We start from the raw sequence: 72,089 nt of genomic DNA, 5'->3' as shown, positions 1-72,089 counted from the left end.
CTGGACATTTCTCGTTCATAGTCAATTACAATATCATGTTTTTGTCTCCTTATTCTGGTGCTACTCTGCAGCGTTACATAACTTTTTCACCCTATAGAGAGACATTTTCCACGGTCAAAAACTAAATCCTTCCACGTCCTCCCACATAGTTCGCCACCACGGATGGTCTGGCACTGTTTGTTGAACACTGAAAAGTAAGTAATTGATCCCTGAAAAAATCTGACTACCTTTGCCCTTTGTGTAACCAATAAAGATTCCCGTGCGGTAACGGCTCCAACCTGCATTTGTGATCAATTAAAATAGGGCACTCCTCCCTTTAAAAACTGTACCTACAAATTGGTGGGCATTTCCCTTTTCCAATACTACAAATTTTACTTCTACTGCTCCTCGTCATACTAGGCCTCGTTACTGCTACTTATAAATACGGCTTTGTGTTTTCGGAATTTTTTTGCCAAATTTGGAGGGTGTTTTACAAAGATTTTTAACAAAAAAGTTTGTCTTTATCAAAATGTATTTCTCCAAAATCTCCAATTCTACGAAATATAAAGCTCATATTTTGCTGTATTCTAAATTATCCAAGACCATAGATAAAATGATATACGTACATGAACTCATCAGATCCCCAAAGGGAATTTTATTCGTCCCCGAGGCATTAATCAAAACTTCCATATACAACTACGGGCAAACAAAGGGATAGAAAGCATGCATTTTTATGGTGTAAAAGAAAAAAAAATTCGCAAATTTTTTTTGTCGATTTTGCATGAGCGCTTTTGTTTATTGATGGGTCTCGGCATCAACATCTCCGCTAGGTGGCCGGAGAGAGAGAAGCATCGGAGCGCAGCAACAAAGCCCTAGAGAGTTTGAAGTCTCTAAAAAAAGGGGGCTAACCAAAGTAAGAGAAATCTTAGCTCCCGTATTCGGCAAAACGTTCACTAAGGTGGTTAAGGTCGTCGGCCTTAAAAAATAAAAACTTAAATTGGAGTATTGGTCTCGAATGCGAGCTGCCGCGGAGACATCACCATTTCACACACAATTTCAATACTGCGCCACAGCAGGGGGCTAGATAACCTCTTCGTAAGCACGGTAGCTGAGGGTCAGAGTAGCCCCTGTTTAAGGCTGCTAGCCACTTGCACGTATTACTGATGAGTGCTCAAATCCGGCACTCACTGTACGTTTTCCTGGTCGAGGACGACTTTTTCTTCAACAGCGAAGTATCTGAGATAGCTGTACAGCTTTCCTTTGTAGCCGCATGGCTGCATTGAGGTGAATGTCAAATTTTCCTTCGCAATGTATATAGTAATTTTTCTAAAGGCACTTTCGGTACCAAGAATTGAATAAAAGCAAAAAAGTGCGGTGTCATAAAAATTGTAACAGCATGAGTCCATCTTAGTACTTTTGTTGTGCTGCATTTGCCAAACATTTATTGTACGCTAAAAAATAAACAGTTGGTATTCCGCTACCGTCTGTGCTCTACGTGCTTTGTAATCCCCCGTCCCATTTTGTCCGCGTTGTTACGATTTTTCGAGACCATGAACCAGCTAACTCGCCTCAGAGTCTTTGCTAAATGCCATGTGAGGAGCATCTCTCGGAGCCTTTTTTACGAGGCTTCTGCAAATGGAACCGACAAGGGAAACTGCATGCGTTTCCAAGGTGTAGAGTACGTTTGCTCACCTGTCTGTCCCTCCGCTGCATCATCTCTTCTTGGATGACTCCGACACGCACGGCGCTTAAAGTCATTCTGTTGATGTGTAATCTGCAAGTGGCAAGGATGTTTCTTCTAGAACTGGAAATTTATCTGACAGCCAAGCGCAAAAGTAAGGGTCCCCGGGGAGCTGTTTTTAATATAACAACACCGTCAAGTATGTGCATAAAATCTCGTTTAAAATTACGCAACATTAGTGCTTTCACTTAACACATGTCCCTGACATAACTGAGCACAGTGCAGGGCTTGAAGATAAACGTAGGGAACAAGTTCTTTTCCACCTGAAAACCCGCTCTCTGATAGGACTCTGTTTTGACTTGTTATAGCCAGCTATATTGATTTTGCTCTGATGTCCATCTGCATGTAAAAATGTATGTGTTCCCTGCAATCGTGCCTAAGACGTTTTTCTTCAAGAATTATACTACTCATACATCAAGCGTTGCCGTTTTCAATTCCGGGACCTGTAATGCACTGCAATTGCCGCTGGGCCGTTATCAGAATTTTTAATGCTCTCCGAAACTATTTACATAATACAAAAACACGCAAGAAAAAAAAATCGAGAATATTGTGTCTTAGGTACCATATATTGGCGAAGAATTGTATATATTTATCCTGTCTGTAAGTTTGTTCTCGCTGTTTTGTTGTGGTGAAATGCGTAATTATGCTATGTGATTTTCAAGGAAGAAGTATTTGTTATTTTGAAATTTGTGAGTGAACTTACTCTTTTTTTGTATGTTTAAACCAACTGCCTGGAAAGGCAAAAAAGTATTGAATTCAAAATTATTCAATAGGCAGACCAGAGAAAAAACAATGTAAAGCATAAGTGAATAAAGCTGAATGAATGAATGTGCGATCGGATGGAAACATTTTATTAAGGTTTTGTTTTTGTGTGGCCTTTCTATGTTTATTTCACGTGCAGTAAAAACGGTTTACCGCTCGATATTCACTTATTCTGTTTGATTCGCTTGGTTGCACACGATGACATTTTGAATATATAATAATTTCTTTGAGGTTTCGCTCGCTCTGTATGTAGCGCAGTGTTAAAAGAGTGGATAAAATATCCCGCTAAACTAAACATTTCCCGCTCCTCAGATAAAAAGGGTTTTACTAAGCTTAACTTAGGGTCCGGTTCTCATGGCGGAACCTATTGACTCATGCCAATTATATTAGCTGAAGTTTCAACGACCTCTCTTAATTTTGTTCCACATTTTGTGAAAGGGCTGATGACGTGGCTTGATGTGCGTGCTTAAAGAGCCAATGGAGTAGAAAACCAAGTCGGAGCACCCCGGTATCATACAGGCACGAGAATTCGCCACTCGTAACAACCGCAGCTGCTTGATAGAAAAAACATAATGAGCGGCAGAAAACAGATATTGTCGTCTCATACGTTACTGAGTCATACTATCTAGGACATCACCAACTGTAAATATAAAAGAGCAGCGAGGTACGCCTGTATATGCAAAACATGGTTACCTTGCCACTTTTGCTGCATTTTGAACTACTACAGGCATTACTGGCACTGGGTGCTTGCTTTTTTGTCTAGTGGCTGCGGCTTCTCATGTAGATTTACGTGATACTTAGGTAATAATGTCTTCTGATAAAAGACACCAAAATTGCCTGCCTCGCTGCCACAGGTCATAAGCAGTTTTAAGCTGCAATGTCTGCCAAACGTTTTGCCTTGGCTTAGAAGCGAGCGAGTGAGCGAGTGAGTGAGTGAGTGAGTGAGTGAGTGAGTGAGTGAGTGAGTGAGTGAGTGAGTGAGTGAGTGAGTGAGTGAGTGAGTGAGTGAGTGAGTGAGTGAGTGAGTGAGTGAGTGAGTGAGTGAGTGAGTGAGTGAGTGAGTGAGTGAGTGAGTGAGTGAGTGAGTGAGTGAGTGAGTGAGTGAGTGAGTCAAGAAATTTTTATTAAGGGACCTTCAGGCTCTGATGGTTGAGTGTCCTGGGAATCCCTGGGACTTCCTGCTCTTCGCTGGCTGCCCGCGTCTTCTTCACCATGCTACTTCGGACTGAGATTTATGGTGGCCAACTGGCATCCCCAATGCTAGTAGGTTGAGTGAAAAATTGGGTTAACGGATGACGTTTGCTGGCACTTCCAAATACATGTGATAGAGGGTGCCAGGTTGGCGAACGAAATTACAGCTAGTGTGATAGTGTGTGGGGTGCTTGACTTGTAGTAGAATGCCGCGGGAATAACAGTTCACTTGAGCCCCGCGTGAGGTGGTCGCCTCGCGCATATTCCAGGCTCTGGCTCGGGCTGAGATCTTAAGTTTGCTTGGTGCTCTCTCCGATCCATGTGCGCAAAGTGGCATAACTTGTGCCATTCCTCTGTGCAAAACATACAAGGCAAATGGGAGCCGGAATTCCCATTTGTAGTGTTTCCTTTTGAAGGAACCGCCGCAAAATCTCTCTTCAATCATATGAAAAAAATGAAAAGGCTACTTTTTATGGCAAAATATGAAGTCATGTGTACGTTCATCACCACCATCATCATCACCAGCCTGGTTGTGCCCACTGCTAGAGAAAAGCCTGTCCGCAAGATCTCCTGCCGCGTCTATCGAGTGCTAGCTGAGTTCACCCTTCTCCTAAATATTTTCATACCTTATCGCTTCATCAAGTCCTTGGTCGACCCCTATTGGATTTTCTGTTTCTTGGCAGCCCCTACTTTTATTCGATAGCCCACGTTTTGTAATTCAGGCTCACGACCTCACCCGCCCATGCCCATTTTTGTCGCCTAATTTGAGCTACAACGTCTCCAACACCAGTCTGTTTTCTTTCTTTAAACTTTACTTGATATTTGTATACTCGGAACCCACATCAATAGTTTTTAGGCTTCAATACACCAAATAGAAGGCCAAGTCAATGGGTTGCGGTCGGATGTCGGGGTATGTTGATCAAATCCTTAAACCGGATCTCCATCTTGTTTGATTTTACTGTGTGTCAAGGTTACCACAGACCCGCATCAGCCAGCTTTCAGGAATAAATTATGTCTTGGCTATGAGACTGCCACGGAAAAATGCAAACTCTCTGAGTAGTTTTACCACGCGCCGAAAGGATATACATAGAAGCGGTGTATTTTTTTTGCCTAGATCCGTAGCGTTTACAATGTTTTTAAACACTGCCTACCAAAAAAATATAAAAAGCTCACACGAACGCGTACGACTTGAAGGTAGCGAAGCTATACGCAACCTTCAGGATTATTGCAACAGTTTCAATCCTCGACCTTTACTCCATCATTGTTGCTGTAAGTGTGAACTTCCTTCATTTTTTTTGGAAGCGATAATCATTGGACATCACCTTGGGGCGTACGCTATGATGTGTTTTTCTCGTTCCGAGCAAATGCTCCCACGATTACAGCGAACGCTGGAGTTTTTCTCGTTCCGTGTAAGTGTTGCCACGATTACGGCGAACGCTGGAATTTTTTTGCCAATCTTGGCCAATCTCTCTAAGTGGGTATGCTTGACTTGCAAACGTTCGCCGGGGACGCTGGGCGGTCGCCGCGAGGCCCGCACACACGAGCGGTCGTCATTTTCTTTGTTTTTCTTACGGCCGGGCGGCCACTGCAGTCTTCGCCAATATCCTGAAGTGGGTAATCTTGGCTTGACAAACATGCGCTAGGTGCGGAACGCAGTTTGGTAGCTTTACAGTGGAGAAGTCGAGGTTCACACAAATTGCTAAGTAATCGTGTGAAGCATTCAAATATTGATAATACCTCTTCTCCTTCCATGCAGAGTTGGTGCCAAGAGACACGAAAAAATTTTATGAGAGGCTGTTTGATTTAGGATGTTATGCATGTTGTTTACAGCATAAGCAATTCGCATTATAACCGAAAGCCACCCAAGTTTAAAATACGATGGTACCGATTTATATTCTTGTGCAACGTAAGTACATCGGGCAAAGGAAACCGTGAAAAAGGGTGAAGAACACTTAGGCATGCATTAAAATCGGATTAGCAAAAAAAGCCAGGAATGTGAGCCACGTAAGTAGTAAAACAGTTATTACAATTAACAATTAGAAGTGAAAATTATATAAGCCCTGATCTACCATTCAAGGTTTTTATGTCTGAAAAAAAACGCTTCGATGAATTGCACATACTTAAACCCCTTTTGAATTGTCAATACCCCGTAATGACACATCGCTAGGAGCACGCACACACGATCAGTCGGCATTTTAAGTGCGAATGCACTTCTTAAGCGAGCCTGAATCGTCCGCCGCCGTCGTCCGCATAGCAACAGCTGCGGGTGCGCGCGCTCCTCGTCTTCCTCCTCGTCTTCCCTAGCAACGGTGGGAGATGGGCGCGCGCTACTCTCCTCCTCCTCTCTCCGCTCATTGACTGCGGGTGTTGGGCGCCTCCTCTCCACTTCGGGCGGGAGAGCTCTCGCTCGCGTAGCGGGCGCTCCGCATTCCGACGCGTGAGGGCGCTCGTGTAGCCCTCGCCGTAACGGCGGGCGCTACTCTCCTCCTCCTCTCTCCGCTCAGTGACTGCGGGTGTTGGGCGTCTCCTCTCCACTCCAAGATCACGATATCCACCGTAATCGCGCAATCAACAACCGTGCATTCGTACTTACACACTCTCCCCCTCGGGGAAGTGCGAGGGAATTTTTTTTGTGGTTTTGCTAACGTGCGCGCGCTCGACAATTTCTTGTTATTTTTAACTGCGGACACTTAAAATTGCGATTCGCTAAACAGCTTCGCTGTTAAAAAGATTGCAGTGACTGAAATATCAGCGAATTAGTTGGTTTACCGGCTAAATATGTAACCGTCACTGACTAACCACGCCAGAAATTTTGTAACTATAAGTATGTGCAATTCATCCAAGCCTTTTTTTCAGACAAGAAAACCCTTAATGGTAGATCAGGACGTATGTAATTTTCATGTCTAATTGCTAATTGTAGTAATTCTTTCCCTACTTACATGGCTCGCATTCCTGACTTTTTTTTTGCTACTCCGATTTTTATACAAGTCCAAGTGTAATTCACTTTCTTTTACGGTTTCCTTAGCCCTATGTACCTACTTTGCACAAGAACTAAATCTGTACCATCGTATTTTAAACTTAGCTGGCTTAAGGTTATATCGCTGATCGCGTGTGCTCTAAACAACATGCATTGCATTCTACCTCAAACAGCATATCATAACACTTTTTGGTGTCTCTTGGCACCAACTCGGCGGGAAAGGAGAAGAAGTATTATCACCAATATTCGAATGCTTCACAGGATGACTTAGCAATTTGTGTGAACCTCGACCTCGCTAGCCCCACTATAAAGCTCCCAGACTGCGTTTAGAACTCAAAGATAGGCTACAAACACTCTTTCCCACACCAAAAAAGCCGCCTGCAATGGACAATATAAACGGGTTTGTGACGTCAGCAGGAGCTCCCATTTACTAGCCGAGCCATAGCTGGCGCCTGTTTGGGAAATGTCAGTGGCAGTCCAGCCGCAATAAAGTTGTTGCTTTAGGAGCTTCCGTTGTCACCTGTTACGAACGTAATGTGAAAACGCACTTCGGTAGGTTTGCACCAATGGGCTCAAGACGAAGCCGCTACCATTAGGAAGTCAGAGAAGCAGAAAATTAGACGGGAACGATGTCCAAATTCACTGCGGGGTATCCGGATATAGATTCGTATGAAGCTCTGCTGGCAGGGAACGTAATAACTTTTAGTACAGCGTATATATTCTCCCATGGGAATCATCGGACAAATTGTGGGTTCTTGGGGGAGACCACTGCGCTAAACAAAACTGGAAAAGCAGCAAGTGAGTCACTGGGGTATGGAAGTAGCTGTGTTTCCAACAGCATGTGCACAATCTAGGAACTGTAACAAAAAACGTTTCGCACTGTACATCTGTTTGGGTAAAAAGCTCGTTTTCGACTGCATCGATATGACACGAGGAAACAATAATAATTTGGGAATCGACTCTGCAATAACGAAAGCAGAGCTAATTAAGTTTCCGTCAACACGTCCCACAAAATGTATCGCAATTTTCCCTGCTCGGCAACGTTTCCCGTATCGGAACTGTGACCTACTTCTGCTCTGTACTAACATTATTATTATATTTGTTTTGAACCGCTGTGAAATGCACCTGAGTATATTCTTTTTTCCTTTCTCCATCGTCATGTTTCTTTTTTCGCCCAATACCTCCGTACCATTTCTTTTTGTAATTCGAATTTGATTGATTGATTGATTGATTGATTGATTGATTGATTGATTGATTGATTTCTCGCGCCGACGCTACACAGGCGATGAAGCACACCGCACCGTAGTGGAGGGCTGCGGATTCATTTTGACCACCTCGGGATCTTTATCGTGCGGAGAAATCCCGAACACATGGGCGTTTTCTCTTTTCGCCTCCACCAGAAAAGGGGCCGCCGCGATCGGCAGTCGACCCCACGTTCTCGGGCTCTGCAGCGCAATGCCATAGCCACTGAGCCAACGTGGAGGGCCCACCGTAATGCGCTCTTTCTGCGCTAGTAATGAGTGTTTCTTTGAACTGCATAAAACATGTCCGGTTTTCATATGAAACGCGGGAATATTTAGCGGCTGTATTTGTGAGACAGCAAATCTTATTCTTAGATACTGAAAAGAGCCTAAGTCGCCCATAGACGGCAGTGGAAAACGCCATTACGTTGTTGGTGGTCTGTATCATTCAATACAACCATTTCAAACAATACTGTAGCTGTTAAATCATTTCAAGGGCACATCGACGTTAGGAAAGCCAATGCTCAATGAATGTAAATAAGCATGAAACACCACAGAATGGACCAATGCAAAAGGAATGGCTTTAAAATACACGTTTTTATATGAACTACAATATTAGAAGTCATATTTTCAATCCAAAATAAACATCTCGTGCTTGTGAAGAACCGGGAATGTTTTTCTGCCAAGACAGCTGCTAAACAATCAGTGTTTGGTACTTATTTCGTTCAACATTAGAAGTAGCGCAGGCAATAAAAGTAAGGCAGACACCCACAGCCCAAATTGGTACACAGTGCGAATTGGGTGTCGCCGAAAGCGACGCACGACTATTATGGCCTCAACTGGTCATAGAAAGCATTTATTCAATATAAACTTAAGTAGCACGAAACACGTGAAATATAGGAAATTGCGGCGACGTTGCCAGTATGTATCTTCTCGCAAAAAGATTATACACTGTGCAGGAAGCCACTCGTATACATCATCATAGATGCCTACAAAGAAATCCCATTCCTGATGCTTGGACCCGTTCGTTTACCTCAGAGATGTTATTGGGAAGTAGCAATAAACTATCCCACCCCCGAAACTGTAGAAAGAAGTGGGTCCGAAGGTTGCATGATTCTACTATTATTGCGCGCTTTCATCGATGCCAGCAAGGCAAAACGTGCGTGGAGCATCGAAGATAAAAACTGCAACCTGATCACAAAGCAACCCTATAAAAGCCACCCAGGTTCTTCAAGACCGAGAATGACCTTTTAGGAAGGATGCTCGTCGAGGACATTAGGCAGGATGAATAACTGAATGAACGATACTTCGCGTAAGTCGACCCGCCAAAGCATAAAAGCTCAACCGATGAGCCTAGTCACGAAAGGTTGGAGGCGTGCAGGTGACAAAAGACTGGTGTCAATTAGTGCCCCAGATGAAATGAGGACAGCACAAGAGGCAGAAGCAGCACATTAAGGGTACTCAGGTAAGAATGCCAATCCCCAAAGTAACACTGCAAGGTTCTTTGGCCCTGATAAGTAACGTAGGAATACATCGAAAACCACGTATTTCTGTCAACTACATTTTTTCCTGCTTTTTGGGGGGACCAAGAGGAGAGGTTGCTCGGACTATGCCTTCTCTTTAGTGCACAAGGGCGTCCACTTGTCCACGTCTGCCGTATGACATTTGCGACTAAGAAGGCACTCCATTGAAGGCCACTCCAGGCCAAATGAGAGCATTTAGAGGCAACTTTGGGGCTTTACTGTGATAGAAGATCTTGGGTATTAGTTGTTACCCATTAGGTGCATGGAACCATCGTCTGATGTTTCCAGTCTTGATGACATCAAAGAAAAGGGTTCGACACTAATCGTCCTGGCCCTGAGAAGATGAGGGCAGTTTCATCACCTGTAGGTTTCGTCATTAGCGTTTCTGTGATGGAGATGAAAGGGGTTTTCGATTGGAATATTCGTCCTTTTTTTATTTAACTTATTTCTTCAGATTATTCTATCTACGTCAGCTGTAGACCAGATTCGGCAGCCACGAAGTTGTGTTTATTCGGCAGTAGAACACGAAAGGTGTCTTTTTTATTTAGGTATACAACTTTTACATATCAACACACTCACTGTACCCACCCAAGGGATCGGGACTACAATGTGGCGGAATTTAGTAGCCAAATTGTGGCTTGCTCTATCCCTATAAGCAATGACGAAGTAAAATAGTATGCTCAAAGAAATAAATGCTCCATTTGCCATGTTTAGCACCTGTGTTTAGTGACGGGCATCTCTGGGCTGTAGAACCACGGGAAGAACCTCGCATGTTTTTTGTGTTTTTTTGTTTCAAGTAATATTCAAATCGCTAAAGCACGCACATTTACCAAATAAATGCCTTCTACGAGCCAGGTAAAACATTAAAACGCTGAAAGACACCAAAAATTTAAGTTGCTACAATTAATCGAAAAGGACGGTAGTTGTTTGCTGCCGTAAACATCATTGCATTAACTTTCAAATTAGGAAAAAGAACTAGCGCAAACATGTTTAGTGGTTACCAATAAATTCCTCCTCTGAGCAAGACAAAACTCCTAAATGCACGTTTAATTACTCGTACGAAGAAAGCTGACATGTCTTAAGTAATTCAACTTGTAGAACAAGAAAGCATACTTCGCTAATTCATCAACTGAAAGGTGTCTGGGCAAACTGTTAGTTCTGCAAAAGTTTCGATGCAAATAAATTTTAACTTCGCCCCTCATATCCATGAATAAGAACTATCGTTAGCTTGTGCCTTTTAACGTTGCCTTTTCTAAAATGTATCTATGGCAACTGTGGCCATGGTCCTTTATTAACTCGTCAGCGATGTCACCCCGAACGCATCGACGAGCATAGATGAGGCACAATTCCTCTCCCTAGCGCTACGTTTTGCTGATCGGAGCCATTTTCTTGTGATTAAGAAGCATGAATCATAACCATTCTAGCTTATCCCCTGGTGCTACAATTTCGCAATGCGTGATTTTACTCGGGATTTTGGTTTGTTTAAAGCCAAGTAGGTGCTAGAAAAATTGACCAAGCTTCGAAGCTTTTACTCCTGCTGTAAAAAGCAGCACCAGAAATGCATGCCGCTTGAGCCCCAGGCCCTTAAAGGCGCACACATAACACGTATCCACACCGATGTTAGACCAAACAACGCAACGCCGCTACTCGACTAATAAAATGACGCAGTTAGTTTCCTTATTTTACTACATACATCCGTGCACATATGGCGCATGCCACCGATGAGGAGTTTGCTTCCTAGATTTAAATCAATTAGCCTAAAACGTACCGAATCATCATAACCGCCTATCCTTGCTTTGAGAGATCTCGCTACAGGCCCTAACCCCTTGTTTTTATAGTCTTTATTTGTGTCCGGTCGTCTTGCAAGTCAACAGAAAGAGTTGCGACACAGCAAAACCTTCTATGTGGTTCCCTACTACCTTCCAACAGATTTTAAAAAGGACACCGTCTAAAGTTGACACCCCACATAAAATGATAAAATGTGCAGAGGCCACGCACGCTGACTGGGGGGAGGGGAGACCTCACAGAGATGAAAGTATACGAACAAACAACATAAGGTGAGATGAGGCGTACAAAATACGTCAAGAGTACAACACAGAAACGAGGCCACCCTGTATGGGCACAACCGACATCTGCAAGTGAGATATGTGGCGCAAGGCATCCAAGAGCTTAAGCAACTTTCCGCACTGCAGCCCCTGACAGCCCTAAGGGGTTTCGCGCTTGGGAGTAAAATAAAACCCCACGCCCGCAAAGGAGGTCACGTCAACACATACGCGCCAGCTTATCTTCTTTGTTCACTCTTGGCGTACGTTATGGCAAAGCCTAATCCCCACGAATGCTCCGCTTGTGAGATGAGTGGCATGCTGTGCTGCCATGCACCTACATTTGCAATTCATTCTGAGCTTCGCATGCTGTCAAAGCTTGACAACTTCTACACACAGTGGACAAGCTACAGAGAAAAGCAACAACCCTGGCGAATTGCAAGAAAGGGAAGAAAACAAAAGAACCCTGACAAGTCAGGGCCACGGGGCTTCTTACATGTGCGTGGTTGAGGGTTTTAGGAGTGCAGTTTCTTGTGGGCCCGGTGCGAAATGTAATCCCTCTCAGGGGCAACACGCGGAGGGAGATTTTGGCCGTATTCAGATATTTTGGTCGTTGTAGAATACAAAAACAGTATATGTCAAAGTTATAACAGGTGCTGTGAAAAGCGTCGCCAAAAATGGACCTTAAAATCATATATACGAGACACTACAAGTAACAAAGTAAAACTTCAAAATTTTAAATGTTTCCCAGAGCACTCAGGTCTCTCACAATTTCACCTACAAACTAATACTGGTAGAACTGACATCGTGTGAACTATTCTTGGATACGTATTTTCACTCTGATGTTTTCGCTAACGACGATGTTGCATTTGTTGTTTCCTTGCTGTTGAAGTGAAGACTAATGCATTGTTCCCACTGCGCGATTACCGCAGGTTGCACTTTTTCCTGGGTTTTACTCGCAATTACAACATTTAACGATCAGTATCTACAATAAGCATGCCCATAAGCGCTTCGTGCAGTGGAAAGCACCACCACTAAAGACTTCAATTAGAACATTTAGACCTTCCGGAATATTAAACGGTGGGGGGCGGAGCGCCAATTACTGGCTTTTGGCACGGCCTGGAAACAAGCCGACGTTTTGCAAAGAAAGCAAGACGAAAGCGCTGGCGTAGAAAATACCTCATTTTCTTTCGTATTGGGAAAAGTTGGGTCGAGATCTATAGATAAAACAACGCGGGGCATGTGGTGAACTGCAAAGCCAAGCGAAAATTCACTTTTAGCGCGAATGCTTCCAGAAGATTTTTGTGGTATCATAACTTTATTTGCAGATCAGGTTGGCTAAATGAAACATAGATTGCCTCGTTTACAACGTCCCCAATCGGGGCTCACTCTGGTGAAATATCTTGGTTCCCTGGACGAAAAGCCTCAAATATCGCTTATATACATGGTGGCTTCGTAGTGTTCCTGCATGCAATACCACATTTTGGGGATTTCGTCATTGATCCCTGATTTTTGCAGAAATCCCTACAGAGTTGGTGTTGTCTTCCAATGCAAGTTTCTAGGTCAAATCCTTTTTAAATGGAAGTACTTTTTTCACCACGTTGTGTAAAATGCTAGCAGCAAATAGGTGCTTTTTGTACTTTTTGAAAGCTTGGCTTAGCGAAAAAACCCCAAAACACAATTCCGAAGGCTTTTTGTGCATGATCCGCGAGAGCCAACCAGAATGACAGGAATGATCTGACTAGGAGACGTTTTGCGCGTTCAGTTTCGAAACAGCAAAACTCGTGCAGCTATGACGGAAATAAGAAAATATATCCCCCGTCCCTAGGCGACTTTGTTCCAATATACAGCTGCTTTTTCTGATTGAAGCCAATAGACACGTTTCACTTTCCTTATGTGTGTTGTATATCAAAGATACCACCGCGTTATAAATTGCCAATATCATTGAAAAATATGGTCTATAATTATTACCCTATAAGCGCGCGTTTTGAGATATATGTCATCATTGCTTGTCTTTTAGTTCCTCGAAGATAAATGCGTCCGGATGGTCTCTATCCACACAGCAATATCGGGTGTAACATTAAGCTGTCCAAGGAGTTGGTAAATCTAGCGGCCGAAGTTGGCGTAACTTGCACTCCGCCACACGTCTAACCAGTCCATAAAACTGACTCATCCCTTTCAATATCAGCTGTTTGTACCGGAATTCGCAATGTGATTTTGTATTGTGCATTGGCTTTGTATATTCAACTCCGAAAATATCTCGACGAAATGGAAAGGATCCCAGGCTAAGGCACTTTGAGTTTGTTAATGACACAAGACGAATCTAGGCATATCCGTTAGCCGTGTGAAAGGAGCTTCAAGAAGGTTGGAGCTTCAAGGATCTTCTTAAACGACATTCCCTCTGCAAAATCCAAGCAGACATCGGCATTTTTATGCACAGGCACAATACATGCTTCGTTCAAGAACCGGATACATCAGCGGTTATCACCGACGAAATACGAAAATGTCTGGTCGATTCCCTAACTCGCAAATTCCCCAATCAACCCATCTCGCGGTCTGCCCATTTTGTATGTGGCCTTGGCGCACACAGCTAGCCAATACAGTTACACAAACCTAGCAAGCAATGTAAATATGTTCAGCAACCATGGTGAAGCACTGTGGCCAGGTATACAGTGGCTCGAGGTAAACAGCCTCGCTGCAAAAATGGTGCAGATTACTAGAACTGCACACTGTAGCTGGACCCCCACTTGTCCTGTTTTTTATATGCTAAAACTTACCTGTTTTCGTTAGGGATAAGAGCAGTTCCGATACGTTCATTCATATTTATCCCCGCTGGATAGTGGCTGCTCGAAGAGATGGTGACATGCAGCATCCGCTCGTAAACAGTGTCTCTCCGGAAGAACCCAAGAATATTTTTCTGCAGTTACACTTAGGGGCGAAGCACACTTTCTCACTATCATAACACTGCGAAGTATTGTAAACTTTGCCGAGCTGCCATTTAAGCTGTGACCCGCCGAAACAGGCAGGAAATTGCGATCTAGTTACGCTCTTTCTGCCGATGGTTTATCCACCCAGGGCTTTTAACACTCCCCAAAAGGGTTTTATTACACTGTTATTAAACGTAAGTCGCCGTTTCACAAATATTGACCGGCAGCCATGTGAAATTGCAGGGAACGTGCCAGCGCATACTCGGTGCTCTAAAAAGAGCTGAAGAAATTTTAAAAAACTAAACATCAAAAAATGAGTCTGATTTTCTAGGTGACAAAGACACCATCAGACGTCGAAATCAAAGAGTCCGCTAAGAAGGACAAATTTCAAATGTTAAAATCAATACATCTGTACAATAAAACCCAACTTTTTAATGCGCATTTATAACGTGCAAATGTTTATTAAAATTCCCCAAATCTCCCAGGCTTGTGCATTCCTCGATGTCAGTGTCAACAGTGACCTCATGTACTAAGGCGCTGCAGTTATCTTTGTTTGTGCGGACGCAAAGTCTGGGAAGCAGTATAACGTTATTCGTTGGAAGTGCCGACGCTGTTTTAACTTTCACATTTACCAAGCGCAGATTTTTATTCCAAACACGCTATTCATAGCAGACCAGAGATAGTGCTCCTGGAAAGGTCGTGCTCGGTTTTCATACATGAAATGCAACCAATGAGGAAGAGACAAATATGATCGCATAATTCGCGATAGCTGCATTCATATCATGCAGCTTTTCTATACACATGCAACGCTACTTTATTTCTTAGTACCGCGATTCACATATTTTACATACTCACATGAGTAGCACCATAAACAAAAGTAGGTTATATGCGAATAAATTGAAAATAGCGCCCTCCTCCCCGCGAGGGGAACCCTGTGTAGATGCGACGCATCGTGGGGTTTACTTGGTGTTTCCGTTGGATTGATTCTGAAATCGCGTGAAACGTGTCGGGAACGCGTATGATTATTATGTTTTATGATTATTATTATGTTTTATTGGCCAATCTTGGTCAATCTCTCTAAGTGGTATGCTTGGGGCTTCGCTGTCGCAACGACCTTTACTCCATCATTGTTGCTGAAAGTGGGAGCTTCTTTTCTTTTATTGCAAGTGTTAATCATTGCCCCATCATGCGTTGTATCAGTAGCTTCTTGACGTAGTTTGAATGAGTCAAGGATATAAGGTGCGTACGTAGCATTTGATTCTGTCTCGGTTTTGTGGCGCAGTTGGAAGAGCACCATGTACCTCGCGTTCCGCCCACAGGGTCGTGCGATCGAAACCGGGCGCCGCTAACTATTATTTTGTTTATAGTGTAGGGGGAAGGCTGTGGACGGACAACGCCGTATGGAGGGACAAGGCGAGTGAATGAGATGCAGTCGCATCTAAAATTTCCTGTTAATAGGCTCGTTACGGCAATACCAGGCTTCCCGGAATCCCGACTGAAATTTCTTCTGCTTGTAGGATTGGCTCTATTGAATATTCTGTAATACGGAAATAGATATTATTGCAATGCGTTTAAACCTTCAGCCTCCAGCATAATTACTTGCCGAACGGTGTAAATATTTGATCTCTTGCTGAAAACCGCGAATTACTTCTTTCTTACACGAATACGGCGAACAAAGGGCAATAGAATGAAAGCTTGGCTGACATATTTTTCACCTTATAAGTATTCCAAAATTATGAAAAGGATATTTTTTATGTTTTTTACTTGCCGCGTTACTCGGTGACTTTGCTTTTTTTAATTGTAAACCCAATAAGTCTTCTGCGTTCAGGCATTTCGTTTTTTATCGCATTTTTTACTACAGATACAATTATAAACCCTAGCGGCATTTTCTGTCACGGCATTGAAAATTATACTTACAGGTGATATACATTTTAACTTCAAACGTTCTCGAGTTGTTTCTTCAGTTTTCGCTGAGCCACTTACTAATAACAAACCTGGAGCCCTCAACGCTGAACAGAACGAGGAAGGAAAAGGAAGAATTGGAGGAGTAAAAAAGTAAAGAGATCAGACTGCGGGTTCATCTGCCGCAGCAGTTAAATCTGCCCGATCAACATTCCTTCCGTGAGGGTGGTGGACTTTTCCACCTTCGCCCTTCCACTACTTCACCCTTCGGACATTTGAGGATATCTTCAATCTCGATAAAAGAGGAACCTAATGATGTGATTCGAGTTCTTATGCGTACCGCAAGTGCTGCTACAAAATACAGGTAGCCTGCTATGAACACTTCTGTAGCAGATGTCAAGCCGTCCATCCCTGAGCGTATAAAAACGAACCACCCGATGAAGTACCAGTGCACCTTGAATGAAAGCGGGGAGATAGTGAGAACAGTGTCGCACTACAGAGCAGATGCGGCAGTGGATGGCAAGACTTTGGGGAGGCGACTAGCTGTAGGCCACAACTACTACTTTCAAATATTGATGCCTGCCCTGAGTCAACTGTGAGCTTACACTGAACGACTCTCGCACAATACGTCGCAGGCGCCATCGTAGCTGTCGGAGGTTCACCGTGCAGCCACGTACTGGAATGTCTGCACAGAGATCACTTGTCTTTCGTGTCACTGCTGTATTCGTAATTTTTCCTCCAATTTTCTGGGTGTTTAGTATTAATCTCACCGAATAAACCTGTGATCCGTGTTTTTTTTTAGTTTTTTCAATATGTCGTCGGGTGGGCATCAGCTCATCAACTCTTCCCGTATGTAGGGGGTTCTTTAGACATAACAGAGGAATTTTTTTACGGAAATGCATACATCGCAGCCTGTTTTGATCAGCGAACGTTGGCCTGCCAAATCAGCCGAGGATCGAGTGGCCAGGTGTCCAGAAAGGCACAGGATCAAAAGTAGCACAGAAAAAAATTATCAGGGCGCTCTTTTCCGATCCGGCCGCATTGACTTGCGACATCTGGACCAACAAAGAAAGACAGTCATTCCACCCTTTGCGACAGTCAGTTTTCCTTCAATGTGAACTAACCAACTTCAACTCCATCCTCTTAGAGTAACAATGCCGTACAACCTTTGCATCAACACTGTGATCATAGACGCGCGACGAAAATAATTGTCAGTTGAGAAGACTGAACAAAGACTGTCATCCCGCTTTGAAGAAGATCTTTCGTTATTACATGAAGAAAAGAGAGGTCGACGTGGTATATGAGCGCCGGCTACTGTTTTTCCCGAAAGGTAAATGTTCCTATCAAGCACTGCAACGCTCCAATAGTCATTTCATGGTCTTTTAAAGGTGAAAGCTTTTTATAAAGTCTTTGCAAAGTTTATTGACTTAGAAATAGCCTTAGGGAGGCGAACATGCTACAGCAAAGTCCACACAAAACTCTGAATACACAAATTTGTTCCTCAACGCAAGTGAGTGCATGTAAGTTCAAATGGCAAGAGGAACAAACGAGTCAGGGTTCATATAGAAACAACTGATCACAGATTCGAAGTACTAAGTACACACAAGGTAACATACATTATACAATACAGATTGAGGAGGAAAAGAGGGTGCGCGTTCCCCGAGAATATTACAGTAGCCAGGAATCTATTGAAAACAATATGGTGCACCACAGAGGCTGTATTGAATGCTTTTAAAGTTTTATATACTAATGAATCATTGAAAGCGTGCTAGTGTGTTTCGTGAATGCTAGCACTGCTTGGGAATCATAGAGAACCAACCAGTTTTGAGGAACTACCACACTGCAGATGAACAACGGTGCCAACAGCACAGCGTAAAGTTCCGCCGTAGTTAACGAAATATACTGGGCCAGCCTATTTTTGTTTTCATAATGCAATGGCGGTATAACAAACGCAGACGTACAGGTGTTTACTAGGCAAGACAAATCTGTAAAGACATGAGTGAAGCCCAGGTAATGCAGGTATGTTTGGCAATTAGCCAGTTGCTGCGCGGCGACTGCACGTATATCGCCTTTTCGGAATAGACCCTCACCGACAACTCAATAACAGAACTTGAAAGAAGCCACGAAGCATACACAGGGTTACCTGGCCAAACCTCATACATAGGGATAACGTTTTTATTGCCTTCAAGCGTCCTCTGCATCCTACTAACTTTTAGATGCGGAGCATCTCTTGCTCGGGGGGATGTCACTTGTCCGTGCCCCGTCCGCAGCGCCTCTGATGATGATTGTGGCAGGATGCCCCTAAGCATTGCCCAACCAAAACATCCATCACGAGATAGCTTCGCATTCAGCCACCGTCGTCATCTTCACGGAGGGGAGCCGCTGAAGAAGAAGGAGAAGAAGAGAAAGCTTCGAGGAGGAGGGCGTGTACGTTGCTCTCAGCCGGTGCACCAACGTCAACAACCTTTACCTCACCAACGCTTAGATGCGAAGCGTCTCTTGCTCGGGGGCATGTCACTTGTCCGTGCCCCGTCCGCAGAGCCTCTGATGATGATTGTTGAAGGATGCCCCTAGGGATTGGCCAACCAAAGAATCCACCACGAGATAGCTTCGCGTTCAACCACAGTCGTCATCTTCCCGTAGGGGAGCCGCTGAAGAAGGAGAAGACAAAGCTGCGAAGAGGAGGACGTGTGCGTTGCTAATCCATCACGACATAGCTTCGCGTTCAACCACTGTCGTCATCTTCCCGTAGGGGAACCGCTGAAGAAGAAGAAGGAGAAGAAAACAAAGCTGCAAAGAGGAGGGCGTGTGCGTTGCTCTCAGCCGGTGCACCAACTTCAACAACCTTTCCCTCACCAACGCTGACGGAGACTACTGATTCTACCGCAGAGACGACAACAACGACCAGAACATGATGGACGAGTTTCGGCGCCTCGAGAACCACCACCTACTCACCGTCACACAGCAGTACTTGCGTGCCTTTGCCACCGGTGTGGACCCGAACGCGGAATTCCCTCTGGCGTTACTAAAATCAGATCACTCTACATAACGGAAACAGAATGGAACCACACGGAACCCCCATGATGCTTCGCCTCCTCATCAGGTTTCCCCACGGGAACATGGTGTAAGTTTTTTTTCTTTCTGGAAGACCCTGTTTAAGATGATGACGGTAACGTTTGGTTGATATTAAAAAAATGCAAAGATGCTAAATGCAAAATGCAAAATGCTGCAGTTTTCATCGTTGGGAAGGGAGGTTGACGAGTTTCGGCAATCACAAGGCAACTGGACTGTGGTCTAGGAACAGCTAAGCAAACACGCAGACTCCTAGCCAACAGTTTTTGCACTCTTCTCTCATCGATGACGGAGTGCCCATGACGATGATGGTTCATGCTGAATACGCAAGAATTTGCCTATTAGTGCCGAGTGAACGTTTAGTAGGGATGGTGTGGATGCACCCCACGATGTGCCTGTAACCCTACGAAGAACATCAATAATTGTATTGACGTTTTCTGACGTGTGGAGCCCACGAAAGTTGCCGATGTAGTGTAATGCCCAGGAAGCGATGCTCTTTTACAGTTTTATTTGTCTGACCAGCTAGTAAGAGACCGAAAGTTTTTAAATGCTTTCTCGTGAAAGGCAACACAGCTGTTTTCGCGTAAGGTAACGTCTTACTGCACTCTTTTAGAAATTTTGCTCGATTTTTACACCTTCTTTTAATATATATTGGACCCTATAGTTGGATTTAAGATGAATTTAGAATGGATTGGACCTTAGAGCATAGGGACACGATGTCCATATGCAGACATCGTCGGCGTGAATGTAATGCCGCCTAGTGGAAATCGGCGTGTTAAGTTCACCATGACACACTAAATTGGGAAAGAACTAAGGACACTATCCTATAGGACACCCTTAGAAGGACCGTGCTCGGCAATACGACAATCAGGTGTCTACAAGAACTCTTCTGTTGGTAAGGAATTCTTGTATTTATCGCAACTCTCGCTCGTCTATTCCCATTTCAAACATATTCTGCAGGTTATGAATGTGACGGGCAGTGTCAAGCGCGTGTATTATGTCAAAGAAAAGCGCAATTGTGATTTTGCATCCACGACTGCGCTCATACTCGACTCATGTCACAATATTAAGTACTGCATTAATCGAAGAACGCTTCCTCCGAAATCAGGACATACATTCAGGGAACACTTGTGTCCCATCACGCCACCATTGAATCCTTGGCGCAATCATTTTCTCCATAACTTTATACTAGCAACTTGCCAGACTTACTGGACGAAACGACTCAAACGACAGTGGTGTCTTGGCGGCCTTAAGGATTGCATTGAGCGCGCTGTCTTACAAGAAACCGGAGCAGCTTCCTGAATTCGCACAGTGTTGAATAAAGCTAGCAAGGTGGAAGTACCCGTTGGGCAAAGATTCCAAAGCATGTCATACGTGATGCCATCCGTGCCGAGAGCCGTTTTGTTACGGCGGGATGCAAGTGCACTTTGTAATTCACTGATATTGAAAGTACAGTCAAGATGTGAATACTGTAATTTAAGCTGTTTGTGCACTTCGTGGCTTGCCAACAAAGCCCGATATTCTAGGAACGTTGTCTCGATACCTGGTTGAATTACCCTATTACAAAATTCATCAGCTACAGATCTTTTTGGCTTTCAACGGGCAACAGCTAGAGCTCTGAAAGGGTGGCTCTGAGCTTGCCGATGATCTCGGTAGACAACCACCATGGTGACGAAAAAATGCACGGTTTTGAAGCTTTTCACTTGCTGTTTCCTAATTTCCCAGAGTTACACCATATCTCTTGATTTCCAATGTACGTAGAACTTTTGTGACGATGTGGAATTTTGCTCGAAGCTTGGAAAATAACCCGCAGCACGAAACAGCTACACCCGTACAATACGCTTCATCTTCTTCATTATTCCGGAACACCATTTCTTCTCTCCTTTCCAGATGAAGAGCCAAATATATCCAGTCTGGAGCCCCAATGCCGTGCCACGTACCCGCTCCTCACATAAGTGCCACGGCGTGGCTCTATACTCTGAACGCTGCACTTTACTCAAAGGGCCATGTAATCCTTTCGCAATAAAATGAGGTAGGGAGCAACTACTATATAGAAGGTAAATTATTGAATTCGGATGCTGTGCAAAAATATTGGTTGAAAGTGTATTCTGGAAGCATTCGTTCGGTAGTATACCCCAGCAAGCTGGTGATGAAATATCCATGTGATAAAGATATTTTCCGTAATTAGCTTCCCCAACATACCCTCTCCTTCACAAAAAACTCTAGGCTCTTACTGCAGAACTCACATCAGGTAATACTCTTTTTTGTCATGTATTTCCCTACTCCTGCCTGCCTGAGATTCTGCTCCTCTTCTCTACAGCGTTCCGGGACGCCTAGCAATCGACCCGCATGCCCCAAGCAAAACAGATGCCCAGGAATCCGTTTGCTCGTACGCTCGTTCGCCTAATGAGGCAACTAAAGCCTGGAAACACCATTAAGTTCCACATTCAGAGATTTCGGCGAACAATGTCGATAAAATCAGAACTAGGGCACGCCAGAATCAATGTTCTACGCCGTCCTAACTAACACATGCCAGTCTCCGGCCCATCAGCTTTCATCAACCACGTAAAGATAAGGGGGGTCGACAGCGAGGGTAATGAGCAGCCCCTCTGCGGAATTCAGAAGTCGTGCATCTCTGATCGATCAAAGGCAGCAAAGGCAAACACGCAAGAGCCTTACTTATTGTTTTGTTGTGGAATCCACCAAACGAGAAACGCTAATTAAATCGTAGTGTTATTTATTGCCTTCTCTGGTGGCTGTTATAACGACTAACTCTGCGTTTGCGCTGCTTTATATCTGTACCATTGCGCTATCCTTAATTGGAGTTTGCAGTTGGAAGAATTACCATTCGGGTAGAAAAGTTTTCTTTGAATACTTTTTGAACAAGCAAATCATTCTTTCTGGTGTTTCACACCATGTAAACATTATACGCCATCTAAAGTGAATCTAAGCATAAAGTTTCGTGAACGTTTTAGCGCGGGAACGCTGGATTCGCCATGAGTGAAGAACCCGTCTAGTCAGCGAAGCCGTCCGGGATAGTAAGACCTCGTCTATACTGTTAGCCAACTTTTCTATAACATCAGTTGCAACCATAGACAGGCTTGGTCCATCGACAATAGATCGTGCTACAACAACGCCGTGCAAGGGGAACAGGAGTAGCGAAACAGAAGTGGCCTGGTGCGTCAAGGTACAGGCAATCGTTGGTTGAGGCGAGTTCGCTTCGTTGGTAGGGCCTCCGGTGACTTCTGACACAGCCTACCAAACGTAACCAACTACCAGCACCTGAAACATCCCTATCTTTCATCATCTATAGATCTCAGCATTCACGCATGCTGGTACTACGTCCATCTGCTCGACAATCATAATATCTTGACGCGGAGCCAATTGCGTTTTGTGTGATAGACTTCGCTAATTTGTATACGCATAACCACCTTTAGCACAAGGATGACTTCTCTAGAAGAAGAATAAACAAGAATTACCTAGGGAAGTACACGCTCTCACCTAGTACCATGCTCACGGGGTTAAACAGCAAAAAAATTGTAGATTTCGTTGAATTCTAAAGCACAATCAGACTGAATAAAATACGTTATACCCAAACGCGCCAACCTCCGGTTCTTTCTTTCTCATTCCGTTTTCCTACTCTTCACGAGCACTGCCACTATTCTTGACAACTCTCCTTAATTTAGATTCTAGTCCGTCTACTAGCACAGCTCCCGCGGTTGGGTTGCTTAGCATTACCCCGAGTTCGTTCATACGAGCTACGTCTACCTCTAAAATTTCTGCAAAAATAAACGATCGCTCCTTTGAGCGGGGATCCCAGCTATATGATCAAGAAATCGACTGAATGCAAAAAGTGCATTCAGTGACGAGAAACGAACAACGCGAATGGTGCGCTATCAGTAATGCTTTCATTACGAACGACTAATTTGCCTCTTCAAAATAAGTTTCACTTTTTTGCTCTGTATAACGAATTCCTAAAAATCAAGAGAAATAAAACAGCCCAGTGCTTTAAAAATTGCCGTTCTTCACCCGTTTTTTTGTAGTCTTTGACGCCTCAAAATTTCGCTGCTGCCTCTGGAATTTTCACCCATCATATTGTACATTAGTATTGTTGAAATACAGCTGCGATGTAGAGAAGAACAAGGGCAGAGGTGCACCCTCGAACGGTGCGGTTAAACGAACAGATGTGCTCTATTTATGGCTCATTCTAACTCTAGATTTGGGGCTTTGCTAGATATTGTGGCTTTCCGCATTTTAGGCTTTCTACAAGACTCAAAATTAGTTCAATGTGTAAACGTATAAACGGCGTGCAGAACATTTTTTGATAAAATATATTGCATAAAACAAGCTATTATATCCTACCCACTATTCCAAAACACATTCAGTTCGGTTGCCTAACTTTTTTTCCACAAATAGCAATGTTGGCGTCCAACTTGCGCACAAAAATTCTAAATGCCGCCACAATCACACCTATATGTAGAATCTGCTGCTTAAACTGGTATCAGGATATAACACCCAATGATCACGATGTTTTGAATGGCACCCCTAACAGTACTGGAATTGCTTCACCATCCCTCGCTTTTATGCTACTGACGAAGATAATGCTGCGTATCCATGTCACTGAACTATCCTGTTACGTGCAAGTAATTACGTTGAGTAGGTAACCTTGGTTCGCTAACGTCTTTACCACTAAAGGTATTTTATTTTAACTTTCAACATTATCTCACATATGTTCCGTTCAAAAAATCATGCGAGAAATAATTGGACAGGAACGAAACCTGAGAGTAAAGCAACTTTACGATGTTGATGCCCATGTCTTGGCGCAGAGAATAACAAGCAAAGCACACAAATGAGTACGTGTGAGCAATGCGCATAAAAATACAGGGACATACATTTACAAGAATTCGACACCGTAAGCAAATTGTAACCTGCGGATAGAATAAAAAATGAGTGTGCGCCGGCTTACTATTTTATTCTCCTGGCCAGACCTTACGTCGTCTACGAACTAGAGTTAGCCGTGAGGACGCTGCTTCTAGTGCCAGCAATAGCGATTAGGAATGCGTGGGGAAAAAACACGGTATACAAAAGGCGCATCGAACCATCAGGAGAACGCGCCGCTCGTAAAAGCAGCCGGCTGGAAGAATTCCTCGGAGAACGGTCCGAACCCAAAAGATATCAATCTTTACGACAGTTCGAGTCTCGGTTCCTATGAGTTTCCTGTTGTGCTTGCTGGGTCCACACCTCTGTAAGTTCTTGCAGAGTAGCTAAGCACTTCCTTTCGAGCAATATATCTAGGTTTTCTTTCGTTCTCAAAGCACCTTTGAGACAGAAATGCACAGCTCCTCCTACCTCCCATCGGTACCGTTTTCCGCAGTTCGCTTCTGCGAATTGCTTAAGGTTTTTTTTTCTCTTTGGATTAAAAGTCCCATACGAGGCAGCTATGGTACGAATGCGTTCTTTCTTCAGCTTTCTTCTACCCACGAGACTTTGCTCGCACTCGTAGAACATTGGAACAATAAATTGCCGGTAACTACCAAACCTTTTCAACATTCGATTGCACCGACACTCGATTTTTAGTAGTTGTAGAAACTTAAAAAAACTCCTAATTTTTTTGCAAATACTCACCGTTCGACATGTCTAGAAAAGCAACCGTAGTGTTTATAAATACTTCTTAAGGATAGACGAAATGCGCATATCTTTACCTGAAGCAACAATCTTTCCCCGAATGTTCATCGTTTAGATCCAATAAATGTTTATACTGTCTCTTTCTCTTGGGAAATGCTATACGTTTAGCGGAGTTTTGAAATGTCATGCGTATACACGTACAATTCATCCTTGGCTTACACATCCTTGATATACAAAAGTTTGCTCAGAAAGTATTGAAGTCATCATCCCCTAGATTCCATTACAATGTTTTACCGGACATTGTGGTATTGCGTAAATTTTTATTCCTAATCTCTATGAAACTCGTAAACAGTTTGTGCCCCTCCATAAGGTGGTGCTCAAAATAACGAGTGGCAATCAGGGCTCTTTTGAAATACTGCTAAGCTACGAATGACAGCCAATTATAACCTTCACATAATATTTAAAGGTGGCTGGAATGTTTTCTTAGCCGCCTTCAAAATATTGCATTTTATGGCAGGTTATGCTACTTCAAATGATGTTCTCGTAAAATAAATTTTGTTATGTTTTTAGGTATTCCCGAACGTTTTTTTTTTTTCTCGCAATATAGTCAGTTGAAATCAACGACTTGGAAATTTTCATTTACAGAAAAATAAAGGACCTACGTTATTTGTCAGAAAATGTTTTTTTTAATTTATGAGTGTAATCCTAGCAACCATTAATACAATCTGAACACAAAAACCTTCCCACAAAAAAAATAGGCCACATTTCCATTCGCGGTACCTTAAGAAGTTTCTTATTTCTTTATTCGGTGGCTCAGTTTGCTAAGGCGTTGTGCTGCTTAGCACGGGGACGCAGGTTCGATTCGCGGCCACTGCAATTGCTTTTCTAATGGAGGCGAAACGCAAAAACGCCGTTGTGTACGAGATGTCGGCGCACGTTAAAGATCCCCAGGGGGTCAAAATTAATCCGGAGCCCTCCACTACGGCGCGCCTCATCGCGTGCGTTGCGTCGGTGCGTTAGACTTTCTAATCAAACAATCAATACTTATGTCCTTTTTGTTGGCTGTAAGATAATATTTTCGTTTAAGAAAGAGAGAAAACATGATTAGATCAAAAGGGCACATGGCCCGGTCCTGGTGTTGGACTTAGTCTATGCCATTGGGGCCGTTTTTAGTGTTCCAGATGTGTGGAAGAAGTTTTCCGTACCCGCAAGAAAGCAGCACACCTTCGTGGCTGTCCAACAAATGCATTTGGCTCATTTTTTGGTATTGTTGTACTCTACATAGCGTTAGCGGTCTTAAATGTCACCTAGTTACCTTGTCGCCTACACTTACGATGTCATTTATATAGGGGTAAATGAATACCAGGCAGATTTCTTTTCCCACCTAAAGTTTTCTCATACGGGTAATCTAGATTTCTACAAATCTTGTAATTCTAACCACTGTGGGTAGCTATGGACCATCAAAAATAATGCAGTAGTAGCAATAACCAAAGAGAGAAAAGGACCCACTGTCGAGCGGACATTTCATTTTTGATGAGCTCAAAAGTATTTTATTGTTGTGTACGCTGGAATTTCTTTTAACTTATGAGGGTTATCGTTGTGTTTAAAATTTCAGTGTATTAGGAAATACTCAGTGAATAGTAATTTCCCTCGTCTTTCGTTTCAGAGCGTGGTTCATATGCTTCGTTTAGCCGGATGGAGCTGAAATCAAATCCTGCTTCTGAGCCCGAGGACGCGGGTTCGATTACTGGCTTAGGTGGCCGGTTTTCTGATGGAGGCGAAAAACGAAAACACTCGTGGGTTTGAACTTTTCTGCACGTAAAGATCCTCAATTGGTGAAAATTAATCCGGAGCACTCCCCAACGGCGCTCGTCATCTCCCGAGTAACGTCTGCACATAAAACTACATAATAATTGAATAAAATCAAATCCTTCCCGCATTGTACGCCTTACAAAGAGAGCTCTACGTACCTCCGAAAATAGTGAAGCAATTAACAAAATCGAAAACCTGTCCTTAATTTTGGGAGACAGTAAGCTTCATAAGATATAAAATACTACCACTATTCAACGTTCTTTTTTTGCAAGAAAACTGCCGTTCTGGAATTTCTCTTACAGGCGGAAGTCTTAGCAGTCGGTTCTCTCATTTTCTGCGGCTTTCACTTTCTCGTATATCTGGTTTTGGAGCCATCTTCTTGTCTTAGTCGTCACACATGAGTGCTTCCCTCGTAACACACCCAGTCGGGAGCTCTGCTGTAGCACCTAATTTTTCCTCAGTGTGACAGAAAATAAGTCACCCGTAATTAAATTACCGACATCTTTCGCCGCTGTCTTGGCACAAAGTACCCCCATGAAAAATAACCGCCAACCTTCTCACGGGCGGTCAGTCCTTCTGCAACAGTAATCCCTCATATGCAGCTTGAGCGATTGCCTCCACGCGCGCTCTACGTAATTCGATTATCCTTCCCGATGTGGACACAAACGCGGCAGCGGTAGACCACTTCGCCACACGTTTTTGGCCATCGAGGGGGTAATCTGTCATGGCTATTCCATTTTTGTAGGATTATAGCACACTGTGGAACGTTTATTTCTTTTTGGAGAAGAAAAAGAGCTCTCTTATTGACCTTGATACGTCTCTTCGAAAGCCTGCGTGCAGTGTACCCACCGTGGTTCGTCTGTTTCGTGTAAATATACTCGGTATTTTATAGCAGGGGCTTTCTACGCGGTGAACCTCTAGGTCCCTGTCATTTTACAGGAGCATTGGCGGCCTGCCTTTATGGCTTTTTTTAACTTTATTTCTTTTTTGCCACACACAACGCTATTTAGACTGCATTATAAAGCATTTTATTTACTATGTATTAGGCATTATGTTCTTGATCGTCCTGTGACATTACCGACAAGATAATAATGTCCTTATCTCTAAATTACCAGGCCGCTTCTCTCTCGAGGGATGCGGTGGCCTTCACACCTTCGGTCATCTGGACTTGGGGACAGTCACCAGATAACTCAGGAACTTGCCCCGAGTGTCTGGTTCCAGTGGCTGAACGTGATGCCAAGCTACTTTTGTATACATGCGCGGGAACAAAGACAGCTCGGGACGCCGCCCTCAGAGGAGCTGGTCTCCGGTGAGATACACCGGGTGAGTACAACCACTTAGTGCGGAAATATAGATACTGCAGGTCGCTCATTGACTTTCTGCACATAACTCGACTTAATGCTTACGTGCAGGCTCGAAAATTGTTATCAGTTTCGTGAGTATCAGTGCCTTTTGCACCCTTTATCTACCTTGCTTTCCTATTTTCTTCTCTTTCTTTTGCTTTCCCACTTTCTTTGCTCCTCCTATCTTCAAACCTCCTCCGATTTGCTGCCTTGCAAACACACGGATAAAAAGAACATATGGCTTACTAACCGCCTTACTACTGACGTTCGAAAACTTGTTTTGTACCATACGATTACTCTGAAAACATTACCTGGCATCTCATCAATGTATAAGAGTTGAATACAAAATCCCCAGCAAAAATACGTTTAGGGTTCTCGGAGCGTTACTTGCTAAACCTAAATTGCTACATCTAAGTTGCTACACCGGGCATGCTTCTACGCTGGTATGCATAAAGCATGAGGAGGTCGGTGTGAGGTCCCATATCGGGCTCCCACGAATTCGTGAGTGGGAGGGTATTTCCAGTTTTTACAAAATCTCCAATTATGCGCCATTGATCCTACTTTTTATGAATCTTATACCAGGCCTATTTATAATTTCTACAGGGAAAGCCGCCGGTATGGGTTCTTATCCCAAAACCATCGCGCTGGAGCTGTTTTCATCCGAGCTTCAAAGCCATGAGGTCTGGCTTGGTTCCCAAACCCTACAAACTGAAACGTGCGTTTCTTTTTCTGTGAAAACCTTGTATGTGTCATCGGAAGGTGGCTCTCCAGTTACACCGGCGACAACACGAATAATACAAAAATCGAAGTTAACCGTCAAAGGCCCGAAATGAACCAAAGCGTGCCAATAACGTATAATAGATGAATAATGAATACAAACATTCGTAAAAATTATTAGTGAGATGGGAATAGAGTGGAATAAGACGGATTAAGGTGGAATAATCTGGGTTCAATAGTAGATTTAGGTGAAATAAATGACTTGAGAAGGATGATTGACTACTGATAGATAATAAATAGTAGTAAGGCGGGGTTGACGTGGAGGTGCAATAGCTGGCCCCATAGCTGGCAACATAGACGAGTACTATAGAATTACCGAAAGGGTAGCTGGTCTTGAAGTTAGGCTTGATAAGAGATATAAAATCAAGGTGGCACAGGGCTATGCGCCTACCCCGACGACCAGCTAGTTGAACGCTTCAATGAAGATGTGGAATCAGCAATGGCTGAAGTAAAAACACACTATGCCGTAGTTATGGGAGACTTCAATGCTAAAGTAGTCAACCAGGCTGGCGACAAGGAAGTTCAGAAGTACGGTCTGGGCTGTAGAAATAACCGAGGCGACTTATTAGTCGTGTTTGCAGAATGAAATAATCTACGCATCATGAATAGCTCCTTCTGCAAGCCGGGTAGCCAGAAGTGATCGTGGAGGCGTCCGAATGGACAGCGAAAAAATGACATAGACATCATTCTATGCGTTAACCCTCCTGCCGAGAAATTTCTCTCTGCACCATGTGGAAGTGCTCGTAAGGTTGAGGTGTAGTGACCGCCGCATTATAATATCTCAAATTAAGCTAGATTTCAGGGGGGACCGTAACAAACTAGTACGAAAGAAGCCGATCAATGATCTAACAGTAAGACGGAAAGTTAAAGAATTTAGGATCCCGCTACAGAAGCGATATTCAGCTCTAACAGAGGAAGCAGAGTTTACAAAACAGGACGCCAGCGACAACCTTACACGCATACACGCATAATCAGGGAGTGTGCAGTATAAGTCAGGGGCACGATGGCTAGAGAGGATACTGGCAAACTTTCTCAGGGAGCGAAAAATGTAATTAGGAAACGGCAAAGCACGACAATATCTCCCCCAGCTGAGAGAATAGAACTAGTGCAGCTTTCGAAGTCAATCAACAAGCGTAAGACAGCTGACATACGGAACTATAATATGGAGAGGATTGAGCATGCTGTAAAGAACGAAGGCAGCCTGAAAGCAGTGAAGAGGCGTCTAGGCATGGAGAAAAATCAGATGTATGCACTTAAAGACAATCAAGGCAATGCTATCAGAAATGTGGATAAAACAGTTTAGTAACCGAGTGGTTTCATAGAGATATGTACAGCAGCCATTACATCCCGGATAATACCTTATGAGGACGTAGTTCGGAGGAGATATAGATCCCACCAGTAACGACATAAGAAGTAAGGAAGGCTTTGGAAGAAATGCAAGGGGACAAAGCACTTGGTGAAGATCAGATAACAGCAGACCTCTTGAAGGATGGCCCGCAAATCATACTAGAAAAACTGGCAAACCTTTATACGCAATACCTAATGACAGCGAGTGTATCGGAATCTTAAAGCAACGCGAACATGTTCCTTCTTCGTAAGCAAGGTGACATGAAGAACTTAAAAAATTACAGGCCGGGCACTTTATCATCAGTCGTCTACAAGGTAGTTACTAAGACAATCGCTAACAGAATTTTTCCCACCTTAGATTTCAGTCAACGTAATGAACAAGCAGGACTTTGTAAAGCCTGTTCAACAATTGACCATCACGCAATCAATCCGGTGATAGAAAAATGTACGGAGTTTACTGAACCCGTATATATACCCTTTATAGATTTTAAGAAAGCATTTGATTCTTTCGAATCCTCAGCAGTCCTTCAGGCATTGCGAAATCAGGGTGTAGACGAGAAACCATACGAATGCTAGAGGCTATCTACAATGGGTCCAGAGCTACCATCGTCTTGCGTAAGGAGAGCAGTGAAATTCCTGTCAGGAAGGGCATCAGACAAGGAAACACAATCTCCATAATGTTATTCAGTGCATGTTTACAAGCGGTATTCAGAACATAGAATTGGGGTTACGTGGGCGTAAGGGCTGATGGAGAATACCTCAGTAACCTCACGTTTCTTGATGACATTGCCTTGCTAAATAATTTGGGGGACGAATTACAAAGCACGCTTAGCGCACTCGACAAGCAGAGTAGAACTGTGGGCCAGAAAATTATGAAGCAGAAAACTAAAGTAATGCTAATAAACTCGGGAGAGCACAGTGGTTTCACATAGGTGGTCAGACAGTGGAAGTAGTACCCGAAGGTATCTGCTTAGGCCAAGTAGTGACCCCTGATCCCAGCCATGAGGCAAAGATAATACGAAGGATAAGAGTGGTGTAGAGTGCATTCGGCAGGCATTCTGAAATAATGAATGGTAGCTAACCATTGTCACGGAAGAAGAAAGTGTGTGACAGCTGCATCTTACCCGTGCTCACCTACGGAGCAGAAACTTGGAGGCTCACTAAAAGGGTTCAACTTAAATTCAGGAGGACTCAGTGAGCAATGAAACGGAAGATAATAGGTGTAACATTAGGGACCAGAAGAGAGCGGAATGCATCAGGGAACAAACGCGTGTTAAGGACATGCTGGTAGAAATTAAGAAGAGAGAGAGAAGGCTCTTTATTGAAAAAGCCGAGAGTTGTGCCGGCGTTTGTGATCACCTACATGCTTCTCTGCTAGGGGTCGGGGATGTAGGGAGAACAGGCCCTAGAGAGAGGTGGGCAGAAAAGAAAAAAAAAGAGAGAGAAAAAAAAACGAAGAAGCAAACAAAAAAAAACACTGGCGTGGTTTGGCGGGCTTGGCGGACTATTTTTTAGATTGTGTTACAGAATTTACAATTTTGAAATGTGGCCAATGTCCTCCAAATATGAAAACAAACTTTTTAGGGCCTGAAGCTGCTTGGAGGGGCTAGTCCATGGTCCTAAGATGGTCTTCAAAGTTACCGGCCCTTGATCTAGGCGTTCAATATCTTCAAAAAAAGGGGATCTTGGTGCCAAGTAGGCCACACATTCTAATAAGATATGTTCGACGGCTTCTATGGAAGAACAGTTATCGCAGTACGGGTTGGTCGTCAGTCCGAGGCGACAGAGGTAACTGTTGGTGTAGGCCGAGTTCAGTCGTAGGCGATGATATAATGTCTCCAGCCTACGAGGGAGCTCTCTAGGAAGTTTTGATGTCAAATCAGGGTCAATCGCGTGCAAAAATACTTCATTATTGGGTTCGTTCCTGCGCCATAGCCGGTTTCTTTCACTTACTGCAAAGCGATGGGCCATGGTGGAAGCGTCTGTTTTTGTAAAGTACACTTTGCGGTATTTCCGCTGGTTAAGGCCCATACGGGCCACTTCATCGGCTTTTTGGTTTCCAATAATGCCACTGTGGTCAGGTATCCATTGCCATTTTATAGTGTGTCCAGCAATGCAAGCGAGGTGGTGAAGGTAGGAGATATCGGCGGCTGCGGTATGGTGAGGGGAAGACCTGCTCCTCCTTGACAGAATTTGCAGAGCTGCCTTGGAGTCTGTAAAGATGCTCCACTGACGCGGCTGGTGGCGTAAGACGTAAACAAGCGCTTCTTTAAGGACATATAGCTCAGCCGCTGTAGATGATGTTGGTCGCTCCAGACGAAATGAAAACATTTCACCCGTAAGTGGCACGTACATTTCAGATGAAGAGCTTTGCGGGGATGACGATCCATCCGTAAATATGTGTGTTCTAGCCGAATGCATTTTATACATGTATTCTAGCACAATATGTAGAATTTCAGTATGGGACATTGTCTTCTTGGGGCCAATTCCAGGGATGCGACATTGAATCTGTAAAGTGTAATGAACAATTGGAGCAGGGAACGGTATGTGCGGAACCATGGCCAATCTACGCGCGGGTATGTGCTGCGGACCTGCAACGGCCATCATCAGTGCCTGTCTGTGCGTCTTGCAAGGTTATCTCTGGCTTCGCCGTTTTTTTGAAGAGACTGCTCTTCCTCGCCTCTCGCTTGGACAACTGATCGAATTAAACACCATTGGAAGTGGTGGAGGTGCGGTTTCAACGTCAGCCAGCACGAATCCTGGAGCTTCGAAGCCGCAGGCTCCCAATGCCCACTACCCCCGTTGACGCTGTTGATCAACAAGCACCAGCGATGCCACAAATCGTCTGCGCTGGTTCCATCCGTCAGCGCGATCCCCCATTCTTCAATGGCGAGGGCGATCATGATGCTGAGGATTGGCTGTCGACATACGAGCGGGTGAGTGCTCACAACAAGTGGGATGATCCCGCCAAGTTAAGCAACGTCGAGTTCTATCTCACGCAATTGGCTCAGACGTGGTTTTTGAACAACGCACGTGACTTCAAAATATGGGGCGATTTTAAGACCCGCTTCCTTCAAGCATTTGGCAGCCCGGCCGTACGCAGACTACAAGCAGAACAACGCCTCCGCGGAAGAGCTCAGACGCAGGGGGAGAATTTCATCAGCTACATCGAAGAAGTTGTAGATCTGTGCAGGCGCGTCGGCGTGGCCATGTCTGAAGCAGATAGGGTGAAGCATATTTTAAAAGGCATCGATGATGATGCGTTCACTATGTTGCTTGCCAAGGACCCGAAGACCGTGACGGAGGTCGTGAGCCTCTGCCAAAGCTTTGATGAGCTGCGCAGGCAACGAGTGCTGGTCCGGCGATCTCTGGGGTCAAATGCAGAACTCTCCGCTTTGACTTTCACTTCCGAGCACTCTTCACTTGAGACGAAGATAAAGGACTTCGTCCGCGAGGAAGTAGCACGCCAACTATCGATTGTGCCGTTCGTTCAAGAGCCACGCCAGCGGACGGAGGCACCGCCGCCTTCATGCCTTCCTTCGTCTCTTCAGCGCACCATCCGGGAACAGGTCACCGAGGCCCTGCCAACTAATCGCCAAGTGGTAGCAGCTCCTGCTCCCCTTACTGTTCCCCAGGTAGCTACTGTTGCTCTTCCCCTGGCTTCACCGGCTGCATTAACCGGTCCCCTGACGTATGCTGAATGTGTCACACAGCCACCCAGACCGTTTACCCATTCGTTCGAACCAACCATCCCAGTGACTGTGCCGTCCAGCTATCAGCAAGTCTCTCAATTTCAACGTCCAGTGCAAGTGGTCGCGCAGCAATCCAATCCGTGGCGCACGCCGGACAATCGCCCTATATGCTACTCTTGTGGATACGCCGGACATGTCGCCCGTTACTGCCGCCGTGTGGTGCCGCATCCTGAGGTTTTCAACACCTGAGGATGCGGCAGCCCTGTTCTATTTACGCCATCCGACCTTTTTGTTCGCCGAAAGCATTTATTTCTTCCGTTCGCCGTCCTTACGCTGCGTGCTGAACACACCACGATGTTTATTACCAACCTCACAGACAACCCTGTCAGTCTGCTTCGCAGCGAGTCGATTGGCCAAATTGAACCTACCTCCTCCATTCTCAGCTTCGACATTTGCAATGACGCGCCTACCCTGCCGCTAACCGCCCTGACGTCATCCCGTCTCACCGACCAGCTTCTATCCGACGACGTGTTCACGAAGTCTCTCGACACCGCTTTGGATTCTACCCAGCGCAAGCAGCTACTGAACCTTTTGCACGCGTTCCGTTCTTCATTTGACTGTCAACAAGCTCCCCTGGGTAGAACGTCAACGGTAGTCCACCATATCGACACTGGGACGCACGCACCTTTGAGGCAGCGACCTTACAGAGTGTCGGCGTCAGAACGCGGGATTATTAATGAACACGTCGAAGACATGCTGCAACGCGACGTCATTCGTCCGTCACAAAGCCCCTGGTCGTCGCCAGTAGTTTTGGTTACAAAAAAAGATGGGTCCCTAAGGTTCTGTGTCGACTATCGACGCCTTAACAAAATTACCCGTAAAGACGTTTATCCCTTACCTCGGATCGATGACGCTCTCGATTGTCTTCACGGTGCCGAATTCTTTTCCTCCCTAGACTTGCGCTCCGGCTACTGGCAGGTGCCGGTGGCTGAGTGTGACCGGCCCAAAACGGCGTTTGTGACCCCCGATGGGCTTTTTGAATTCAACGTCATGCCCTTTGGGCTATGCAACGCGCCAGCCACCTTTGAGAGAATGATGGACAACATCTTGCGCGGCCTCAAATGGCATATTTGCCTCTGCTACTTAGATGATGTCGTTGTGTTCTCTCCTGACTTCGAAACACATCTTGCTCGTTTGCACCAAGTACTGAGCTGTCTCACTGCAGCTGGACTACAGCTCAATCTCAAGAAGTGCCGTTTTCGTGCACGTAAACTAACTATCCTGGGCCACGTTGTTTCGAAAGACGGCGTGTCACCCGATCCCGAAAAACTGCGTGCCGTTGCCAACTTTCCCAAGCCTAATTCAATGAAGACCCTCCGCATGCTCTTACTTCCGGCGCTTCGTTCGCAATTTTGCTTCCATCGTCGCCCCACTCACGCGGCTGCTCAACGGCGACAACAGTCTATCCGCGTGGTCTTCTGAGTGTGACGACGCCTTCACATCCCTGCGACGTCTACTAACCTCACCACCTATTCTCCGCCACTACGATCCCAGCGCTCCTACTGCAGTGCACACGGACGCCAGTGGTGTTGGTATCGGTGCCGTGCTCGTTCAGCGCAAGCCCGACTGCGACGAAAATGCCGTTCCGTATGCGAGCAGAACTCTCACCAAGGCTGAGCGCAACTATAGCGTCACTGAAAAAGAATGCTTGGCGATAATTTGGGCCCTTACAAAGTTTCGCCCCTACCTTTACGGCCGGCCCTTCGACGTTGTCACCGACCATCACGCCCTGTGTTGGTTGTCGTCCCTAAAGGATCCCACGGGACGACTGGCCCGTTGGGCCCTCCGCTTACAAGAATATGACATTCGTGTTATCTATCGGTCTGGACGCAAGCATTCTGATGCCGACGCACTCTCGCGCTCCCCTGTGCCTGTTGATGCTACATGCATCGACGCCACGGATCCCCTATTGTCATCGCTGACCCTCACAGACATGGCCTCCCAACAAAGGAAGGATCCATGGATTGCTGCAATCGTTGACTTCTTGTCGCCAGCTTCAAAACGAATTCCGTCTAGGTCCATCCGTCGCCAAGCTGCCCACTTCTCTATTCGAGACAACCTCCTCTACCGCCGGAACTACATGTCAGACGGTCGGAAGTGGTTGCTAGTGGTGCCACGTAGCTTACGAAAAGAGGTGTGTTTCGCCCACCATGCGGATCCGCAGAGCGCCCATGCAGGAGTCCTGAAGACTTATACTAGGCTGCGCCACAGGTATTACTGGAGGGGAATGTACGCCTTCGTGCGCAAGTACGTTCGCGCATGCCCCGAGTGTCAACAACGCAAGACACCTGCTACGAAGCCAGCTGGCACGCTGCAGCCCTTGCCGTGCCCCGTTCGTCCATTCGAGCGAGTCGGTATCGACCTCTACGGCCCTTTACCACACACCCCTTGTGGCAATCGCTGGATCATCGTGGCTGTAGATCACCTCACGCGCTACGCTGAAACAGCCGCGTTGCCCGCTGCCGCTGCGCGCGACGTCGGGGGATTTATCCTTCGTTCCCTTGTTCTACGCCACGGTGCACCCCGGGAACTGCTCAGTGACCGGGGGCGGGTATTCCTCTCTGACGCTGTTAAAGCGCTTCTGACCGAATGCAACATTGTGCATCGCAACACGACCGCATATCATCCGCAAACGAACGGGCTCGCCGAAAGGTTCAACCGTACGTTGGGGGACATGCTTGCGATGTACATCGCTTCGGACCATTCGAACTGGGACGTGGTACTCCCCTTTGTGACGTACGCATACAACACGGCGGTACAGAGCACAACGCGTTTTTCACCTTTCTTTTTACTTTACGGCCGCGAACCTTCTTGTACCATGGACACTATCCCACCATACAGCCCTGACGCTTCCGAACGCCGCCATCTTTCCGAAGTGAGGCATCATGCCGAGGAATGCCGACAGCTTGCCCGTTCGTTCACGGCAAATGACCAGGGTCGTCAGAAGCAGCATCATGACCAGAGCCACTCCTCGCCCACTTTTCATGCTGGTGATCTAGTTTGGCTGTGGATACCTTCTACAACGCCAGGTCTTTCTGCGAAGCTGCTTTGCAAATACCACGGCCCTTACCGTGTCATCAGTTCTCCATCACCTGTAAACTACTCACTCGAATACTCACTTGAATACTCACTCGAGCAGTACAGGCTGCTATCGGGGACACGTGTGCTGCACTCGCAGTCCGAAGCGAAAGTCCAGAAAGCGGCGTCATTACTTTTTTCAGCGACCGGCAGAGTGTAGCTCTTATAACAGATATGGCGGCACCGGTGTCGACTAGAGCGAGGGCAGGGACTCCTTCAACAACTACATCTATAACGTTCGGTGGATAGGCACGAGGACTTTGAATTTTCGCTGAGTACGCAGTTCGTGCCTCTGGAACTGCGGGTATTAGTTTCCCACTTCCGGAGGAGCAGGCTGACGGCGCATAGGCGACAAGGAGCGGCGGCGGGGAGAAGGCGATTGGCGACTGGTGAACGTCGGCTGGTCGGGCTCAAATGACGTTGGGGAAGGCCTCGAGGATACGCGATGCTGAACGTGCCTAGGCGTGTATCCTGGAGTGTTGAAAACCTCAGGATGCGGCACCACACGGCGGCAGTAACGGGTGACATGTCCGGCGTATCCACAAGAGTAGCATATAGGGCGATTGTCCGGCGTGCGCCACGGATTGGATTGCTGCGCGACCACTTGCACTGGACGTTGAAATTGAGAGACTTGCTGATAGCTGGACGGCACAGTCACTGGGATGGTTGGTTCGAACGAATGGGTAAACGGTCTGGGTGGACATTCAGCATACGTCAGGGGACCGGCTAATGCAGCCGGCGAAGCCAGAGATAACCTTGCAAGACGCACAGACAGGCACTGATGATGGCCGTTGCAGGTCCGCAGCACATACCCGCGCGTAGATTGGCCATGGTTCCGCACATACCGTTCCCTGCTCCAATTGTTCATTACAAAAGGAGTAACGTTCCAAGGAGGGAAATTTCGAGGCATTATTTGTTTCGGCTGGTTTGGAATTAACAGGGGTATTCTGCCAATTGCTTGGGCGAATCCAGAGCTCAAGCAGCTTGAGGATACGCGACTTAAAAAGTGATTGCTTAAGTGAAGCCAATGCCTCAGGTGCACATGGAGAGTCTCCTGTTTTCTAATCACGTCAAAAGGCAAGCAACGTGCCTCCGCAAGGGTTCCGACGCTCGAAGATCCCTTCGGAAGCCCAAGACAGATGCGTAAATTGTTGTTCCTTGCTGCCTCAAGACTCTGCTTGCTTGTGTCTGATATACGTTGTAGGACTGGGAGGCTGTACCTCAGCGCACCATCCCCATAACCGTTGTGCAGCATGACCATGGAATGACAATCGCTGCCCCAGCGCAAGCCCGCAAGACATTTCAAAACCTGAGTGGCCGAAGAAATGCGGGCCCGTAACCGTTTAACCTCGGGTGACCAGGTCAAGTTGCGATCTATTAGAATTCCCAGAAATCTCTGAACTCGTGCATATGTGAATGCGTGGCCGCCTAGGATCAGAGGATAACAATCCATCTTTTTTCGTGTGAAGGACATGGCTACACTCTTATCTGGGGACAGCTTAAGACCATGGGCTGCGAGGTAGCTAGAGATGTTATGGAGGGCTTTCTGTAGGCGCTGCTGCGTAGATCGTCGAGAACGTGAGGTATACCAGATACAGATGTCATCTGCATATAGTGTGATCTTCACTCCACGGGGCAGGACTCTCTTGAGTGAAATAAGGGCTAGGTTGAATAGCAGTGGACTTAAGAAGAAATTGGTGTGGGCAGGGCATGTAATGCAAAGGCAAGATAACCGTTAGTGATTAAGGGTAACAGAGTAGATCCCTTGAAAAGGCAAGCGTGGCAGGGACGACCGAAAGTTATATGAGCACATGAGATCAGGAAGTCTGCGGGAATAAATTGGTCGCAGTTAGCCCAGGCCCGAGATAATTGGAGATCTATGGGAGAAGCCTTTGCCCTGCAGCGGGCCGAAATATGCTGATGATATCCTGATATTCTGATGGCAATATTGATGATGATTATGACGTGAAGTAAGATGGATAAAAGTAGATTAAGAGGAATCAGGACGTATCAAGGTATAATAGATAATTTAAGGTCGATTTAGATACGCAATAAGAAGGGCTAGATGAAATGAGTTAGGGTATGAAGATTTGGCATTCGATTTGGCACTGCACATTAGGCACTATATTGGGCACAAAATTGGGCCTCCACAACAAGCTCCACTTTGCGTGTCACCACAACGGGAAGGCACGTATCCGGAAAGAAGAAAACGACCGTCTGCACTAGATGAGAAAACTGTCTGATCTGGATAAACTTGCAGAATAAAACGTGCTAACTTTACACGCTTTCACTTTACATGTCGAGTTATGGCCCTCTGAAGTTGACGTTTTTTTGGCAGTTTCAACTTTCATTTGACTCTTTTTTGTTGACTAAAGCTTGGTGGGATCAGTTTTCTGCCCTGTGGTGCATGCCTAAATACCAATGTTTGACTAGCTACAGAACACGATCACATGGCGGTGGCATCAGCCTCGTAATTTGTGTTAAAATACCCATTAATCCCACTGATGAGCTCTTTTGTGTAACAAAATATTTTGAGGTGTTATCTGTGTTCGGTGCTCACACTGTGTATTCAGTTGTTTATCACCCGCCAAACGGTAATATGAACTGTCCTTAACTTTCTTGAACAATTCCTTTCTTATGCTGCAATATATGGGTACGAAGTGGTCTGTGGAGGTGATTTCAATATCAATACATTGGCTGATTGCCGTGCAACGCGTAATCTACATACTTTATCAGCATCATACGTCTTTTCCTCCCCAATCAGAGCTACATTATCCACCTCCACCTGCAGGGATTCTTTACCACAAATGTCTCTCCAAATATCGTCAAAACCTGCGTCTTGTCGTACAGCTTAAGCGATCATATACCCATAGTTGTAGGTGTAAATCAAAAAGTAAAAAACAGAAACGTTGGTATTCGACACCTCATGTTATCACACAAGATGGATTGGAAAGTTTCCGCAGTCAATTAAAGCAAATACACTGGAATGATTTTTTACCGCATATACTGCTGAAGTGGCGTACGATAACTTTACATTTCTGGTGCCTGTTAATCAACGTGCTTTCCTTTGCACATATTCCGCAATCGTCCTACAAAAATTCGCAAGCCGTGTATTACAACTGAACGTTTTCATAAAATAAAGACGAAAAACAACTTATATTATAACTTCATACAATCACCAGAGTTAATCGATTTCAATGCTTTTAAGAAATTCGGTGTAAGCTAAACAATGACCTCCTTCACGCAAAAGCTCCTCCAAGCAGTCGTTTCACTCTTCTGAGAACAACGGTCATAACATTTGGCAAAGGCTTCATTCTTTACTGCAAAACTCAAGCCCTCGCACAGACATAATATCAAATGTGGCGCCTAGTCAGTCAAGAGTCGTTCCGAACACTTTTAATCCGTATTACTTTACTCTTGTGAAGCCATCAGTTAACCTTAATACTTTTAACGGTAGGGCTTACTCCTCTTCCGATAGGGTTTTCCTTCCCCCCCCCCCAAACGAGGCTATTCTATTCTACGAATTAAGAAATAGGAAAACATTACACGCCAACAACCTACACACAAGACCTATCAAATGTGTTGTAGATACTATTTCCCATATTCTGACACATGTCTATAGTCTATGTTATGTCTGGCGCGTTGTCCAGTGAAGTGCACATAGCAAAAATTCTTGCTTTTTAAAGAAAAGTTGTAAAATATGCATGTCAAATTACAGGCCAATATTCATAGTGCCAATTTTTTCTAAATGCTTAGAAAAAGTAATCCACCCACGTTTCTCAGACTTTTTGGAGCAGAGGAGACTAATCAAGAAATGCCAGCTTGCTTTTCGTAAAAGTATGTCCACTGAGCTTGCTCTACTCGATCAAGAAGAATTTAATCTGAACAATTCCGGATGTAGTTTATTGACACTCGGTGTGTGTGTAGATTTTGCTAAGGTTTTTGACGTCATCAATCATTCGCTGTTGCGAACATTTGACCATTGCGGTATCCGTGACATATCCCATGGCCCTCTTGAAATCTGATTTGCAACATAAAATCTATTTCGCGGAAGTAAATAGGGCATTTTCGAACCACATATATAATACAAGTGAGTGTTATTAAGGGTAGCGTGTTAGGTCCCCTCCTTTTTTGCCGATATGGAAATGACCCTATTGATATAGACTCAAATACCACGTACAGTATTTACGCCGACGGTACCACTCTACTATTCTCTTGTGATACGTTGAAAAATTAGTGTACCTTGGTAATACTGAACATAAAAAATTGCGAAAATGGTCCTACACAACCGTCCTGACCAATAACGCCAAAAGAACAAAGGCTATACTGTTTGATCTCATAAACAAGAAATGTTTTCTGCAAAGCCATAATAAACTTAGTCGCCAAATCGTTGATGCCAAACTTTTAGATACAATAAAAATACTAGGCATATTCTTCGATAAACACATGTCCTGCTCTAACCATGTTGATTTCCTTCTAAGAAAACTTTCGCGGATCATTGGTACTATTTATGCTCTCTTTCACATACCGCACCGTACTAAACTACTAATTTACAATGGTCTCTTTGCTAGCCACCTAAACTACTGTAGTCTGGTGTGGGTACTACTACGGTCGCCAATATCAACTTAATCTACCTGTTGCAGAAAAGTTCATTCGCCCTCTTTTAAAGCTCCGTTTTAATAATCTTGCTGGACCGCTTTTCACAATAATTCATCACCAACAGCCTGCTCAGGCCCACTGCGGGGCGAAGGCCTCTACCACAGACTTCGAACCACTCCTGTCCTCTGCCGCTGGAGTCTTCTTTTGGCCAACGAATTCCCCAATTTTATACGTGCATCGCGTTATTGGCATTCCCTTTTGACGAGATTCGTTCCCTAATTGTCCACCGGTTGTTGTTTTTTCTCCCTATAAGGACAGCCCAAAGCAACTAGTTACCGAAAAGAACAAAAGTCTGGGAATAGTGTTCTTTGTTACCTGGCTAACTTCAAGTCTAACATTATTCACTATTGTACGCTTACACCTGGGCGCTGGCATGTACCGCCGCCAAGAACTAACTATGGCATGCAGATGTTGCAGTCCATCTTACCGCGGCTACTCAACAATCTTATTTCTGAGAACATCTATATAAGGTCATGTTGCACAACAGAATCGTATTGCCACTTTTCGTCCTCGTGAGAAATTATAGTGTGCATTGTTTCTGTCTGTCTTTTTTTATATTATGCCGTGTCATCCACAGCATATTTTTACTCTGGACATTTTGGGCTGTAAGATGTAGTTTTATTTGTCAATTGTACTTTGTTTCCTTCTCTTTCTCTCTCTCCCTCATTCTCTCTATCTCCGTCTTTCGTCTTTCTATTAATTTATTTAATTTTTCCATTTCTTATTCAGTGCTCTTGCTTCGCTGTTGCCTGCCAACATAGATTCTATTGCCAGTCAAATTATGTACCCGCCCCTTTTTCCCTTAAATATCCTCCGTTTTATGAAAATAGAGTCATTTAAAATAGAGTAGATTAAGGTAGAGTAGAGTTGAATCAATTAGACTTGGGTGGATTAAGGTGTCATAAAGTTTATTAAGGTGTAAATCGGACGACTTACGTTGTCAGTGTGGTGTATTAGCATCGATTATGGTAGCTTAAGATTGATAATTGTGATTCACTAAGATTCACTAAGATAAATTAGGTTGCATTAGGATATATTAAAGTTGTTTATGGTGGATTGGGAGTTTAAAACAGCGTAGTTTTTCTGTTTACGAGTTGACCTGCATATACAAGGCACCCGTGATAGTAGTACGCCAAACTTTCGCTTTCAAAGCGCGTTACAAGGCCTCAATATCCTGAGAAATTTTTATAATTCGTGTGTGCTCTAAGGGGCTGCACAAGCAAGCACGCACGCACAAACTTTCAGGATGGGTTTGGCGCAGCTGAATGTATTTGATGTTGGAATTCTGCTCATTGCATATGCGCGTGTCAAAAGATACAAAGGGGAAACAAAGACGAATAATTTAGATGCGCTCCGAGTAATGGTATATAAAAATCCGCGTTATTTCGCAAAATTTTACTTATTCCAAATAAATACAACAGTATCGGAATAATTAAATCACCGGGTCACAAGAGAAGAGAATCAATTAGACTTAACGATAATTGGCACCGTCTACACTTTCTCCGGGGAAACTCCTCGCAATAGGGGGTACAACAAATGGCAAAGAAGTCTCAGAGGTGCAATTAGGGTTGCCACGCAAGTCCGCTGTACGATTCGAAGAAATTTGTCATCACAGTCGCCATGGAAACGACTGGGCCCTTACAGCCAGCAATAAAACCCTGGCTTAAACATTGGAAATCTTGCCTGCGCGAAAGAGCTTCGAAGCAGTTGATTGCGTTTATCGAATTAGTGCTGTACCAGTGTAATGAGTTAATCAATAGACACGTGACTACCGCAGTGCAGTCACTTGTTTTCATTACGACAAATTTAGAAGGAACAATGCTTCCAACGACCACCGTTAGCATTCTTTCTACGGGACAAAACCAGTCAAGCGCAACAAACGGCTTGTGAAGTCAATGTGAAATACGTTATGCGGCCGTTAGGCTGCTTGCATTTTCTTTTCTAAATGCAAGTGATAATATTGTGTTGCAATAGCTCCCCAATTGCCTTTTTACATAAAAGGCAAATCATGCAATAATGGAGTTTATTTATTAATAATTCATTGTCTCTTCTTGGACAAAATTGGTTTACAAAATTACATTCTTATATATGCAACAAAACATTCTAAACTCGTTTGGGCCATTTATTATTGTCGATATTTTTATGCTCGCTAAACACTTATTTCCGGCTTGTTTCTATGCTCAAGCGTTGTTATGTATGCTGCGTTGAACCAAATGGCGCCAAAAGCATACAATCTTTCACTAATAGTTTCACGCGGAGAAATTTTTTTCGAACACCCTCAAATATCTGTAGCGGTGTGTAAGTTCAATAAATTGTCTTCAGATTCGATACACCGTAAACATCACAAAGAATAAACTTCTTAGGCTTGACGTTAGGCAAGTTGGATGCACATTATTCACACTTAAAAGCAGCGCGGAGACCAGGACGGAAGAAGTGACAGAACTAGAGCGCCGTTTCTAGTTTGTCACGTCTTCCGTCGTTGTCTCTGCGCTGTATTTTTGTGTGAATAAACTTTTACCTTTAGCCTAAGTTCTTTTGATTTAAATTTTTAACCATCTCCTTCCTTGCCTTCACACATGAGCGTTAAATTCAAATTGTCCAGACTTCCTTTGCAGCGCATACTTTTCCCTCCAAGCGGCCAATAAATCGATTTTAATTTGATTACAAGTATCTTTCGCCATTGTCTGGGGCAAAGTAGCCCCATAAAAATGTCGTCCAACCTTTCTTGAGGCACGTAGCCCTTATAAAACTATAATCGCTTATGTGTACCCGAGTATTAGGTTCTACACAGATTTTTTGTAATTCGGTTATCCTTTCCGAAGTGGTCACACTTCGGCTGCGGTAGGAAACCTTACTATGGTTGCCTCATCATCCAGGAGGCAAGCTTCCGCAGGTATTTCTTCCTGTAGGTGCCTGATTTACGGTAAAATGCTTAGTGTATCTTACCAAAAAGCAATTCACCATGAATCGGCGAAGCGTTATCTGGGTGGTGCAGTCGGATAGACGTTGTTTTCACAACGAAAGGAACCCAGGGTCGACAACTACAACGGCAAGCGTTGTATTGTTCTTCACTTTACTCGCGATCACCATCCTCGTCAGAGAAGGTTGGTTTTCCTGCAGTGCGTTTTGGGTGGACTAGAGATAACACCAGTGACGGGCTGAAAGCTTCGCTTTAATGTATATTGCGGTAACTTCACAGAACCATCATTGCAAGCAAGCAAACTAGTCGCAGACTATCGTCAAGGAGACCTATGTAGTTTTCGCATTCGAAGCACGTAAGCAAAGTTAAATGTACCTCAAAATATGTGTTCCGTTTAGCGTAGACCTAAAGTAGTGGTAAAGACACTCGGTGCGTACCCGCCGCGTGTGAGACAGTGTGTGGGCTCTGCGGAGCCGAAGGACCAGAGATGGGCCGTCCAGCAGCTCGAGGCAGCTCTGGCCCTGCAGAGGCGAAAGGGAACCCCTAGAGGGAGCCCGAGTAGTCCGAGCGGGGCCGGGGCACGGTAGCCTCGGGATCTAGGCCCGACACACGCCTATAGGACTGTAGACGTAGTGTAAGACGGGGGAGCACCGCGCCCTGCGTGGCCGGATTTGCTCCCTCCCATGCCGGACGCTTTGAATAAAGTATTTTCTCTCTCTCTCTCTCTCTCTCTCTCTCTCTCTCTCTCTCTCTCTCTCTCTCTCTCTCTCTCTCTCTCTCTCTCTCTCTCTCTCTCTCTCTCTCTCTCTCGCGCGCGCGCGCGCGCGCGCGAGCGCGCATCTCAACCGTTCCTTTGCAGCTTCTTGCTCATTTGCTGTTCCTGTCACGATTATGTTCAGTTGGAGGCACGTTGAGTTTTGGCACCATCCGCTGCTTTCAGTGCAGAGTTTCACATTAAAACGCCTTTGGCTACAACTCGTACGCCGTTCTGATGCGTGCCGTCTGGCAGACTAAACTCGCAATCAATATTCTCCACGCCCGATTCAGAGAAACGTCAAGTTCGGTTTTTCACGCCTCCCGAGAAACTGCTCCTAAGACAGCGTTAGGCTTCCTCCCGCATACCCTTCTGTCATCGTCGCGAAACAAGTTCTGTGCTCCGGAAGCTTGGGTAAAACCGCTATTTCCGTGGCAAATAATTTTCCGGCTGGCCGAAGGCTGAATCGGAGATTCGGTTTATGCTAGACTGAACTTGGGAAATGCAGCAGAGTTCAGCTGTCGCGTCAGCCGTGCTGCATTTCTTGTGAAGTTGGTGTGTGAGGATTTTAGACCGCCAACGCTGGAACGAAAAACCTGGGAAGACACCGATTTGTCAAGTCGCGCTACCCATTGTAATTTGCGGGAACGTTGCGGAGCGTGAAATGTAAATTTGAGGCTCTTCAAATCTTTCTGATATTTGTTGTTTGTTTCAACTTGTTTCAGTGTGCTCGCGTCCAAGTTAGCGGGAATAAAGCAAGACTAAGCCTATAATCAGATGCGAGAATTCGAGCTCGTGCATACCTTTCCCATTTCAGAAGGTTTTTTTTTCGTCAAAATTTAGGATTTTATTTTCACCATTGATAGAACACCAGTGAGCATTAACATTGCGTATACCAAACAGCTACCAAAGCATAGAGGTGAGATTTTTAGATTCCTCTCACGTGAGTAAAACTTCTATGACGACCGTCACTATCGTGCTGTTAAAGAGACCCTGCAACACTTTCGATGAGCGTTTTCATTCTTTCCTTCGCATCTGGAACAAGTGCGAAAGCTATAGTTATCACCATCAAGACGCCGCACTGCGTGATTTGCTCGTCGCACTAGAAACGCCTGCGATTTCTGCTTTGTCATTGTGGCTGTTTTTAAGTTGCTATCGAAAAGCGTTCATTGCTGCAACTGAAGGAAAACTGGGCAGGAGCGGCTACATGGCCTCAGTGACGTATATAGGTCATAAAAACTGGGATTAGCGCTTTAAAGGACAGGACACACGTAAGAGAAAATGGACAGGTAGCGCCAGTCCTGTCCATTTTCTCTTACGTGTGTCCTGTCCTTTAAAGCGCTAATCCCAGTTTTTATGATCATGAACCAACTAGCCCAGCAACAAGTTTTACTAAGACGTATATAGGGCCGTCGAAGAACGTGAAGAACGGGAAGATAGAAAAATATTCAATGCAGAGCATTTCAGTAACTCACGATGTCACCCGCGTTGACGTCCGTAGTCGTAGTCCGCACCCCTCTCCCTACACTATATAAAAAAAATACTATCCGGCGCCTGGTTTCGATCCCTCGACCCTGCGGGCGGAACGCAATGTACATGGTGCTCTACCCACTGCGCCACAAAGCCGACACAGAATGGGAGGCTACGAACACGCCTTATATCCTTGACTCATTCAAACTACGTCAAGAAGCTGCTGATACAACGCATTCACTACCACCAACTCCCCAAACACTAAACGTTAACGCAATACACCCACCCCCTATGCGACGCATTTACTCGAGTCCCCCTTGCGGGGAGATGGGCCCAATTTTTTTAAAGCGAGTTTACAGGTTACCTGATGGGCATAGAGCAGTAATTTTTGGCTGAGCTACTTTTCGACCCCCTAATCTAAGTACTAGGTGTGTTGGGTGGCCACGTCCTGCAAGCGTTTAACACTTCAAAAAAAGCTGAAAAAAGTGTTGCAAGGTCCCTTTAAAACTTAGATTTGATTCCATTTGTAGGTAAGAACAAATGCTAGGCGAGTGTGAAAGGGCCTCCTAAAAAATTCAGGCTTGCTTGTGGCCTAGCAGTTGCCTTGATTTGTACACAAGTGACCATCGGAGTGCAAGTTTGCGTAAGCCGTAAAAAATAAAAAAATATTGTGTGCGGTACTTTTCGTCAACGTTACTTTGTTTCTGGTGTTTGGAGTATGGGCACCTTTTTTATTCATGGTAACTCCGTTTTCAGCAACGTCTTCCTTCTGGGAGCATACAATTGCTCATTCTGAACGTTTGGGGGGAAATGTTAAAAACAGTCTGCTAGACCACATTTAAAGCGAAAAAATTGTACAATAATTGCGTTTTATCTTGAAAATACCAGAACTGGCGATGCAGTTTGAAGTTTAAGGTTGGTTATTTATTTGTTTTATCTTTTTCTGAAGCGAAAGATGAAGCCTAGGCAAAAGGCCACGAGGCCTGTCAAGTTCTCGGCTCCCTTAACAGTTCGGAAGCGATTTAGAAGCCGTTATTGCAGAAGTACAAACAATAGATACAACACGCGTTTAAACACATCATTACAAAACTGGTAGTACATCTTTCACATACCCTATATACCAAGACAAAATAACAAACACTGAAACATACGGAAGAATGGTGGAGAGTATATACGTGCGTAGCCCCACAGACGCGTAAAAGTAAAAATAATGAGCATAACAAATCTCCTGAGAGGAAAAAACACTGAAAAACTCAAGATGGTCTCAGTGAAGTTCTGGATTGCATTTGATGAAGTATTCCTCAACATATCTTCAGAAATTTCTTTTAGAGGTCTTGTATTCACATTAGAACGAAAACAGGTTACTTGCTGCGAGCACCTGAAGCGATATACTTTGTTTACCATAGTTTGTGTGAATTTTGGGTACGGTCTTTTCTTAGTACTAAATGTAATTAAGAAAATCCATATTCTTCTTTTGCATTTTAAGGGGAAAAAGGTTTAGTATGCAGCATAACGACGAACATATTTTATATTTTGGAGCCTCTTGAAAATACATATGTATTTTTCACTGTGTACTGTTTGTAGTTATTCTGGTACTTACCACTCCCCTCTATATTGCTGGGGCCCTGAAGGTGCATTGTAAATAAATAAATTAATACATATGTGGAATATCCGCGCTTCGAGAGTTTGAATGCAAGAGGCTTAGATTATTCGTTGCCTGCAAGAATAAATTGTTTCGCATTGGTAATTCTCCAAAAAGGGATATGATTTCTCTTCCCCACGTCACATAAAGTATTTCAATAACTTCTGAAGAGCTACGCGCCATTTCCTCTTTCCTCAATGCGGAGCCCTCCTAAATTAACCATACTGGTCAGCCGGAACTTAGCTCCCAAAAAGAACTAAAAGACGGCATTGAATATTTTCATCCGCCAAGCCTTGCCCTCCAAGACGTCGACAAAAATATTACTTCAAGTTGGATTGTAATATACCTGGGAAGACATAGAGGAAGGCCATCACACCTCTCCAATAGAACTACTCAAACTAACACCCACATTAAGAGCCACCCGAACCAGATTCAATTGTGCAAAGTCGCCAATGCAGGACCACAAGGTTAGCATTCACCTACTTATTAGACAGAAAATCAGGGTAACGCCGCTGCCACGAAACATGCACCCAATTTGCAATCAAGCTCGCCGCATCGCACCAGCTAGAGTGGTAAGCATATAATATGGCCGAAACCCGACGACAAGGGTCACTAACGCATATCCTATCTTCAACGGCCAGGTCAGGCGGTATGCGTCACCCATGCAACAGGTAAAAAAATGACCGCCCGCACCGTCCATACAACCCTCACGGAAACCGCAGAGGAAGTGGCTATTGCCCTAGCCACAACGACTAGTCAGGACGCCATCACAATGCGTTGCGGATTCGCAAGTAGCATGCCGCAGTTACCTACGGGGATGCATCTCTAAAACAGTTCTCCGCATCCTCAAAGCCAAGGCTTAGTTACCCGACACACAAATCGTCTGGGAGCCTGGACACACATCCCTCCCCGGTGATGAGGCGGCCCATGCCGCTGCCCACGCGCATGTACACCGGGCCATTATCTACGAGGGAAGAACATCGCCTGCGGCTCCCAAGACAGAACCTCTCATAAAATATGGAAATATTCTGACCCACTATCGCCAAAGCAGAAATATATTCCCGGCTCCACATCCCGAGTTATCCAGACAAGAAGCCACGAGCCTCCGAAGGCAACTAACTCGTACCCTTCGTCATGCCATCTGCCCCACCTGAAACCATCAAGTAGGGGAGTGCGGACAAGCCTCAGGTCTATCCCAATCGTTACCCCTCTTACGAGCAGTGGATGGCCTGCTTAAAAGTCCGGACACTGGTACCCAACGCCTAGTGGAGAAGGGGGCCTGGACTGCCAGCCAAGGCTAGGGCCCCCCTGACGAGGGACGGAACCCACTGGGCGAGTTCCCTATTTATATCCCCAGCACTCGTCAGTTAAACACTTCTTTGCCCTCCTCCTGCGGTTTCACTTGCACAACAGTATCTTCCCTGTTATCTGGAGCGACCAAGAGCTGTTTCGTAGTCGGAATGAAAGATTTCGCCATGGAGATTTTGTTCCTTTTACTACGTTATTTTCTATTTAAATTACTGTTTAGATGGACGACGGGCGGTTAAGAAACAAGACTTACTAAATCAGGCTACGCGTGGCCCCGCAAATGAGATTAAGTACGCTTGAATCTCATTCCCGGCAAGCAGAATATTTCGCAAACGAGAGGAAGGCTGAGCTCAAATCCTAAGGAAGCGCGGTATATCATAAATTTCTTGGGGATCGGATAACGGGTGCTTACATCCTCAATTTCGGCCCGCATTCGACGCACGTCCAGTTTGACGATGTTCCTCCCTAAGAGGCCGGTTGGGAATCCGATTACAGTTTCCATTACGTATCTTCTTAGCGTGAAGTCGGCTTAGGAATGGCGCGTTTCATCGCGTGGCACTTCTCGCTGTGTATTATTTGCTTAAGACCTTGGAAATTCATCTATATTTAGACTCGACCAGCTCTCCAATGAAAGCATTACGGGAAAATGAGAGGATGAAGCGAATCTCCCCGGGCCCAACCTCAACGACCTAATTTTGTTTCATTCATTGCGATTTATTGTCATTCCTTTCGAGTCTTCTTCGGCCTGGTCTGCCTTGAGTAGAGTGAAAATTTTTTTCCCGGATATCTGTGTAACTTTAACCTTTCCGCAACATCCAATCAAGAAGATGTATTTTTTTTCTTTTGGCAAGTATTTCTTCTTGGCATATCAAAGCAGTTGTCCATAGTTCCGTATATGACTCGCAGAGTGTGAGGTGCTGTTAGTTGGGGCCTGCAATCTCGACAAGCGCTATTGGCGCGCTATGCGACGCGTGTTAATCTGGAATAACCTAGTGAATTTGGGGAGCCGGTGCCGTCCGACTTTTTATGTTATATACATGTTTTCTTCATTAAAACACCAGCTAATGGTCGTCACGTATGTGCCCTTTTCTTTCCGCAGAACCAGTGAGCTCGAGTGTTTTTAAAAAATGTATGAATTTTTACGATCAATTTCTCTATGCAGCATGGTTTCGACCTTACTGATCAAGCCGTTCCATAAAGGTGGCAGATATAAAACCACTGACAAATGACACACCGAGTCTCTTGTGCCCTGTATTGCAGAAATTTTAGAAATATACTTTGTACTTCTACCGCATTCCTTCAAAATAATAATCTGCTTTAGGAATGTCAGATTGTATTTATTGCAGGGAATGCTACTACAACGCTTATAGAATATTTTCGTGGTAATATTGTCTCTGCCTCCTCTAAAAATGGGGTGTCTCAATATCTACTTTTAAATGCGAGCAAAGCAGTTGACTCTTTCTCGTTCAACAGTAATTAAAAACTGTTCATAAGGTTTTCGGGGTTCTTTTAAGAAAATTTTCACCAACTCAATTCATTACCGTGCTGAAACAGTGCCAACGAGCAACTGCTCTAGTTCCAAAATATTTAGAACTAGGAGTGCCGCAGGGGTTCATTTTTTCGTCATTTCTTATGTATATCTAATGATTTGTGTTCTGTACTAACAGAGTCGCCTGTGTCTGTATGCGGACGACACCCGTTCTTGTGTCTGCTCACTCCGTAATCTGGCGGCTCGTGTTTCTGTCAGCGCGTACATACACCGGGCTCTTTACCACAGAAGGACAGTCAACGGCACCCCCTGCCATCAAAACGGAACCGCTTCACAGCTGCTAGGACGTCCTGGCCCACTACCAATATGGCAGAAAACAGAAACTCATTCTCGGTTAACCAGAACAGAAGCCACCATACTCGAACAACTAAAACAAAAATTCTCATTCCACAGTACCGTCCTCGATGCCCAGTACCCTACTCACTACCTATCCTTTGTAATTTCACTGGCACGGTGGCACCCTATACTATCAGGTATTCCAACAAACCGCATGCCAAGCTCACATGCCCTCCTCTTATATGTACAGTAAATGCCTCGTATGGCCGATCTGGATCATGCATCCGAGAAAGACCTGATGAAGAGGGCCTGGACGGCAAGCCGCAGCCTGGCTATCTCTGAAAAGATATACAGCCCTCCGGGCGAGTGCCCTGAGATCAATCCTTTTGCTCATAAATAAAGATGCATTCTCTCTCTCTCTCTCTCTCTCTCTCTCTCTCTCTCTCTCTCTCTCTCTCTCTCTCTCTCTCTCTCTCTCTCTCTCTCTCTCTCTCTCTCTCTCTCTCTCTGGGTGTGTGTGTGTGTACTTCAGCGATTCGTTCTCTTGAAACAGATGCAACTGCGGTTGTGGAATTGTGTTCTGATCACTCGATCTGCCTAAACACGCAAAAAACAAAATCACCCGCTTCCGCAATCTTTAACAAAATGACTGTACAGCTATTATACGTCATAACAAAAGGTACCAAGATTTCCACTCTGCTCTTCTCAGCTTTTTGGCAATCTTAAAAAAATTTAAAAAAACGTACATTTTAATAGCGAAATTTCTTGGCACACCCCTCTGCGTTTCATTTGTAGCAAGCTCCGGGCAGCATCTTGCGATTTATATGTACGGGCCTTTATGCTAGTTTCTACGCCTAAAGTTGTTGCGCAATCACTTGCGTTCATCATGCTGAGATATTAGATATCTATGTTTTACCAAAGCTGTTTCGCTTGGCGTTCGAAAGTAAATTGTATTTGATAAGTAGTTTTCTCAGCATTGTCTACAACGTGGACATTTCCGCTAATGTGACTTTGTTTAATTAGTTTGTACTACCGCCACGCCCTCCGAAAGTATCATCCGCCTCACCCTAGCCTGTCCGTCGAAGAATCACGAATCTGGCGAAGACTACAAACTGGCACATACTACGACTCCACCATCCTCTCCCACATCTCCCCCTCACGCTTCGAGTACAACTGCCCGGACTGTCAAGTTCCAGCCACCACTGTCCGCCTCGTCTTCCTGTGCCCTCAACACCCTGTTCCTCTCCCTTCCCCTTCCCCCGAGCAGTGGGAATGCGCGTGGGCCAGCTCGGGCCTGCAGGAGCAGCTCAGACTGATTCAGCGGAGCACGCGAGCAGCGGCGGCGTGCGGCCTCCTGAACTGAACCCACCGTTTTTTTTATTATTATTATTATTATTTCTCAATAAAGCTTTTGCCTCCTCCTATATCTTGACGACCTCTTTTTCATGCAGTTTTGGTTAACAACTATTGGAGCAGCTTTCTTTTTCCCATCACGCGCATCTGTGTGTATCACAGTATGTGTATCCCCGTGGTAACAGAATATCAGTTATACCGTGGTGATACGCATACTTTAGTGGTTTTGATAGACTCCATTATGTCCCCAAGGTTTCCACCACGTTACCTGACGTGATACTTTTTGTTTCATTGAGGCTTGACCAATAGCTTACGCGTGAAAACCCTGTTCTGTTTTGTGTGTATCTAATAGCTCACCAAAGGGGTTGTGAGTGTCTGGTGTTCAAAATGTTCCCATTCACACGTTGCAAATTTATTCAACCACAAGTGTGGAGGTATAGTGATTTAAAACAAATTAAAAGGTAAGTGTAACACTCATACAATCTAATTACATTCACTTCAAGTTATCCAAACAAGTTTATTTCTCAGGTTTCAGAGCTCAAAACAGCCCTAATTGAATAGCTTCAGAAGATTTATTACGATTTGTACGTTTATAGATTCACATAGTGGCTTTAAAGGAGTCATGCAGACATTCATTCGAAAGATTGCCTCGTTAGAATCAGAGGCCGTTGGAGCCCTGGACCAAGGGTACCAACCTTACTGACCCCGTCGGGAACTGTCGCACATGGCACGAGCCTCCGGTGGAGTGCCGCGAAACCACAAAAAAATATAAATAAACGTTTTCTCTCCCTCCCTCATTAGAATCATACTGACACCACTTTTAACGTAAAAGTCGCTCATATAAGCTATATAATTAGCAAAAAAGGGAATGGCCATGCTACCCACTACCCAATTTTCCGCAACAGAACCTATGATGTCAAATGTCAAGCTCTGGGATTGGTTAAAGCCGGCAAAAGCGAACGCAAATTAAGCAGGGAATATAAGCTGTCCAGACGACTTATTTGCACCTAAATGTAGGGCATATACTTTTTATAGCCGTAAGAATGGTGCGGTAAACAGTGGAAGTTACGAAAGTACATGTATACATAGAAGTACCGATGCGTAATGCTGTTGGTACTATGCTTGTTTTAGCTGGACAGCTGTGCGGTGCTTTGGGGTTGTATCAGACGACACTGGCCGATTGGAGTAAGCGACGGTGTCCTACGTGACCATATTTCTCGGGCGAATACCATGTTTCACAAAACGATCATTTTCTACCTTTACTAAAACAAGCTAGGTGCAAACACGGTAAAAAACAAAGAAAAGGCAGAAAACGGTCTGGCGCAGTCTGGTCACGCCATATAGGAGGACTGACGGTAACCAAAGCTCCGCTGTAGGCTGCTTGATCTAATGGCGCGCTACGTTTCGCTTGACAAACTGTTTATTGTGATGTCATTGCAGACCACACGATTTCGTGAGAGAATCAAAATTTTAATTTAAATTGATTTATTGCTGAGTTAATAAAGCATCTTTTGCTTTCTACAAGCGCTGGAGGCACTATAAAACACGAAATCTTTCGAATAAAACAATCTTGTACTTTGTCTGCACGGCCCCTTTAAAAATCAATAACCATTTGCCCGTGAGAGTTAATAAGAGGCTCAAGCATGCTGCAAACGGAACCTTCCTACACAGTCAAAGTTACAAGCGAAACCTTTGTGTTTAATAGTAGTTTTTCTTCAAAGAACGCACACTCAATGCTTGCTTTGTATATTTTGGAATCGGTATCAACCATATTCATTCCACTGAAAGTCAAGTGGATTTGTTTTAGCTTGAGCTGATGTAGACTACATTACAAAGTGACATGTCTTTCTTATTTAAACATGCCCCTAAAGCAGCGAATAAGATCATTCCATATTTTTAACTTTCCTGATTTTATTCCTACGCCAACTTTTCCGTCTGCCACTGCTCTTGGTCGGCCCCCTTTCCCCCGCAAGCCTTTCAGAAAAGGGTCTCATTTATCGGCTGTCCGCCATTCGCATTTCAAGCCCCGTCTTTGCTCCGGTTCTTAGCCGTAAAGCCTAACCGTCCCTATGGTTCAGTTCAACGTAGTTTTCCAAAGTTTTGATATGTTCCCGACTTCAATGGAGCCTAAAATACAGGATAATCAGTCCACGCCAGTGACAAGGCTGCACGATATTCTCTTCCCAGGTTAGAAAGTTAAGCCTAACACAGCAAAACTACACTCAAAATAAACTACGTGACGTCCACTTCAACACAGCGACAAGCCGCCACTGAACATTGGAAGTAAAACTCGTGACTATTTTGCCGTCAAGAAAACATGCTTTGGAAACCTTTCTCTAGAATGATAGCCAATACTTTTCTCCGCATTTATTGTATGACGCCAATGTTCAGCCCACACAGTTTTTACAGCCAATTGTATACTCGTGTGGGGTTGACGTGGTCTTTTAAGTGTCCACTATAGAATAAGTTTGACAAATATTAAAACGCAAAATTGTATCTTCATTCAATCAGTTTCAGTATGGTGGACGCGCTTCTGTTTCCTCGACCAGAGCATCTGTAACTTTTCCACAAATATTTTGTGTAGGTATTTTGTCGTCCGGACTGCTTTGAAACGCGCCTGCCAGCGCAGCGAGCCAAGTCTCATTCAACCCGCTCATCAGTCATAGCTGTGGACCAGCACCGCCTTTCTCGTGTACCCTTCGAAACAGGGCGACTTGTAGCCTCTGCTTTTGACGGGCGCCTTGTGCTGTTATCTGGAACAGGGAGAAGCGAAAGTTGTTTGCGGGTGTTCCGGTTGTGTGCGTTTCTTTCGAGCAAGGCACGAAACTAAATGTGTACCATTAAAATTCCTCCCACAAGACCATCGCTCATCGTAAGAATGACCTAAGGATGACAAGTCTGAAGACGTATCCATGCGCCTGTACTCCACCATTGTCAAGAATGGTTTAAAATGGGATATACCTACGTATAAAACATTATTTAGCATTTACAGAACATCGATACAATTACAGCAAACTGAGTTGTGTGTTTTCTGCAGTTCATGCGCTGTGATATATAGTTAAACCTGGATAATGAAGTTGAAAAAAATTTGCATTTTTTCGTTACATCCAGGTTTTCCATAGATGCAAGTTTCGAGTAAAAATTCGCGGGAATGAAGCAGAAATGAAACCAATATGCTAGGTTTCAGCTGAACTCACCCTTGTTCAAGGATGTATTTCACACTGAAAAACTGCGTGATTTGCGCTTGCTGCTAAAACACGGCCCCCTAATTCACAAACGTAACTAAGTATCATTTTCGCTTTTTGATACTTTTCGATGCCTTAACGCGTTTCAAGAACCAAACTTATACTGAAAGGACGCCTTTTAGCGAACCTCATTGTCTTTTCTGCTGTCAAAATTGTTGAAGGGATGCAACCTGGGACACTGTACCGCATGGTGACGTTCTTCTTTCTTGCCGGTGGAGACGGCCTTTAAAATTGCGAGCTTGTCTCATTCTCTTATTCCCTTATTCTCTTATTCTCTTATTTTCCTATTCTCTTATTCTCTTATTCTCTTATTCTCTTATTCCCTTATTCTCTTATTCTCATATTCTCTTATTCTCTTATTCTCTTATTCTCTTATTCTCTTATTCCCTTATTCTCTTATTCTCTTATTCTCCTATTCTCTTATTCTCTTATTCTCTTATTCTCTTATTCCCTTATTCTCTTATTCTCATATTCTCTTATTCTCTTATTCTCTTATTCTCTTATTCCCTTATTCTCTTATTCTCTTATTCTCCTATTCTCTTATTCTCTTATTCTCTAATTCTCTTATTCTCTTATTCAGGCAGTAGAAATCATCCACGAACCTATACCCCAGATATTAGGGGACAAACGCGACTACACGCCGAGAGGCAGGCAGGCCTAGCACCTAACCCTACACTGCACTCACACTCGAAACGCACGAGAGATTGCGGTGCGGGAGAAATTCGCTAAATTAGTACATTTCACCAGCCTATTTTCAGAAAAAGGGCAAGAAACCTTGACTTATCAGCGTAGCAAATTCGTTAAATCCAGGTTAACCGACGCAACTCATTCGTTACATAGAGGTCCCAAACACAGGGGCTTCAATGAAGGGCTTCAAACTTTGAAGGGCTCCAAAGTTTGAGGAGGCAATGGGGAATGAAAAAACTTCGCTAAATCCATTAATTCGTTACACAGAGGTGCATTACATCAAAGTTTGACTGTAAAACGAATCTAAAAATCAACTGATGCGTAATTTCTTATTTTTCTGAGATGCCACAGCATAAAGCGGTGTGGCAGCAACATCACTATAGCTAAAATACGGTAAAAGCAGAGAGAGAGAGAGAGAGAGAGAGAGAGAGAGAGAGAGAGAGAGAGCTTTCTGAACGGGGAGTTGTTCCCTAGTCCGGGAATCCATGAAGTGAGACATACAAACCGCTAAGTATACCTAACCAACAGTTTTTTGTTTCGCAAGCTACGCGCTTAGTTTACGCGTGTTCGATGTATGTGCTTGCCGCTATGTTCAAACATTTAAAACAAAATGATTAATTCTACCGGATGCTCACATGGAGGATCCGGGAGAAGGTTGTTTTACTTTTTCATTGAGTGAATGCTTCGACTATGCTTCATTTTTACGTTTACTGTTCTTTTAGTGGTTTCTCTCTCCCTTTGCCTCATGGTCTACCCCTCCACCCTGGAATGTAATCCGGCGAACGCCGTGTGTTAGGCTAGGTGCATACGTCCTCCCGTCCCCTCGGCTTCGGAAAGAAAAATATTAGCTCATTCCCTTGTATTTTCCACTCACACAGCTTTCGTTAACTTTCATTGGCCTTCACACCAAGTTATGACATGAAACCATGTCTGCCCCCAGTAATTTATTAAATCGCAGGAGCCTCGTCAAGCTACTTCAGCGGTACTTTTTTGTTTCTGCCCTGGTAATATTTTTATCTGTTGCTGTAATGGAAATATTCTGAACCAGAGACGAATAAGAAGACACCAAAAAGAAAATGCACCTCCGTAATATTACGCAACCGACAGTTTTCGCAACAAAACACGGCACGCCTGGAATGAACGTTTAAACCGATACATTCCGCGCAGGAACAATACGTCCACTACCCGGCCACTCGCGACAGCTGAAAGATCGGAGTGGATGATGCAAGAATTACAAAAAAAAAACGTTTTCTGAAACCAGCGGCCGCTCAAGCAATAGAGGTGTGGGGAATTGCACACGAATGGGTCTTCGAATTAGTACTATCAAGGCCAACGCCGCATCCCGCACCTCCCCCTTTGCTGAACGAAGATGTCACTCTGGACCCTCATCTAAACCACTGTGTTGCCGATCCCTGATGTCACGGACATCAATTACCCACAGACGCAAGAACGAAGTCATGGGCAGGCCTGAATATTACAACTGCCACTCACCGCTTGCAGACAAGTGGCGTCGCCTGCCGAAGCGCTACTGAACTGGGGCAATTCGGCGCGGTAAATTCAAGTAGGGAGTAATAATGGCCGCATACTTCAATCAATAAGCAGTAGTGGTGAGATGAAAAAGTTGGAACAGAACTCAGAAGGCCGATGTGGGAAGAGTTAGGGGATCATGAAGCGTTGATAATCCCGGTGCAATACACAAAAACGAGAACTGAAGTAATGTGCACAATATCATGCTGACTTAATGCGCTACGACTACGGTGTATCAGCTAGTTCTATCAACATCTGGTGTGGAACGGTTATGAGGAGGTAGCGAATTCCGTAGCTAGTTTACACGCCGATGTACCTTAAACTAAATCAATGCTAGCGGATGTAGCTGAAACATGAGGTTGGGTGGCACTACGCAGAACGTTCAGCATGGGCATTACAACTAAGCGCACAAAATGTGGCCACACACGCTACAGCGATTGAGAGAGGTTCACTGCTGTCAAACTGTTTATATGTGCAAAAACAATTGCACGGAATTAACCAACACATCACAGACGAAATTAGAATTTTTATGCCTTTTTTATTAACCACGTGAGATACACAAGCTGCAACCGCACGCAAATTGAAGCATATGTTTTGCTTTGTCGTGTGAGGCTATGCATAAAAATTGCCACGCCGAAGACGAAGGTGAGAGCCGCGGGCCCAACCTCCGGTGATGAAGGGGCTGTGTGGGCGCGCAGCCAGCAGAACCACTCAAATGACCGACGTGTAAATATTGCAACAATATTTGATTTGATTGATTGTGGGGTTTAACGCGCCGACGCAACGCAGGCGATGAGGCGCGCCGTAGTGGAGGGCTCCGGATTAATTTTGACCACCTGGGGATCTTTATCGTGCGCCGAAATCTCGTACACACGGGCGTTTTTGCTTTTCGCCTCCATCAGAAAAGCGGCCGCCGCGGCCGGGAATCGAACCCGCGACCTCGTGCTCAGCAGCGCAACGCCTTAGCCACTGAGCCACCGCGGCGGGTACTGCAATAATATTGATCTTCTATTGTTTATGTCCTGTGTTCTACCACAGCGTACCAATATGAAACACGGAGAGGCGTGAGCTCGCTTGACGGCGGGACTGCTTTTAAACGAGCAAGCATGAGGCCCCAAACCGACTACGAATGTCGTAAGAAAATGCCGCCGTGGGCCAAATTGGTATTGGTAAATCGTCGCGTCCAGAATTTTGTAAGCACAAGTATTCTTGCTCTACCGCAAATACTTCCTCCCTCACAGGAAAAAAAATAGGGGAAACACTTAAGTGCCCCATTTACCGAAAGAACACGGTTGTCGTTGTTCTTGTAAAAATGGCCCGGCGTCGTTAAATCCGCTGGGATTAAGTCCAAATCTGCTGGGATTTGGGCGGGGGTCTTCCCAGTAGCAGAGAAACACGCCCCCACTTCCCTCTCTACGTAAGTCAGCTTTAGAACAAAAATTTATTGTCGTTGTTTTTGTTTTTTAAGCCCTGTGAGTTACAAGGGGTGGGGTGAGGAGAGGGAGATACGGGAAAGAGTAACGCGCGTGGCATCAAACAATAAAGGCGCGTTATCACTGCCTTGTCACGCTTTCTTCACTATAGGTTTTTGAGATTTCTAGGGCCCCGCTACCTTTGTCAGTTTATGTGTGCTCCTTTTACGGCGTATATAGATGTGTAAATAGCCTTATCTTATGTGAATAACTACTTTGATGTTGGTGCGTGTATCAGTCGTTTTTTGCCTTCCATTGTCCTTGCCTTCTTAGCGCCCAAAAGGTTTCTTTTTTAAATATGAAAGGAAAACCTTAGCAACCAGACTTGTTGTAAAGCTAGTTCGCGCTATTTCTCTCCTATCGAGCGTCCACTCTGCCGAGAAGCGTCTCTGTCTTGTCTTGCGGTGCGATTGTGCATGCGTTCAGTGAGCGCTCTCGACGCGAACATCGAGCTTTCACGCGACAAACGTTTAAACTAAATAAACCGGTAACGTTTTTAAAGTTTTCTTAACATACATGTAGCTTTGGATAGGCGTGGATGCCGGAAAATTATGACGTTCTTTCCACTAATATGCGATTATCCGAAACCGTATCAAAGACTGTTGACCGGCGGTCACGTCCTGCGAACTGAAAAAATAAAAGAGACAACTTCCGTAGCGTTTTCAAGCCGCAAGGCGCCTTCAGCCACACCAGGGGTTTAAAATGGTGCCTAAGCATTGCTTCGTCGCTGCATCGTTTTGCGATCATGTCTGCACAATTTCTCTCATGAACTTTAAGCAACGATTCTGTAAGCAAAAAAAAGTGTCAGTACACATCAGCACTTATAGTGGCTGTGAACGTGAAAGCTATAATGTCCAACTTAATGCCACAGTCTCTCCCTTCAAAGCCCACGACGATAAAATGCAAGTTGGGATCATTAGAAATCTTTGTGCCGATAACAATGAGGCAAATCTTACCGCAAACTTCGAACAAAAAAATTGATAAATGAAGCATGTGAAGCAGTGGCGACTCCCTCGCCATTTTCTGGCAACTTTTCTATGACGTCACAGAATGCTGCTTGTTCATTTGCCGGCCGCCCACCTCAACCATAGCTAAGACACATGATTGATTGATTGATGTGGGGTTTAACGCGCCGACGCAACGCAGGCGATGAGGCGCGCCGTAGCGGAGGGCTCCGGATTAATCTTGACCACCTGGTGATCTTTAACGTGCGCCGAAATCTCGTACACACGGGCGTTTTTGCTTTTCGCCTCCACCAGAAAAGCGGCCGCCGCGGCCGGGAATCGACCCCGCGACCTCGTGCTCAGCAGCGCAACGCCTTAGCCACTGAGCCACCGCGGCGGGTCGCTAAGACACATGACTGAACGATTGTAGTGGGGCCTCTAGTCCTTTTTGATGAGGTCACCTGAATACTAGCGTTCTGTAAACGCACTGATGATTGTTTTTAGTGCTGACCCATATGATGTCACTCCAGCCCAAAACACGCCACTGCAGCGCAAAATTCGAAGCGTTTGGCACACTTCCATTTTTGTTGTTGTTGTTGTTGTTAAAAAAACGCCTTTCGTGTCTGGAATGAAGTTGAGTTGGGTACTGATGCCTCGTTTTTTTTTTTTTCCAAATTATGCATAGTTGTATTTCGTCTTCATGGCCCCTTTATGTGTATGTTGACGTGGCAGCCAATGGGAAATGGCGAAACGGGAGTAAACTTGCGACGGAAGCTGTCATTGTCGGCGCGGATCCGTCTGAGTGGGTTTGTTATTGTCTCGGAATTCAGCCTTAACGCGTGGCCACATTTACGTTGAGCCTAACGACGTGCGAAGCAACGTCAAACTCTTCGTACGTCGCACGGCATGTATCTGTTGTCGACGTTTTCAAAGTCGAAGGCCACAACGCCTTTGAAAAAGTCTACCTTTAGGCAGATTAAATAGTCATGAAGGTGAAGTGGAGGTTTGGTTTCTTAGAAAGATATCTTCGTTCGGATAAAAATTATCACAATGTTATTTGAAAATTCAAAATAAGAAGAGAAAACATGTGAAGCAATGGCGACCCGCTTGCAACTTTCCTGTGTCGTCTATATAGAGAGGTGTAACTTTTTAAGGAACCACCGCTATATATGCTTTTATACAGGGTGGTGCAACGATAATTGCAACAATTTAAATTTTTTTCCTGAGCGAACCTCCGCTCTGTTCGCGCTAAAACTTCACACGAAGGTCACATTTGGTGGTCTATTTTGTTTGACACCGGTAACAACGGCGATACTTACGTGTTTATTCTGAAAATACATAAACATGATTTTCGCATATGGGAAAATGGCAGCTTATTTGTACGTGCGAGCCAGAGGAAATCGATTTTAGAACGATGGCGCCACCTGGAGTATGCAGAGTGAAAAACACGCTCAAGATTCACGGTAGGAAGGAGCCAAATGATGCAGCAGACGATCAGAAAATGCACCTTGGAAAGAGCCAAATGAGCTAGCAGACGACCAGAAAACCCGCTTTCACATTTTCTGATCGTCTGCCACACCATTTGGCTCCTTCCTACCGTGAATCCCAAACGTGCGTTTTGCTCTGAATACCCCAGGTGACGCTGTCGTTCCAAGATCAACTTGCGCTGGCTCGCACGTACAAATCAGCTGCCATTTTCCCGTCGGCGAAAATCGTGTTTATGTTTTTTCAGAATAAACAGGTGAGTACCGTCTTTGTTACCGGTATCAAACAAGATCTACCATAAAATGCGGCCTTCGTGTGAAGTAGTTTGAGCGCGAACAAAGCAGCGGTTCGTTCAGGAAAAAAACTTTAAAGTGTTCCAATTATCGTTACACCACCCTGTATGTGCTTTTATGCCTTTATATTATATATATATGACTCCATGTGCCTTCCGTCTATATAAAGTTAGAACCTTGTGTATGCGATTGGCGGCCGTCGAGCTAAACCGTCGCTAAGACACATGACTGGAGGATAGTAGTGAGACATCTAGCTCGGGTTTATGGCATTACTTCAATACTAACGCGCAGTCAACACACTGATAACCACGCCTTCATTTCTAGCTCATACTACGTCACTCCTGCTGATATTATGGCACTGTAGCGCGAAAAATGTGAACATTTTTCAATATCTCTTGCGTTTTTGGTTAATAAAACGCCTTTCGTAACTTGAATGGAGCTGTCTGAGCTACCAAAGGCTAGTTCTTTCAAGCTGAACAACTTTGTTGATTTGATTGATTGTAGGGCTTAACCGTAGACGCAACGCAGCCGATGAAGCGCGCCGTAGTGGAGGGCTGTGGATTAATTTTGACCACCTGGAACCTGTAACGTGCGCCGTTACATTGTGGACTAACACTTAAAGTTACGAACGCACATGTAAACACCGAAGCAGTTAGTGCGGCACTTTGCCGGCTGACACCGCTAACACAGACGTAGGATGCGTTGGACTTGTCTAAAATAACACTGAAAAATTGACACCAAGCGGCACGGTCACTTACGTGACAATGTTTGTCGAGTCATAGCTTAAGTTTTAGGAAACGATTAGTATGAACACTAATAAAAATACGCCAGGTGTAAAAGTCCAGCCAGAACCCAACTGCGAACACTTGTACTTCAGCAGTATTGCAGCACTAGCTGAAAGTGGGCGATAAACACGATAATCAAACGGGAGCCTGTGAGTTGGGAGCAGCTCAGGTCAGCAGGCTATATTTAGTTTTAATTCTCTGCTCTTAATGTGTCATCGTAGACGGCACCAAAACCGACGACTTACCTGGAAAATTAAAATTTTGAATTAAACATTTCTCGGTCAATAAAGCATCGTTTCCTCACGTGCAAGCGCTTCGGGCCCTATAAACACTAACTCTTTCGAATAACACAAAATTGTATTTTGTCTGCATGGTCCCTTTAAAGACGGTAATCTTTAATGGCCTCAACGTGGGATTTCAGTGTCTGTCTGTCTGTCTGTCTGTCTGTCTGTCTGTCTGTCTGTCTGTCTGTCTGTCTGTACTACTGGCGAGCTTGTTGAGTAATCGGTCACCCCATGACAAATTAGAGCTGTTGGTTCACTCACGTTTTGTTTACAGAAGTGCGTGGGAAATAGCAACACATTTTATGCTTGCACGCGTCAATAAAACTTTATTGATGCAGATATTACCCCTGTTTTCAGTGTGAAGGAGAACAACTAATAAAAGCAAGGTACGAAAAGTGTGACCGGTTTGAAAAATGACATGCCAAGGATAACCAGTGCCAATGGTCAAAAGAAAAAGGCCATAGAAGAAAGTCGTAAAACGAGATAATTTTCATTTTTCATTTTTTCGGCGTTTGGGTGTGTGTGTGTATATGTGTATATATGTGTGTATATATGTGTATGTGTGTGCGTGTGTGCTTGCGTGCGTGCGTGCGTGCGTGCGTTGTGCATGCATGTCTGTCTAGTTACCCTGCTTCCTGCGAAATCAGACACAAACAATAAAAAGTCCCTTCTAGGCTTTAACCCGCTGACGCCAAAACTGCGCTAACATAATTAAGCTAATTGGTCCCAAGAGCTTGTGCGTAAAAACAAACTTCTTTGCCGTTTGTTGTGTCACGATTTTATTGCAAACATCACACTGCTCAAGAACAAGGACGGTACTTTGCTTCGTGCTGTTTATTTTGTGCGCAGTTGTAAAATCCTCATTAAAGTACTTTATTACACAATAAGTACATTATATAAGCAAATACCGTCGAAAAAGTTCGAGGTACTAATCCTGGAAAGGATAAGTACCTTTAAAATACTTTTATCCCTAATAGGCTGCAATGGACAGTTTATGCACTGGGAGAAGGATGGCCTTAGACGAACGGTCGGCGCATGAAGTACATCATGAAGCACCATCGTAGAAACCATTAAACACGCTCGTTAGCGCATCGTCTGCAATGGCCTACCAGACATTTGCGCTCATTAAAACTGGCTAGGAGAACTTTCGAAGGCTTGACGGCTTCGCTAATTATTTTCATGGGACGTACGCGACGGGCGCTCAACCGTGGCATAATGACGACGTCACAGTTTCGCAATTCCCCAAGGGTCAAGGCACGGGTTGAAGGACCCCTAAATTACCCTGGAAACCCGCATACAGGCTCCATGGTAATGCTTTAGTTACAATACGTATGCAATTTCGCAGACGACGGCCATATAGCCATTGTTTGGTGTTCCCGAACAAAAGCTATGATTTCAAGTTGGAAAGTTGTACCATTCAAAGTAATCAGATAAAATGTCTATTGCACTGTATGACACATCGAAGAGGAATTAACAAACGCCAATCTCCTCCTGTAGAATACAAGCATTTATGGTAGATTGAATATTTTTCAGGTTGCGGTACGTAATTTTATCACTAGAACAACTAAACAAACTTGAGCATTTTCTCCGCAGCCAGTACAGGATCGCCATAGGCAACCGAAATAAAATTCCCACGGATCAACAGCTAGAAAACGGAGGCTACTCCACCCTACAACAACTATAACAACGTCTTAAACCGCATGTGTGCAAACACGACGCCTTCAGGTAGGGATGAACGATCCCAAATAAAACTAGATGCCCAACAGCAACCGCGCCAGCCACACCGTTCAAACTAAAACCATGAGAACCGATTCCTAACCTTTAAATGGAATGTTTGCGCGAAAACATCAGCCCCATTAGAGATACCAACCACCTTACACTAACGTCCCCGCCCAAAGCGCCTTGCACACAAAATAAAAACTTATTAGAGGCGAAGCCCCTTACGTGCTGGGGCTACTGGCGTCTCCTGTCACCGTCGCGATCGTCGTCTCATGTGGTCACGGTACTAAAACACCGGGAAACTCGTTTACGCCTCGCGCGAGAACGTAACGCGTGATAAAAAAACACCGGGACACTCGTATACGCCTTGCGCTACACAGCTTCATTCTTCAAATAAAGAGACTTTTACAGCCAAGCTGTATACCTGTATTCCCCCCAACGGTTTCCTCTCCGTTGGCAAAAATGCCAAGGCGCCAAGCAGACACGTATACACTGCATGGTTCGCCCCTCCTCCGGTATCACGTTAGTGGAATGGCCCGGGATTTTTCATTTCAAATAACTTGCCTTTCGTAACTCTCGCAGCTCTATCACAGACAAAACTAAGAAAACACAAGAAAAAAAGAAAACTTTCCCATATTGAGCAACGCAACGTCAACTCTGAAGCAATAGAGGGAGCACCAAAAGTTGTTATCAGTATACTAGCTGTACGTTATCACTCAAGGGACATGTGATACAATCAAGCGCAAGTAGAGGCATCGCTACAATCGTGCAGGCATGTTTCTTGGCAATGGCTTCAGTTGTCTGCCGCCAGTCGTACGAAGGAGATATTGTGACGTCATGTGACGTCATAAAGATCCGTCGAAAAAGTGGCTGAGGATTCGCCACTCCTTTGTCTGTTTACTTTTATATCTCGAATATTTGTTCGAAGTTTTTGATAAAATTAGTATCGCTTTTATCGAGACACAGCAGTCTTTTCAGTTACTATACTTCTACTTCGTCTTCACAGTCCCTGTAACAATTAAGCAGGTCTTATTTACTTGAAAAATTGAAAACATTCTTAGACATGACAGTTGCTACTTCCAACACCTCAAACAATAAATACATTGCCACCTACCACAACCATTGTGCCTGGTACTTGTGGTCCCCCAAATATATTTCCAGCAATGAATTTAAGTAAAGGAGCATAGCTATTCGCACGGATGCATGCGGTCTAATGACGGTATTGACTAAAGGTGTGCAGACATTAAACCTGGAACTGAGAATTGAACACGAATAGTCAGAATTCGCTTGGAACTAATTCGAATATTTTTGAACACGAATATCTCGTAATACATTTGCTTTACCGTACGTAGAATTTCTAAAACATAGCTACAAAGAACAAAAATATCAGGCAGTCGGGACTTGGCACCCGTGAGTGTTTAGGTAGTAGTGCTCCAAGAAAACGGTAAAAATTACGAATAAAAGCTATAGCAAACTGAGAATGCAGTGGAACAAAAATTTGGGACGCACTGTCTTGTAGAAACGCTGGTCAAATATATTTGACTTGTGCTTCCAGTCATTGCCTTGTCATGCTAGTGGCTGGGATGTCCAAACATTACATCTAACCAACAAATCAAAAACTTGATTGCCTCTCTCATGAAGCTATGTAGAAAGAGGAACACCTTGCGGCTTATAAATTCTACGCAAGGAGCGTTCCGCTTCAGCTAACATACCTCATAGTTCACTTACAGTGATTTTGAGCAAGGACTGCACATGTTAAACCCTTTGCGCAACTTTAGTGTCGTGCTAAAAAGCCAACCCAAGAAGCCTGAATTTCATGACTGTAACTTGAGCGCACAAAAAACGAGGACTGAACGGAAAAGACACGAACACCAGCGCAGCGTCTTTTTCGTTCAGTCCCCGTTTTTGTGCGGTCACGTTGCAGTTATGAATTGTCACCAACTAGCCTGCCTTTCAGTTTTATTGAAACCTGCCTTGCGGTGAAGCTTGAAAGTTCGCATGTAATGCCTAATTGCCGAAATTCATTGCTCTGTTGTTAATTCCGGGCCTTTACTCAACTTAGAACGGTAAAAAAGCGCTGCAAACTGAATCGCATAGCAAACGCAATTCGAGAAGTATTCGACATTTCGAGTATTCGCACAGTACTGATACACCACACGTTGCACACAGGGTGATGCGTTGAGCTTCAGCTTGTAAAGCCACGCCGGAGTACATGCGGAATTCGTCCGAATCCACTGAAGCAATGACGCCTTCATTTTAGACTTCTTATATTGCCCCTAAAGAATTTCCTCCAAGCAATGCAATTTTATATAGCAGTGAAGCTGACCGCTGGTGCTCAACATATAGCTTAGACATTTATCATACATTCAGACATTCATCAGCCGTTTACAAGACATGTATCAGACATTTTTCAGAGATTTATTAGATTAGCGCATTTGTCAGACAATTCCCACTTCGAAGTTTCTGCAATTATTTTTCTTACAGCACAATTTTTATCTCTTGCTTACAACCTGCATTCTACACCGCGCGGTGGCGCACTGGATATGCCCCTATATGTGGCTGGTTTGATTTCAACCATGGGAAGCCAATTACGGGTGGGGCGAAAAGCAAAAACGCCCTTGTGTACGAGATTTCGGCGCACGTTAACGATCCCCACGCGGTCAAAATTCATCCGGAGCCTTCCACTACGTCGCGCCTCGTCGCCTGCGTTGCGTCGGCGCGTTAAACCTTAAATCAATCAATCAATCACTTACGGGTGGGGCTAAGTGCTAACACACAGTTCAATTGAAATTTTCACTTTTTTACCCGAAGTTTCTGCAAGATCACCGGGGAAACTTTATTGAACGCTCATATATTAAAGCCTATTACTCTCACTAGGTGATGACAGCCCCTTTCATTGACTCCTAACCGCTAAAGCAATTTTGGAGAGATGGTGTCTCCCTGTTAGCAGTCATTTCTGATAGGACACTTCCTGCTGTTTTAGAGAGTATACTGGATGCGCGTTTCTTGTATGTGCCCTTAAAGAATCCTCCAATGTCATTCATCCACGCTCCCTGATCTCATTAGAATGTAAGAATGGATAACGGGGATCTCAATTTTTTAGAAAGAAACGATCTGAAAGCAAAGCTCGAAGGTCCATTTAAGTCTGATGACACCTCCTGAAGGGTTGGTATTAGTAATTGCACACTGAACAAAAGTATGGTTTGTTGAAGTGCATTGGCTGTAATCTGCACGAGAACAAGACAGTTTGCCAAAAAGCTATCAAAAATTATACCTCCCGCTAAAAACACCCAGCAATGAAGGCTACTATGCGAGAAAGAGCGGGCACTGTAAATACAGGCCGAAACTGAATCAATGCTCTGGGGATATCTGGGCTCTCAAAGATAGCACATCAGGGAGACATGTGCCCGTTCCGCAACGCCAGAAATGACACACGGCCAGCCGTCTGCGATGCAAGCCGTGCCAACAGGACGTCGCAACTTACGCTTGGAGACCATTCTCACCGCGGTTGCCGCAACCGTTCAGCTTTACGACGGCGTCAAATGGAAGCACCAGCGCCGTATATGATTTTATGATTTGCGAAAGTATATTTATGGCTGTGGAGGGCACTACTCCGCAGATTGCATTTCAGCGCGGTGCTTGCTATGCACAGAGAGAAGTTGACGCTTGGCCAGTTGCGACAAACACGATGAAAACAAGCCTGATTGATGGGGACATCATCTCGTCGGCGTCTCTATAGTTTCGGATTGCGTCAAAGGCAGTCTCGCCTGTCTGCAATCGTCGCTTGACCCTTCGAAGCCGTGGCTTGGGAATATTCGCCGCGCAATAAACAATCCCCCTAGATCGGCTCTCCACTTCCCACGAGTGGTGCCTTGCGATAACTAAGCCACTAAGCAGATCGCGGAGGACGCAGATTTCCTCGGACGTTTTATTTAGACTTCTTTCCCGAAATTTTATGAGCGGACAAGCGGGAAAAAGTAAATAACTGCCAAGCAACAGTTTGTGCATATCAAATTAGGATGGCAAAAAACGCTTGTGCTGAAATGTAATCACTGAAAAACAGAAATTGCGACTAAGCCTAATTTCGTGCTCCGATGCTCGTGGTATGTTTTTCGTAACATTGGTCATACTTTTTACGGCACTTGCGAGCTGTACTGATCAGTACACTCCAATGTACGGTATACGTACAAGCGATGTGTATTGTCGCATTCGGGATAGATCTTCCATGAAGAAATGTCACAAGCCATGGGCTATGTAATTCGAGAAAAAATAAACTCATTTTAACAGCGAGAAATAGTTAGAGTCGTTTCGTATAATCAAGAAGCAAGGTCGTAAAGGCCCAATATCATCAAAACTATTTTATCCGTCGTGTTCGGCGCTAAAAACTTGTACTTCATGAGTGCGACATCGTTAAAAGTGCTATACTGACCCCCGTATTCTGAGTCCCTCCTCCACTCGAGCCTGCGCTCGAGAGGACCCTTGAAAGCGAGTTTCGGTTTTATAAACTAACCTCCACTCGAGTGTCTCCTCCAACGGAGGAGCCGCTCGGCGATTTGGAGGAGCCGCTCACGATTTGGAGGAGCAACTCCAAGGTGTCGTCTGTGCTACTTTGAAGCAGCCCTCCAGTACTATTTTCAAGATGGCCGCCTACGCTCCTCTCGGTTCGAGCCGGCTGTGCTCGCTCGCCTCTTTTCCGGAGCATGTATCCCGCATTGACGAGGCATATAATGAAGGTTCAGGAGATTTCCGCACCGTGAATTTGCCATGTCAGCGCATAAGGTACTGGCTGAATACGCTTGAGCACTTCAGCAAGGGCGAATTCGTGTCGCGGTGCCTCTTTACCAAATCGGTCACTGCTGGAGCTGCCGAGGTGGCTGCCGAGCCAAACGCCGAGCTCAAGAGCCAAACACCAGCAACCGCGGCCACCCACTGCTCCCTGCGTTCCGGCTGCTGGTTACGTTGCGATGTTATGGCGCCGGGACATTTCCAGTTGTGATGGGTGCCTTCGTCAACGTTTCGCCGCCGACAATACGCGTCTTCAGGCGTTGGTTGGAACTCGTAATTCGAAGCGTCGTGATGTTTTCTGCGACGGCGGGCGAGCTCAGAGATATCTGTGCGGACTTGCCTTTATCCTCGCAATGACAAGGTTGTCGCTGTCATGTACCGAAAGTCATCGCTCTGTAATGAAGGTGTCACACTAACCTATGACACGGCTACCGTAAGCTGCTTACAGTGAGTATGAAGCAGACGATCGCCGTATGGAAGCGAGCGAGCATGTCGTCTGCTCCAAAGCCCAGTTTTCTTTTTTTTTCTTTTTTAAGTGCGAATGCACTTTATAAGCGACCCCAAACCATCCACCGGCGGCGGCGGCGGCGGCGGCGGCGTCCGCAGTGCTCCTCTATATTTAAAAAAGAAACAGCATCCGGCGCCAGGTTTCGATCCGAGGACTTTGCGGCCGCAGCGCGACGCTCTACCGACCAAGCCACGGACGCGACGCTGATATCAGTGTTAGTGACGCGCCTTATATCTTTAACGCATTCAAACTACGTCGTCAGCGGCGTGCGTTGGCGACTCAGCGGCGTTATAGCGGCTTGATAACTGCGTGGTGTACACGTGATACTACAAACCCGATGGAAGAGATGGAAGAGAAGGCGGCGAGGCGGTGGGCTGCGGGGGCCGAGCGCAAGCGCCGCAAGCGGGCCGACAACCGTGCATTCGCACTTTCACATTCTCCCCCTCGGGGAAATGCGGGGGAATTTTTTCTTCGAGCCGCCTGCGCTGCGAGGCTCCGCCCCTCTCCAAGTGCCCGTCGCTTTGTGCTCGCCTGCTACCTCCCGCTTGCGTGCTGTCGAAGGGGGACATTTCTACCGGGTTCACCGTGGTGCCTGTAAAATTACACACGCACTACTTTGTAATTTGAACATTATGTCGGCTTTGAGCTGCCGATAGTGTCGTGAACCGAAAAGAACAAATAATTAGGCGCTCACTGTGTCGGCAATTCCGGTCTATGATATGCGCTCGTCACGCATGGAAGCAAACCGCCCTATACCTCCAGCCCTTCCGCTGACATATCGTTATCTTGCCTGTCATCCGGAGGGTGGGCCCTGAAACTTATAGTAATCGATAGGATCAGAAAGGACAGGAGACACAACGGGATACGTGGAGACATGGAGCAGCGTGCACAAAAACAAAACAGATTTATCGTCTGCTACCGAAGTGTGTGTGCAGTGTGGCCAGACCAGAAAACAGTTATTTCTAGTTGTGTCCACCTGGTTCATGTTATTTTCGTGCTCCTCTCAACCATACAAACTAATATTTCTTAAAATAGCCGTATAATTACTTAACAAAAAATAAAAACGTTAAAAAGTTATATTTCTTAGGCGTACTTTCATGTCTTGAATAAAAAAAATGCCATAAGATGCCTTTCGCTGCTCCTCCGAAACTGCGATCTCGAGGGTCCCTCCAAAAGAAGGATTTCCTCGGAGGGTCGGCGTCACCACGTTTATGAAATGCCTGGAGACCTCGAGTGGAGGTGTTGCCCTATCCTCCACTCAACGGAGTGGAGGAAGCACTTTGAGTGGAGGAGGGATTCAGAATACGGGGGTGAGTGTGTACAGTGCTCACAC

The sequence above is a fragment of the Haemaphysalis longicornis genome, unplaced genomic scaffold, assembly GCF_048455015.1.
Source record: "Haemaphysalis longicornis isolate Haplotype H1 unplaced genomic scaffold, Haemaphysalis longicornis Haplotype H1 scaffold_5, whole genome shotgun sequence".
Lineage (NCBI taxonomy): Eukaryota > Metazoa > Arthropoda > Arachnida > Ixodida > Ixodidae > Haemaphysalis > Haemaphysalis longicornis.
Note: the sequence above shows the minus strand (reverse complement) of the source record.